This window comes from Cetorhinus maximus, chromosome 20 (assembly GCF_964194155.1).
Source record: "Cetorhinus maximus chromosome 20, sCetMax3.hap1.1, whole genome shotgun sequence".
In the NCBI taxonomy this organism is placed as follows: Eukaryota; Metazoa; Chordata; class Chondrichthyes; order Lamniformes; family Cetorhinidae; genus Cetorhinus; species Cetorhinus maximus.
In genome coordinates, this window is record NC_135898.1 from 69,351,115 (window position 1) to 69,423,203 (window position 72,089).

Below are 72,089 nucleotides of genomic sequence, written 5' to 3' on the forward strand. Positions count from 1 at the left end.
TTCCCAGATCCACAATATTCTATTCTATATTCATGCAGAGTAGGTCAGGTGTCCTATCAAACAACAGCTTTCACTTCGAGTTTCACGTGCAATTATCAGCAAGGCACACTTCTACAAAGCCTCTAAGATCATGACAGTCCTGATGCCATAGCTTTCCCAAACTCCCTTTCAACTAATAACATCCTGATTCATGGTTTGATCCTCTGAGACAAACTCTCAGCTCTTTCTCATGCCTGAGCTTTTTGCACCACATTTTAGGATTCAGTCCATTTTAGCTTGCTAGTACACCGCTTCCCCAGCAGCTTCTGGAATTTTTTTTTCCTACTGCCAAACAGAAAGCCAAATTTTTCATAGAGTTTTGCTGGCTTGCCCTGGCACGAATTCCGTGATCCTCTTTTTCTCTGCATCTGGGTCTTCACCCTCCAGCTCCTCTGCTTGAAGCTCTCTTTTGTGTCTGCATCTCTCCTTTGTGTCTTATCACATAGTGTCCATAATTTAACCTTCTTCTTGTTGGTACTGCTTCCAGGTCAAGAGTTGCCAGATCACATTGATCAGTATTTCTTATCCAAGAAAGGTATAATTGGTCCCATTATAATTAATGTAAGCTCTTAAGAATTTTTGAAAATAACCTAGATTAACCTAGACATTTTAGTCACAAATTTTCCTTACTGTACTGCTTCCAGGTCAAAGGTCATCACACTATCCCTGTTCATACTTTTCAACCTAATGACATTATCCTCCTCCAATGCATCTTCATTGTCACCCAGCTGGATGGCACTGTACTCACCTGGGGCAGAATTTTACAGCAAAATGCGGTGAGCTGTTCAAAAATCCACTGACTTTGGCGGGACTGTAAAATCCCGCCAGTGTAAAATTCACCCCGGTTCCATTCTTAGCCAGTTGCCTGCAATGGCTTCTCGTTCTGCTCTGTTACTTCTGTGTCTCTCAAAGATCTGTCCTTGGCCCCCACTAGTTTATCAGCAGCATGATAGCCTCCTTAGTGAAGGGAAGGGATCTGGCACATTGCTCCTCAGTGAAATTAAGGTAGTTGTTATCCTTGAAGATGTACTAGGAGAAAACTCCCATGCAGTGCCATCCTCCTCCTCTCCCAGTTTGTACCGCGCTCTTTTTGGATGCTCCCCCTAGTCGCCTCAGATCCATCTGAGCACCGATGACAGTTGTTAAACTGTGGAGACTTATAGAGGCAGTCCAAGCACAGCAAAAAGTCGTTAGCAGAAGTCAGAAATCAGTGTAGAAAGCAGAGGAGACATTCTATATGGCTATCTCTCCTAAGGCTTCCAGAAAAGTGCAATTTTCAATTCCAATTTTCAGAAAGATGCTTTAAACCAAGAAATGCAACTCCATATCCAGTGGTCTGGCCCTTTCATCTGCAATCTCAGAATTAAGTGAACAAAAGCTCTCATTAAACATCCACATTGACCCTCCCACCCTCTGGCCCCCCCCGACTGTATCGCTCTAATTTTAACTTTACTCTTGGGATTATAGGGGCTCCAAATGTTTTTGATCAGGTATTCTACACTTTGCTGCATCTTTTTGTCCTTCAACAATTATTCTTAAAAAATATCATGCCATTAACTAACTCAGTTTTTCCAGGATGATTTCTTCTTGGTTACAGATTAAAACCAGTTAGTCACATTCATAAGGCAAATCTCAAATAGAACCTGAGTATTACAATGCTTTCAAGTAAATCTCTGCTTTGTTTGCCTCATCCAATAACTATGGTAGTCATCCATAAGTAAGTATCAATGACACCTTATCATGGTAGTTTTGCACTGAGCAATTTCTTCAATAGAATTAGGTTCAACTGTTCCACCACAAAGGCTTTTGGAAACAGAGAGTGATGAAATAATAGTCCTCAAATCATCACTTTTCTTTTGGTTTAGTAACTATATTCAGCTGTGCAGTGCACTCTAAGTTCAACTATCACAGCACAAAGCTATTTTTGTTGAATATTTTAATGTTGAGGGTATATGGGGTGGTTTAAACAGTATTTCCCCAATAACAAAAAAAATGAAATACATCTTAAAGGATGCACAGTGCTGGAGGGGGAAGTACTATAAAAAAAACAATCCTTCTATTAACATAATATATTAATTTCTAAAAAATTGTTTTTTCAGAGAAATCTTTACCTTCAATCCAATACCATGACCCGAGAGAGTAACTGTAATTTTGCACTAGGTAGAGGGAAGTTGTTGCTGCTCAGAATTAATTCAGATTTACCATCAGTAAGTGAATCCCTGCTCAGAACCAACATCAAATAATAAAAAGAACACTTCAAATCCCAATAGCAGATCAGCCACCAACTCAATCAGCCTGTTACTAACATCAGCAAAGTGGAAATCAATACTGCCACTTGATGCAAATTGTTGGGTTTCCTTACATGCATGATGCTTGGGAGACTTTATTCAAAGGAATGAACTTTGAATAATTTTCAGTCCCAAAGTGCTTTTGTAGAACAGAAAACCGTAAGACTTAACAGTTACTCATTCTATCCCCAATTTCTTCAAAACCATCAGGAATAAATAGTAAATAGAGGTTAGGCACTTGTCTTCCTATGCCCTGGATTGGAAAACCTAACTGAGTTGTTTGTCAGTGAATGGCTCAATAGGCTGCCCAGGTTACATGCCCTCTTAATTATTGTTGTTTAAGAGAAGAAACAGGTGAAAAAGAAAATCTTGAATAAGGAAAATTGTCAACTGAATTGATATTGAACAAACACAGGCTGCTACAAATAAGCATCACACCTTTTTAAATTATAGCACCCATTTTATTTTAGCTCAAATTTTAGTTAAACCTAAAAAGAGCCTAGAAAGCATATATCCATTGAATGCAGTTTAAACAAAGTAGATAAAAACATTTTGAACTGTACCAATTCAATTCCCATTGTGATCTGTGCAAAACGTTCCCTTTATAATTTGTTTTTGATGCTTGAGATACCAAAAATCACATGTCCAGCACATTTGTTTCAGAATAAGATTTTTAAAAAATCATACAGAATTTTGCATAATAAAGTTTCAAATTACAATCATTTGCAGAAGTGATACAAAATGCTTGCAGATATTTCCTAAACATAATATGAAGTAAACATTCAGTATACAGCTTCCTGCTGAGGAGTATTTTGAAAAATACAAATACATATTCAAAAGTGGCATCCAATTTTCAATCTTTTTTTTGCCTATTGTTAAAAATAAGTATGAACGCACTAAATATAAACCATCCCAAATGATGATTCTGGTGCCTGCCAGTTCAGCCAGGCCATTGAAGGCGTAACAAAAAGAGGCAAATTTCTCCTTTGGACAGAGGGATGCAGTCTCTCCCTCCCACCAACCTCCATGCTATCCCCATTTATAAATCAGAACACATCAACCTGGGCAATGCTCTTAGAGATCAGATGTCACAGTGGCAAAGTCCTCCAAGAGGTTGCCGATCCATCTCTCAAGTTCAAGAACACAAATAGGTATGGGAGGAAACAAATTGGTTTACTCAAAATATGTGTTCTTTTTGATGATTTAGGGTTATAGTTAACTACGGCAGCAGTTCAGGTGATGGATTTCACCTCATTTTGTCGCATGTTGAACATCCAGCTAACAGGGAAATCAAGTGACTTCAGCACTTCTGGGCTTGCCATCTAGTCACCCTACTGGAAAGTGAATGTGTTTGGCACAATCAAGCTCTACAAAATAGCTGCTTAGTTTGCTGAAACACACTAGCTCGGTTTACAAATAAAGAATGGCACTTGATGGGTTGCCAGAACCCAAGGAATTGTACACCAGCATTATCCACCTTTTTCATTAAAAAAGGGAAGGAAATGAAAGATAAAATAGCAGTAACAACCTGTAGTTTGTAAATGAAATCCCATACTAAGTTGGTTATATTCTGGCACATAAAATGCGAAAAATACAGAGAAAAATACAACCAATTTACATAGTTTTAAAACTAACATGGCAATAAACCTTTTCTTTTAAATTCGAAGATGAAGCTTTTTTTTAAACAAAAGTTTCTAAATAAAAAGAGATTTAAAAACTCGGTAAATAGTACATAGTCATCGATTCTATACTGTAATGTTCAAGTGTTATCTGCGTTTATTTAAAATTCAAAGTTATAACTTTTTACAAACATACTCTGGTGGAAAAAGACCCTACTTGATAATCATTTAACTTCCTCTGATTAGAAAACAAATGTTCTGCATTCAGTACAATAAACATTATTCATTACAGAACTCAAGTAAAACAGGTAACAATGCCAGCTGTTTTCATTAGGTGAATGTTGGTTAAGCTTGAAATCAGTGACTTGCAATATAAAATTAAGCAATTTAGACTTCTCTTGTAGAATCTCTGTAATGGCACTAAAAGGTCTCTTCAGTTTTACGACGGTCATTTTTTCCTTTTAGCCACTCATATGATTAATATGACCCTGAAACAGAAACATATTCACAAATAACTTAATTTATAAAATTCAACAGCATCACTGGCAGAACAAGTATGTTTATCCTTTAAAACAAACAACATACAATGCAGAAAATAGCACATGTCAAACAAAAAAGTTGAAAAACCGTTTCTTCTAGAGGCTTACAGTCACAGTAAAAAAAAGATAGCCTCGCTTTCTGGGCATGGCAAACACATCTGCCTGCCCAGTCTTTCATTCTCCATCCCCCATTCCCTTCACTTCTCCACCTATTTTCTCTTTCCTATCCTCCTCTGGAGTCATTGGCTCTTTGTTGGGATATGATTTCCCAGGCTCTATATCCATAGGAGTTTAGAAGAATGAGAGTTGATCTTATTGAAACATTTAAGATCCTGAGGGGACTTGATAGGGTGGATACCCAGAGGACGTTTCCTCTTGTGGGGAAGGCTAAAATTAGGGGACGTGGTTTAAAAATAAGAGGTCTCCCATTTAAGACAGAAATGAGGGGAGACTTTTTCTCCCAAAGGGTAATTGATGTGCAGAATTCTCTTCCCCAGAAAGCAGTGGAGGCTGGGTCTTTGAGTTTGTTTAAGGTAGAGTTGGGCAGATTTTTGTTAGGCAAGGAAGTCAAGGGTTATGGGGGCAGACAGGAAAGTGGAGCTGAGACCACAACCAGATCAGCCAAAATCTTATTGAATGGTGGGGCAGGTTCGAAGGGTCAAATTACTTAATTTCCTATGTTCCTCATCTAAACGGCTATTAATCATATAAGCCATAAGAAACAGTGGCAGTCCATTCAAACTAAGGAACCGTCATACCCAAACTAAGAAGCCGTTGTACCTAAGCCTGTCATCCAAATTTACTTTTGGTAAAAATTCAACAGATAATGAAGAGAGGATAACACTCTGGGCAATTTTCCTCTCCTAACCAAATCACTGTAGGTGAAGGACTGATTGAAGATGAAGATGACCTTTGTAGTTTGTATGGCTCAGCAACTCACTAGATAGACTTCTTGAGCCAGTGCAGAGACTCAAGAAAAGCCATTTGGCTCTGATGGCATGCTCACCTCTGCTCCACAATATCAAGCACCACTCCAAAGACTTCAGCACGTATTTTAGGCAGGCACTTCAATACAATACTGTGGGAGTGCTGCATTGTTGGATGAGATGTTAATCCAAGATCTCAAAAAGATACCATGGTGCTATTTGAGGAAGAGCAGGTGAGTTCACCTGTGTCCTGGTCAACATTTATGCTTTAACCAATACCTAAAACAGATTGTGATGAAATTCCTTGCATTTTTACAACCAGAGAATTGTAAGATGCCTGGCATAAAAGACCAAGAAAGCTAATGCATAAGTACATTATTCATATAATTATTCTATGCTTGAACTTCCTTGACCTTTTATGCCCATTTATTGATCCCTGTACCTGAACATATCCAGACTCATTATAATGGCTGAGCCCATGCTCAAGAGCTGAACAAGGAAATTTCAAGTAATTACAGTGGTTCAAAACAAATGCAAAATTCAGCACAGAACTTTGGGCACAGCAGGAAATAGCCATTTTTTTGGTGTCTTATATTAATAAAAAAAAAACAGTTCAAAGATTTACCCTCACAAGACCAACACTGTCTATTTTCTGTTTCTTTGAATGTATTTTTATGCCTTCAGTATAAGTCACATAAAAAATTGAAAAGTTTCCACAATTGCATTTTCTTAAACATGCTGTGCCTAATGTCCATGAAAGATGGTGAGATGGCTTGAAACTTTAAATGTCATATTAGAAAAATGTACAGTGTCAGTTTCATACTTTCCTTGGACCCTGGTTTTTTACACATCTGCCAAATTTTACATTGCAGCCTATGTGAGTGACATTCGCAAAAATTTTAGCTGTAAATTGATAGCATCATAGTGTGCACAAGAATGACATAATTTTGGGTGTAACATTCCAATTACGCTCTCAGGAAATTCCACCCCTGATCTGGCCGTTTATTGTAATGCTTTGAGGGACAATCCTAATTGGCTGCTACATTACAACAATGACTACACTTCAAAAATGAGTACTTAATTAAGTGAAAAGCACTTTGGAACATCCTGAAGTTCTGAAAGGTGCTGTATATAAAAAACTGCTCATTTGTTTCCTTCTTTACTGGCGCATTTAGCTATCAACTAGGGTCTGCTGGTAGCTTTCCGGCCTCTGGTGGAAGGTTTCAAGTTAAACTCTATTCCAAGATTAGGGGCAGAAATTTTCACTCGGCGGGTGGACATGCGCCCGACCCACTTGAGCATGAAATGACACACGTTGACGTCGGCCAAGCGTACCAACGTCAACACGCAGTTGCGTGATAGTTCAGTCAGCGGTCATGCGCCGGAGTCGGCAGTGCACCCGCTGACAATTAAAAGGCCTGTTATGGCCATTAAATAATCAATTAAGCTAAATTTTTCACTGCCTGTCCAACCTAATGGTTGGCGGGCAGGCAAAAAGGCCAAGCGACCTTTGCATTTTTTTGGAAACCTCATCCACTGGTGGGATTAGGTTTTCAAAAGCAAATAAAAATAAAATAAAAATTTTACAATTGAATTAATAACATGTGAATCACATGAGGGGACATGGTTTAATTTTTTTTATATATATGTCTTCATCTCCCTGAGGCAGCTCTGTGCCTCAGGGAGATTATGCAGCACTCACTCACGCACATGCGCGAAGTTTGCGCTCGGCCCGCTCGCCCTTTTCCCCTCCCCAGCGCTGCCACTCGCATTTCACGCTGGGTGGGCCTGCCAGTGCCAATCACAGGTGGTGGTCAGCTTCCCGACCGCCCCTGCCGAGCCCACCCGCCCCTGCTGAGCCCACCCGCCAAGGGCAAAATTCTGCCCCAGGTTAAGTAAACACTTTGGTGCATAACTAAGGAAATGCTGCCATCCATATAAAATATTAAACTAAGAGCCTGCTCAAAAGAACTAAAAGATTCTATGGCATCCATGGAAGAAGAACAGGTAATTCTGCCAGTGTCCTGGCCAACATTCTTCCCTGAGCCAAAAGCACCAAAACAAATTAACTGTCCATTCATTCATATTTTGTGAATCTGCTTGCCACATTTGTCTATGTAACAGTGACTAAACTTCAAATACAATTCATTGGTTATAAAATATTTTGAGACATCCTGAGGGTATGATAAAGCACCATCTCAATGGGCAGCATTTTCTCCCCGTTGGGGGTGCTGTGCGGGAGCGGGCGCAAAAGGGCGGGTTCCCAATTGGCGCCCCCAGTCAAGCGCACGCCACCATTTTACATGGGCGGGCCAATTAAGGCCTGCCCAGCGTGACGTGCACCAGGAAGCGGTATGCTGAGCCGGGAGTGCGCTCAAAGTGCTGCCTCAGGGAGATCATTGTTACTTTTCAAAAGATAATCAATGAGAAAAATTTTATTGACGTGCCCCCTCATGTGACACTGTCACTTGAGCTGGGGCATGTCAATTACTTTTATTAAAAATGTAACACAAATTTTAAATCTCTCATGAAACCTCATCCCGCCCGTGAATGAGGTTTCATGATTTTTCTGAAGGCCGCCTGGACTCTTCACCTGCCTGCCAGGTTGGACGGGCAGCTCCTTTAACTTTTTAATTACTTTTCAATATGCCATAATAGGCCTTTGACAGTTCGGCGGGCACACAGCTGAACTGAAAATCTAAATAACGCGCAGTGACGTTGGGACGCCCACCCGACGTCACCGCGCGTCAATTTATGCGTCGGTGAGTGGGCCCTGCCCCCGCTCGCCAAAGGGAGAATTCTGCGTTATATTTTTGGCTCTTCCTCAAAAAGAGAGTAATGAAATCCCCTGAAATAGTTGACTTTAAACAATAACTTAAATTTATGTAGCACCTTTAGCATAATAGGATCAATTACAGAACAAAGTACAACACACAGCCACATAAGAAGATTAGGTCAAATGATCAAAAGCTTAGTCAAAGAAGGTTTTAAAGAGTGTTTTAAAGGAGGAAAACACAGCAAAGAGGCAGAGAAGTGTAAATGGGATAATACTGGAACTTAAAAAGAACCATTACAAATTCAATAGTTTCTTTTTACATAATTTCATGGTGAAAATTATGGAATGTTAACTTTGTGTACCAATTGATTGTACTGCCTAATAATGCAGTTGCAGCTTTTAAATATGTTCATTTCATATTTTCAAAAAGCTATGGTAAATTATCTTGCATTTCTGATTTACCTTTGCAATTAAAATTTAGGATTTTTCCCATGGCTCAGGGAATTTCATCCAGTGAACAGATGAGTCAGTCAGGTCCAAAGTTTGCACCCCAGTCTGTGCTAAGCTGGTTGTTGGACTCAGCAACCCCACATGGTCTGATCATTATCAAGCAAATGCCTGCTAGGAGTGTGCATGTATGTAGAGGTCAGTTAGGATAATATCTGATTCAGCTGCAAAGTTTCCTCTGCTCAAGTAAAATTAGAAATGGTCACTCGGGTGCGTGAATCTATACCTAAACAAGGAGTCCATGCCTTCAGAAAAAGAAGAAAATAAGTGACATATGCACTTTAATTGACAAAGGACATTAAAAAGATACATAGATGAAATATATCTATTATGCTCCGCCTCACTCACACTATTCTGAAAATGTTATTATTAGAGGTAATTGCCCAGGTTCTTGCTCTCCACCAAGAATGAACGGTGCTAGCCATTCTTTAGTTACACTTGCCCATAGGCTTTCTCTGTGGATTTGCACTAAAAGTTGCAGTGATTATAAAGCAATGTTCACTAATGATTACACAACATTCAGTACCATTTGCGTTATCAGATACTGATGCAGTCCGTGTCCATATGCAGCAAGACCTGGACAGCATTCAGGCTTGGGCTGAAAAGCGGCTAGTAATATTCATGCCACACAAGTGCCAGGCAATGACCATCGCCAACAAAAGAGAATCTAACCATCTCCCCATGACATTCAAAGACATCGCTGAATGCCCTGGGGGTTACCATTGACTAGAAGCAGAACTGGATCAGCCATACAAATACTGTGGCTACAAAAGCAGGTCAGAGGCTGGGAATTCTGGGGTGAGTAACTCACCTCCTGACTCCCAAAGCATGCCCATCATCTACAAGGCACAAGTCAGGAGTGTGATGGAAAACCCTCCACTTACCTGGATGAGTCCTGGCTCCAAGAACACTCAAGAAGCTTGACATCATCCAGGACAAAGCAGCTCGCATGATTGGCACCCTATCCACCACCTTCAACATTCACTCCCTCCACCACCAACACGCAGTAACAGCAGTGTGTACCACATACAAGATGAACTGCAGCAACTGGTCAAGATTCCTTTGATAGCACCTTCCAAATCTGTGTCCTTAAAGGACAAGGACAGCAGATGCATGCGAGAACACCATCACCTGCAAGTTCCCCCCCCAGGCCACACACCCATCCTGACTTAGAACTAAATCATTGTTCTTTCTCTGTTGTTGGATCAAAATCCTGGAACTCCCTCCCTAACAGCACTGTGGGTGTTGCTACACCACGGACTACAGCGGTTCAAGAATGCTGCTCACCACCACCTTCTCAAGGACAGTTAGGAATGAGCAACAAATGCTGTCCTTGCCAGGGATGTCCACATCCCGTGAAAGAATAAATAAAAACAAAACTGGCACAGCACTCACTACATGAGATCTGGGGCTTGTGAGAACAAGGCAAGCAACTGTGTATCTCAGCCAATCAAATTGAAGAATTATAAATGAACAGCACAATTTCTGAACCAAGAAGTGTCAGAATATTTAATTCGACATCAAATCAGGTACAGAAAGCGAAATAAAGGGAAAGAAAAAAGGGATTAAGAGATAAGAGACAAAAAATATATATATTTAAGATGTCTAACATTTAACATCTGAAGAAATGTGACTCTACGTTTATAACAGTAAACTTTCAGTGCCAGAGAGAATGTTTATCAGTAATTAGAACCATAGAAAAGTTACAGCACAGGAGGCCATTTGGCCCATCTTGTCCATGCCAGCCCGAGGACACCCAGGTGCCCTTTCTAATCCCACCTTCCTGCACCCAGCCCATAGCCCTGCAGCTTACAGCACTTAAAGTGCAGATCCAGGTACTTTTCGAAAGAGTTTAAAGTTTCTGCCTCTACCACCAGCTTGGGCAGCGAATTCCAGACACCCACTACCTTCTGCGTAAAAACGTTCTTCCTCATGTCCCCCCTACACCTTCTGCCACTTATCTTGAATCTATGTCCCCTGGTTCTAGAATTCTCTATTAAGGGAAATAATTTTATCCTGTCCACTCTATTCCCCTCAATTTTGTACACCTCAATCAATTCACCTCTCAGCCTTCTTTCTTCTAAGGAAAATAACCCCAACCTATCCTCGTAGCTACACTTCTCTAACCCTGGCAACATTCTTGTAAACCTCCTCTGCACTCTCTCCAGAGCTATTACGTCCTTCCCGTAATGTGGTGACCAGAACTGCACACAATACTCCAGTTGTGGCCTCACCAGTGTTTTATACAATTCCAACATTATATCCTTACTCTTAGTATATTCCCATTTATTGTGTAATCCCTGAAACTGTTTGACCTCCCTAAATTAAAATTGATCGCACCATTAAAAATTGATTTTCTTTTACTGCAATGGATAAACTTTAACATTTTCTGGCAAGTTTAGTGAGTATATATGACGTAAAGTACGGTAACTTCATGATGTTCCATGTTGCTTGAATGCTGAGACTGTCCCAATAGCGCAACTTTCTAGGGAAACATGGGAATTCAGAGCAACTTCTTGGATACCATGTAACTGTGCACATCTAATTGCTGCAAGTAGCTGTCTGACTTACACTTCGACAATGTTGAGTATTAATAGTCCCAAAGTTGTTTGTACAACAAAAGTCAGCCCATTTTAACAGAAATAAAAATAGAAAATGCATAATATACACAAGTCAGCAACTGTAAAGAGAAAAGATAAACTGATGGAAAGTATGTAATCAGAGATTCATGGGTTTTTTCTCTTTACTGCTGTCTGATCTGTTGTTTATTTCCAAAATTTTGTTTTTATTTCAGATTTTACTTATTAATACATTAAGCTTACAGACTGCTCTGCTCCAATTATTATAAGTTTCACAGGAGTGACATTTAATGCATATACATTTCACCAAATTTACCAGACAAGATACATAAATAATTATATTCTTTCTACTTTAGGATACTAGAAAGTATCCTTCTATGTAATTCTAATAACTCTCAGTTCACAGGTATAATTGTGCCTGCTGTAGGTACAGTTGCAAAGTGCAGTTACTGCAAGTTGCGAATGAATGTTGCCAGCAGTTTGTTAGACATACAGTTACCCACAGACTTTCTATGGGGTTTGCATGTCAAATTGCTGTCAGCCTATCAGCCAAACAGCACAGCACCTTCTACAGGGAATTTGATATTTGTGTAAACAAGGTAAGCAACTGTGTATTTCCTTAATGAAACTGAATCATTAATGAGCAGTGCAGAGTTTAAACCAGGAAATGTCAAGTTATTGAATTCAATATTAAATCAAGTACATAAAGTTTTACTTTTATTTGTTCAGTGTGCATCACTGGCTAGACCAGCATTTATTGCCCATCCCTAACTGCCCTTGACCTGATGGTGAACTTAGTTCATGAACCACTGCAGTCCTTGTGTTCTAGGAACACCCACTGCTGTTAGGGAGTGCCAGGATTTTGACCCAGCGACGATGAAGGAACAGCGATATAGGTCCAAGTCAGGATAGTTTTTGATTTGGAGGGGAATTTGCAGGTGATGTCCCCATGCATCTGCTGCCCTTGTCCTTCTTGGTGGTAGAGATTGTGGGTTTGTAAGGTACTGCTGAAGGAGACTTGGTGAGTTGCTGCAGTGCATCTTGGAGATGGTACACAATGCTGCCATTGTGCATCAGTGTTGGAGGAGGTTAATGTTTATGGTGGTGGATGGGGTCCCAATCAAGTGGGCTGCTTTTGTCCTGGATGGTGTCAAGCTTCTTGAGTGTTGTTGGAGCTGCACTCATTCAGACAAGTGGTGAGTATTCCATCACACTCCTGGCTTGTGGCTTGTACATGGTAGACATGCTTTGTGGAGTCAGGAGGTGAGTCACTCTCAGCAGAATTCCCAACCTCTGACCTGTTCTTGTAGCTACAGTATTTATATGGCTGGTCCAGTTCAGTTTCTGGTTAATGGTAACCCCCCAGGATGTTGACAGTGGATGATTAAGTGATGGCAATGCCACTGAATATCAAGAGCAGATGGTTAGGTTCTCTCTTGTTGGAGAAATAAAAAGAGGGAAAGAAAGGTTAGATTAAGAGGGAGAGATAAAAGAGACAGAAAGAAAAATACACAGGTTGTTTTTATTTTTTAAATCTCCCAATACTTAAGTAGCAGCTGAAGGAAGGATACCCATACTTAAAAGTTAATTTGCACTGCCAGAGAAGTTGTTCGGCAATAGTTAAGGCTTACCACGCCATTAAATGGGAACTTAGATTTGCCCCAATTTATTTTTTGGTGAGTTTAGTCCACACCTATGAACTTCACGACATTCAATGTAGTTGAATGGTAAGTTAGATAGCAATAAGCCGTTAATCAGGCAGCTTTTGGAGAAGCAGGACATCTTGGACAGCAATTTTTGGATTTCTGCGTTCAACTGCTTAGACGCTCGCCAGATTTGCTGTCCGATTTTGCACATAAATAACAGTGCACACTGTTAGCCTCAATGTTATTTTTACAGCAAAATCTGGACCCATAATGAAAGCATAAAGGACTGATTCCAGTCTTCCTCTACTCAGTTCAAAAGCAGTTCCCCAAGAAACCTGGCAGTTCGGCTCACGCCAGGAGATTCTAGAGAATCTCTTCAGCCTCCAACAACACAGACACCTCCCCAGTGGAGGCACGATCTATTTACATTTACAAGGACTCTCAAGTTGCAGTTGATACTGAAGCAGAATTTTGCAATCCCAGCATCCTATTACACCTTAAGTTGAACTTCTGACCCCATGCGCGCTCCAACTCAAACACTGCCTTCTTCTTCCCCTGCCTCAGTCCACCTGCTGCTTTAACCTGCATCCATGTGTCACCTCCAGACTTGACTATTTCAATGTTCCCCATTCTCCAAATTTCAGCTCATTCAAAACTCTGCTGATTCCATATCAAGTTCCACACACCCATCACCTCTACCCTTACAGATCTGCATTGGATCCCAGTCCCCAAATGCCTCAAATTTAAAATGATCATCCTGATGCTTAAAATCTCTTCTGAACATGTTTTATAACTTCCTCCAGCCCTACGCAACCAAACCAAATTCTCAGTTTCTGAGAATCTGGCCTTTTGTGTATCCTTCGCCCTTTGCTCCACTGTTGGTGGTCATTCCATCAGTTGGTTAGCCTCAAGCCTTCCTAAACCTTTCCCCCTCCCTCTCGCTCCTCATTCAGAGCCCTCTTTAAAATTTGCCTCTTTAGCTATGCCTCCTTCTTTGTCTCTGGGTTCATTTTTGCTTAGTACATCTCTCTGGAGTACTTGGGGTGTTTGACTATGTTAAAAGCACTATATAAACGAAAGATGTTTTGGTGTTGATAAATTCTGTTGACAAAAGTCTCTTAGTAAGTAGATATTTTGAGTGAACAGTCAAATCATGCAACCAAATTATTTCTCTTTTCCATCCTTGCCACCAAATACAAGACCATGTGCTTTACTTACTAAATTATATCTGGCATTCTTTAGTCCATCGACTTTTTTAAAAAAATGATATCCTTTTGCCCCATGAGTTGCCTAATCACACAGAAAACTTAATCTTAAAAAGAAACTAACCATGTTAAGTTCAGCACATGGGACATGTTTCATTGATAGGTACTGCAAAGATTTAGGTACTGCAAAGATTTATGATCTATTATTCCTGTCAGTGGCAATGATAGGCTGTTTCAGTGCTACTGGTTTCAACTTGTGACACACAATAAAGTAGATATTTCAGTGGTAACAAATCCCATGATTGCACAATCTGACCACCTCAAAAGTTTCTTGAAAAATCATTCATCTCTATTTTCTTTCTCAACAACTGAAATTTCTAATGCCTAAATGAAGGGTTTTAAAAATTAGACATTTCACAATGTGATTACTCAGATTGGCAAATGGCAGGAAACATTATGGCAAATAGCAGGAAGCAATGTTTCATAAAGATCAGAGCTGGGATGACTGTTATTCAGCAATTATGTAGATTTTGGCAGGGGAATTGGAATTACCTTACAAAATTTTCAAATTGCAAGAGTCTGGTTAATGCAGAGGAGGGTTCCAAAAATACAGGAATTCATTAATATTCTGCAGAATGGGCATGTAATTGTCATATGAACTTCAATATAGGTAAGTGTAAGGTAATACATTTTAGTAAGAAATATAAGGTCACATTCTCTAAATGGGATAGGGGAACAAAGGGATCACTAAAAGTGGTGCAGCAGGTTAATAGGCCATTATAAGAAAACAAAAAGCAATGGGGGTCATTTCTAGAGGGACAGAATTGAAAAGGACAGAAATTATGTTAAGCTTGTATTGAACCTTGGCCTACACTCGGGAGCATTGTGAACTGTTCTGGTCTCCACATTTATAAAAATAATATAGATGCACCTAGAGGATGCAAAAAAAGATGTACTGGAATGATGCCAGAACTGTGAGATCATACTTATCAGGAAAGGTTGAATGAGTTGGGATTCTTTTCAAGAAAGGAGAAGGATAAAGGTTGACTTAGCAGAGGTCTTTAAGATAATGAAAGGATTTGATAGGGTAATTTCCACTTGCAGGCAAGACCAGAAGTTCAAAATAATAGGCTCTACAGCAAAGTTGAAGCCCATAAAATAACATGGACATGGCACCATGGAATAGAGGTTGGCTGAGTAACAGGAAATAGAGAGCAGTGGTTAGTTTTTCAGACTAAAGGGAGGTGGACTGTTGAGCACCCCCCAGGCGTCTGTATTAGGACCATTGCTTTTCTTGATATATATTAATAACTTGGACCTGGGTTACAGGGGGGCACAATGTTAAAATTTGTAGATGGTACAAAATCTGGAATTATTGTAAATTGTGAAGAGAGTAGTTACAGACTTCAAGAGCACATAGACAGGCTGGTGGAACAGGCAGACACGAGGCAGGTGAAATTTAATGCAGAGTAGCATGAAGTGATACATTTTGGTAGGAAGGAGTAGAAGCAACATAAACTGAAGGGTACAACTCTAAATGGGGTAGAGGGACAAAGAGACCTGGGGGCATATGCGCACAAAGATGGCAGGACAGGTAGGGAAAGCGGTTAGTAAGGCACACAGGATTGTGGGCATTATAAATACAGGCGTACAAAAGCAAGGAAGTTAGGATGAACCTTTATAAAACATGTATTTAGCTTCAACTGAAGTATTATGTCCGATTTTGGACACTGCAATTTGGGAAGGCTTTAGAGAGGATTTATGAAAATGGTTCCAGGGATGAGGGATTTCAGTTACACAAATAACCTAGAGAAGTGGAGACTGTTCTCCTTAAAGAGAAGGTTAAGAAGAGATTTGATAGAGTTATTCAAAATCATGAGGGGTCTAGACAGGGTAGAAAGAGAGAAGCTACTCCTATTCACAATGGGACAAGAACCTGAGGGCACAGATTTAAGGTGATTGGTAAAAGAACCAGAAGTGACATGGGGGAAAATTTTTTTGTTTACACAGCAGTGGTTACGATCTGGAATGCACTGCGTGAAAGGGTGGTGGAGATAGATTCAATTGTAGATTTCAATAGGGAATTGCATGAACATCTAAAAAGGAAAAACAAACGAGGATAGGTGGGGGAACAGGACTAGCAAAATTGCTCTTGCGAGAGCCAGCATAGACTCAAAGGTCTGAATGGCCTCCTTCAGTTAACTGTTCTATGATTCCCTCATTGGTAAGAAAATTTGGATTATGAAAATAAGCATTTGCACTGTGCCTAATTTCCCCAAAGTTTATGGTGCCAGTCAGGTATACTGATGGCTATTTTTCTTTTAGCTTCTAGCATCTACTCAAAATAACTTTCCCAAACTCACTGAGGAACTCTGTAATGAGATTCATATCTAAACTAAGAAGCTGATGGCCAGAACATGCAGTTGAGTACAGGACTGAAGGACAGACAGAACAGCTAAACAGTGGGCTACAGGCCAAACTGGGTAGTCAAGATCAATACCACAAAGCTGCAGAGTTCTGGAACATAATGGACTTTGGAACAAAATATCTGGGGCCTGTGGGGCGATGATGGAAGAAAAAGAGGAGATAATCTCAGGGGGCCCAAGGCGAAGTTACAGGGATAAAAACTAGTCTAGGAGAAAATTTCACAAAGAGGAATTTTGGCAAATCTAAAATGTTACACTCACTTGCCTTTCAAAGCGCAGACAGAGTTGAGCAGAGGCAGCCACAAGTGAATGGAGGGCCTACTACATCATTCATTACTAACATTGGAATTCCCATTACAGCACTATATTGTGGCATCCAGGAGGTCATTAAAGACAAATATTGGCATTTTAACTTTGGAATTTTCCTTGGAAGTGTCTACACAGTAGTTTCCAACAGTGCATATATGCAAAATTAACATATAGATCATGCAAATCAGTCACAGGATAAGCTGCATATAGTTATACCACTGTTCCCAATCGAATGGAGATAATTGAGTAATTCCCCAACAATCATGCCTGGAGGCTGCACTGCTGTCAATGACTCGGATTGATTTTACACACATAGGGCAACATTTTCCCCCTGTTGGGGGTGAAGTGCGGGAGCGGGCGGGCTTCCAATCGGTGGTCGCATTTGGGGGCGCACTGCCATTTTACGTGGGCGAGTCAATTAAGGCCCGCCCAGTGTGATGTGCGCCAGGAAACGCTATGCGCTCCCTCTGTAGGCGGGGAGATCGCCTCAGCCGGGAGTGCGCTTATTCGCGCACGTGCATGAAAGAGTGTACAGATCTCCCTGAGGCAAAGTGGTGCCTCAGAGAGATCAGCTCCGATTTAAAACTTTGAATAAAGATTAGAAAAAAAATTTCCCTGCTATGTCCCCTAATGTGACACTCACATGAGTTGGGACATGTCCATAACTTTTATTATAAAATATTCTGCATTTTTTAAATCACTCATGAAATTTCATCCCGCTCGTGGATGAGGTTTCATGTTTTTTCACAAGCCCGCCTGGGCTCCCGGCCTGCCCGCCAGCCTGAAGTTCAATTGGTTTTTTAATGGCCTTAATATGCTGTTGACAGGTCGGCGGGCACGCATCCAAGTCGGATGCGCACCCACCGAACTGGCAATCTAAATGACATGGGGTGACGTCAGGACGCACGCCCGACGTCACCCCGCATCATTTTACGCATCGGCGAGCAGGTCCTGCCCCCGCTCGCCGACCGGAAGATGCTGGCCACAATTTATATTTTGTAACTATCCTCCACTCACTGTACTATGCTGGAGAAATCACTGTGCCTTTAAATCGGGAGAAATTGCTGCAGTTTTGGTCACGAAGCTCTGTTTGCTGCAGTTTGTAGACTCTTTTGCTAAATAGATTTTATGTAGTGAGTAAATAAACATTGCTTACTTTTCAATTTGTTTTGTTTACTGAAAATCCCGCCGTAAGTTCCGCCATCTCCAACTCAATGATTGACAAAGTGCAATTCGTTGGCTGACACAGTGGTGTCAATAGACATTCTGCAAAACACCACCCTCACTTCCGTTGGTGAGAAGTGCTTAAGAAACAGTGCAGCAATCCAGATCCCACCACCATTCCCTGAGCCAAGCAAAATTCCAGACAGCATGCTACATTTATTTTCAGTGCTTTTTGGGAGCTATCTATCTGGTATTTCACAGGTTTCACCATTTAAAATGGCATGATTGAAAACATTTATTTGCATGCATCAATACAAGAATCCATCATAGTAGATAATAATAGTAGAAAGATGTACTGCTAAGAAAATGATTTGTACAAGCTATACAAAATTTAGTCAAAGTCTAAGAAAAAGACTTTAAATTTATATATTAGCTTTCACATCCTCAAAGTAGTCCAAAGCTCTCAAAACCAATGAATTACATTTGAACAGTGGTCACTGCTTGTTTTGCTTGTAGTAGAGGTGGCGCCCACCTAATAAGTTGTAAGATAAATAACCAGATAATCCGTTTCAGTGATGACGGTTCAGAGTTAAATTTTGACGAGGAGACTAGAACTTCCTTGCTATTGGTTTAATTGTCCCATGGGATCTTTCATGTCCATCTGAACAGGCAGACAGGGGTTCTGTTTAACATGTCACCACAAGACTCTCTGATATTACTGTCAATATGTCCTCAAAGTTGTATAGCAGAGCTTTAATGCACAATTTGCTGACTAAGAGGCAAGAATCCTAGCACTGGTGTCAGGCTGATATTTTAAGATAGTAAGGAGCAGGAGTGGGCCATTCGGCCTATTGAGTTTGCTTCTCCATTCAATAAGATCATGGTTGATCTGATTGTGACCTTTACTTCACTTTTTTGCCTTCCCCCCATAATTCTCGACTTTAGGTTTGCCAACCCTCCAGGATTGACCTGGTATCTCCAGGAATTGAAGATCAATCTCCAGGGCACTGCTGTGTGCAATCCTGGAGAAAAATCACTGGGAAATAAAAAAATATTTTTTTTGTAATTTCCTTTGAGCATTTCTCTTTACCAGATATAAAAATATTGAAAATTGGGGGGAAAGGCTGTTTTTCTGAAGAATAAGCATCACCCAATTGGGGAATAAGTCTTTTCGCTTTCTAATTGGTGTAGGAAGGCAGTACGTCACAGGATGGGTTGGCCGACTAATGCAGGACTGTGGGGCAAGTCATGTGGTGAAACCGCCAGGAATACATTTTAATCACAGTTGGCAACCCTACTCAGCTCCCTTGTATATCAAAAATCTGTAACTCATCCTTGAATATATTCAATGACCCAGCCTCCACTACTCTCTGTAGAAGAGAATTTCAAAGACTAACGATCCTCAGAGAAAAATTTCCTTCTATCTCTGTCTTAATAAAGAGGCCTCTTATTTTGAAACTGTGTCTCATTGTTCTAGGCTCCCTGACAAGGGGAAACATCCTCTCAGCATCTATCCTGTCAAGCCCCCTCAGAATTGTGTGTGTTTCAATAGGATCACCTCTCATTCTTCTAAACTCCAATATATATATATATACAGGCTGAAGCCTTTCCTCGTAAGACAATACCTTCATCCCAGGAAACCAGCCAAGTGAACCTTCTCTGAACTGCTTCCAATGCAACTATATCCCTCCTTAAGTAAGGTAACCAAAACTGTGCAAAGTGCAGTCTCACCAATACTCTGTGCAGTTACAGTAAGGCTTGCCTACATCCCCCTTGCAATAAGGGCCAAAATTCAATTTGCATTCCTAATTACTTGCTGTACCTGCATGCTAACATTTTATAATTCATGTACAAGGACACCCAGTTCCCTCTGTACTTCAGCATACTGCAGTTTCTCTCCATTTAAATAATATTCTGCTTCTCTGTTCTTCCTGCCAAAGTGGACATCCTCATGTTTTCCCACATTATACTCCATATGCCAAATTTTTGCCCACTCACTTAATCTATTTATATTCCTTTGCAGACTCTTTGCATCCTCCTCACAACTTGCTTTCCTGCCTATCTTTGTATCATCAGCAAATTTGGCTACAAGACAGTCGCTGTAAGTCCTTTCATCCAAGTCATCAACATAGATCATAAACAGTGGAGAGCCTAGCACTGACCCTAGTTACTCCACTAGTTACAGTTTGCCCACCTGAAAATCACTCATTTATCCTGCCTCTGTTCCATATTGATTAGCCAATCCTCTATCCATGCTAATATATCATGAACTCTTAGCTTGTGTAGTAATTTTTTATGTGGCACCTTAGCAAATGCCTTTTGAAAATCCAAATACACTACATCTACTGCTTCTCCTTACCCTGCTTGATACATCCTCAAAGAACTCCAATAAATTTGTCAAACATGATTTCCCTTTTCCAAACTATGTTGACTCTGCCTGATTATATTATGATTTTCTAATGTCCTGCTACTACCTCTTCAATTATGGATTCTAGTATTTTCCCAATAACAGATGAAAAACTAACTGGCTGAGTGTTTCATGCTGTTTTTCCTAATTTCTTGAACAGTGGTGTTACATTTACAGTTTCCCAATCTGCTGGGACATTTCCAGAATCTAGGGAATTTAGGAAGATTACAACATTCCATAATTGTCTTTTGCCATCTACAGGCCAAAAAAAAACCTATTTAAAACAAATTCAGAGCAGTGATTGATAAGACTGCTCATCACACTTTGCATTAAATGTCCTGGACTGAGAAAGCAACTTTTTTTTTCTTTCACAAAATGCTGGCATCGCTGGATAGGCCAGGATTTGGTGCACATCCATAATAGCCCTTGAGAAGGTGGAGGTGAGCCACCTGTCCTGAACTGCTGCAGTCTATGTGGTGTAGGTATACCTCCAGTGCTGTCAGGGAGTTAGTTCCAGGATTTTAACCCAGCGAGTGAAGGAACGGCAATATAGTTCCAAGTCAGGATGGTGTGACTTGGAGGCGAACTTGCAGGTGGTGGTGTTCCCATGCATCTGCTCTCTTGTCCTTCTAGATGGTAGAGGTCACGGGTTTGGAAGGTGCTGTTGAAGAACCTTGGTAGGTTGCCGCAGAGCATTTTGCAGATGGTACACATTGCTGCTACTGAGCGTCGATGGTGGAGGGAGTGAATGTTTAAGGTGGTAGATGGGTGCTAATCAAGCAGGCTGCTTTTATCCTGGATGGTGTTGAGCTTCTTGAATGTTGTTGGGGCTGTACTCATCCAGGCAAGTGGAGAGTATTCCATAACACTCCTGGCTTTGCCATATAGGTGGTGGACAGGCTTTGGCAAGGCAGGTGGTGAGTTATTCACCACAGGATTTTCAGCCTCTGGCCTGTCCTTCTAGCCACAGTATTTTTATGGCTGTTCCAGTTCAGTTTCTGGTCAATGGTAACTTTCAGGATATTGATACTAGGGGGTCCAGAGATGGTAATGGAATTAAATGTCATGAGGAGATGGTTGGAGGTGATCATTGCTTGGCACTTGCCTTAGCCAAGCCTGCATGTTGTCCAGGTCTTGCTGCATATGGACACAGCCTGCTTCAGTATCTCTGGAGTCGCGAATGGTGAACATTGCACAATCATCAGCGAACATCCCCACTTCTAACCTTATAGTGGAAGGAAGATCATTGATGAAGCAGCTGAAGATGATTGGACCTAGGACACTACCCTGAGGGACTCTTACAGTGATGTCCTAGGACCGACATTATTGACCTCCAACAACCATAATCATCTTCTTTTGCGCAAGATATGACTCCAACCAATGGAGAGCTTTCCATCCGGATTCCCATTGACTCCAATTTTTCTAGGGCTCCTTGATGCTACATTCGGTTAAATGCTGGTTTGATGTCAAGGACAGTCACTCTCACCTCACGTTGAGCTCCCTTGTCTACGTTTCAACTAAGGGTGAAATGAGGTCAAGAGCCAAATGGCCAGGGCGGAAACAAACTGAGCATCAGTAAGCAGATTATTGCTGTGTAAGTGCCGCTTCATAGCTCTGTCAATGACACCTTCCACCACTTTGCTGATGATTGAGAGTAGACTGATGAAGCAGTAATTAGTCAAGTTGGATTATTCCTGCTTTCTGTGGACAAAACATACCTGGGCAATTTTCCACATTGCTGGGTAGATGCCAATGTTGAAGCTGTACTGGAAGAGCTTGGCTAGGGGCGTGGCTAGTTCTAGAGCACAAATCTTCAGTCCTACTGCTGGGATGCTGTCAGGGCCCATAGCCTTTGCCGTATCCACTGCCTTCAGCCGTTTCTTGATATCATGCGGAATGAATCTAATTGGCTGAAGACTGGCATCTGTTATGTTTGGAGACCTCAGAAGGAGGCAGAAATGGATCATCCATTCGGCCCTTCTGACTGAAGATTGTAAGTGATTCCAAAACTTCTACACAGTTTTTCTAAAGTAAGCCTCACCAAGCTGAGACACTAATGCCATCAAGGAAAAGAACAGATTACAGGCCAGCCAGAACCACTGGTGTTTTAGTTTTGAAAGCCTTGAATTGAGATAGGGTGTTCTAGCAAAATATCTTCTTGTGGGAAACCGAGTATAAAGGGCTTCACATAATGGAAAATTTCTGGAGAAAGCAAAAGAAAAGGATAACTTTCTATACAAATTCAAATCATGGTTTAAACAAAGGCTGCGTATTATAATTGGGGATTCTGCTTTTAGAAGAAAGAGACAGAGAGAGACACACAGAGGGAGACACAGAGGGAGAAAGTGTGCCCATGTTAAATCTGTAATCATGGGTGCAAATAAACTAACCCCATTAAGCATTACAACATTCCGCATGAGTCAATTTGTTCTCTTGTAATTCGTGGGTGGGGTGTTTTATAAAAGTAGAAACTCCTATACATCCTTCTTTCACTTTGAAAGTACATCTACATGCAGCTGCCAGTCTGAGATCAGTAGCTGAGATACAGGTTTCAGCCAGACAAAACCATGTTTATACTGCATGGCTTTTTCTTAGGAGAGGTTTGCACATTTTATTTCGGAGTTCTCTGGGATATGAGTATTTATTAGCCATCGCTAGATGCTCAGGAAAGTGGTTGATAAGCCACGTCCATGAACAGCTGTAATCTGTATGGTAAAGGTATTCCCATCATACCATTAGGTATGGAGTTCCAGTCTTTTGACACACCAACAATGAAGGAACGATGATAAATGCCCAAGTAATGAATGGTGTGTGACTGGAAGGGTGATGTGTTCCCAGGGGAAATGTGTTCCCATGAATCAGATGATATCTTTCTAGGTGGTGGAGGTCGTGGCTTGGGAGGTGTTGCTGCTTAGGTCTTGGTGAATTGTTGCACTGCATCCTATAAATAGTATACATTGCAGTGACTTATACCAGTGGTGCACAGAGTGGATATTTAAGACAGAGGGCTGGGTGCTGACCAAACAGACCGCACGCACCTGGATGTTGTCAAACATCTTGAGTGTTGCTGAAGCTGCATCCATCTAGATAAATGATGAGTATTCCATCACACTCTTGACGTGTGCCTTGTAGGTGGTGAAAAGGTTTTGGGAAATCAGGAGATAAGTTATTGCAGAAGACCTAGCCTATGATCTGCTCGAGCAGCCATGGCATTTATGCAGCCGCTCCAGTTTCTGGTCAATAGTGATCCCCAAGATATTGATGGTGGAGGGCTCAGCAATCAGAATAGCATTGAATATCATGGGAAGGTGGTCAGGTTCTCTCTTGTTGGAGATAGCCATTTCTTGTTACTAATGTGGCATAAACTTTACTGTCATTTTTTTCTCCTAATTCTGGATGATGTCTAAATCAGGTGGGCATGGAGTGCTTAATTATCAGAAGATTTGTCAATGAAACGCAATACTGCAGTCATTAGCTAACAGCCCCACTTCTAACCCAACAATGAAGAAAAGGTCATTAATGAAACAACTGAAGATAGTTGGACCTAGGACATTGCCTCGAGGAACTCCTGTAATGATATGTCAGCTTTGGTCCAACTTCTGAGTCAGAAGGCTGTAGTTTCAGAGACTTGATTTCCTTTTATGGGGAAGTAAAAAATCCTGCAACACTATTTGAAGAGCAGGTTGGTTTTCCCAGTATTCTGGCAAACATTTATTCCTCAACTAGTACCTGTAAAACAGAGGATTTGATCATTTATTTAATTGTTATTTGACGGAACTTGCTGTGTGTTAACAGGACATCATGTTTCCAACATTACAACAGCAACTACATTTCAAAAACACTTAATTGACTGTGTAAAGTACATTCCAAAGACTTTAAAGGCATTTTATAAATGCAAGTTCTTCCTTTCTTTATGGTCTGGGACTGAGTTGAATGGCCTACAATAATAACAACAACAACCATCTTCCTTTGTGACATGCCTGGATTCATGCAATGGTAGAGCTCTTACAACTGTTAAAAATTTAAATGATCAGAGTTTAGTGAGAGTAACATCATTGTTCATTAAACATTTAAGTTTAGGTGTGACAGTTTTAAAAAGTGACCAGAGGATCTGATGGGCTTCCTATGCACTTTGTAGGTTTGATAATGCACTACATTTAGACTTGTTCTGTCAGACTCAGGTTTACTACTCCAGGGAGGCTTCCTTTCCCCTTCATCCTTCCCCTCCATTAATTATGTTCTGATAGAGTATGTCATTTCCACTTAAAAATAAAACAGATGTTACTGTTAGTTCCTGCATTTCAACTTGTAGCAAATAAAGTGCTGATGGAGTCCCAAAAATACTGCATGACGAGGATGAGGAAGGCAGATTCGTGACAGGACAACAAATGTGGGGGCAATGAGACGCAACCAGCCTTACGCCAAAACCTGCATTTACTGGCTCATCTGTCATTTATGAACATGTCAAAAGGCCCATTGTTCATGTTTTTGTTTCACAGAGGGGAAAAGTTAACAAGTGCTTGGATGTCAGCCTGCAGGCAATCTATAGGACAGAAACAGCTCTCCCCATGGGAATATATTAGGCATACACATTACCCAATTCTTCTTAATCACTGCAAATGGCATAAGGCAAATAAGTCAGATTTTCAGATGCATGAAGCTAGTAAGAGAAGGCTTGTTTGCAAGATGAGAGGTTCATCACTTTTCCTGAGTAAGGGAGGCAAAGCTAAGAATGTATCCCAGTAACAGGGTTACCAATATTACAAAGCGTAATAGATGGCACTGTACAGACCATAAACCTGGCCTTCACTTTCCCATAGACAAGGTGCAGCGCTGTCCTCTGACACTTTGGGGCAGTATCACCAAACAGGTTAACCCTCTCCATAGCCACCTCATGTCCAGCACATCCATTTTTCCAGCAATAAAATGGGATAAGGTACACTGCTCTAGCACTTGTCTACAGACTATTGCATGTGTCTCTACATTGAGCTCCCTCTCATTTTACTTTGCTCTAGCCAGTTCTCTCTTCTACCCCAGCAAAAGCCAACATAATATTTACATTTATTCAAAGCATTAGAAAGGTTAAGTATATGCCCCCGCTTACCTTTAAATCTGCACTTATTCTTTAAAATGTAAGCGTCTGTCTCTTACATTAGCTGCCAATGGAAGGCTGAAGCTGTGCTGAGAGCCATATCAGTCATGCAAATAAGCTGACCCCACGAAATTGAGCAGTTACCTTAGTGTATGTTGGGCTAGCCTGGACCAGCCATTCCCTAAAGGTTTTCTTATCTTTTAAAATGGGAGTTTCAGTACCATTTTATTAAATTTATGATTAATTTAAAGAAAATATTTGGTATTCGATGATCAGTTTCAACCTTCATTCAGGTATTCTATTCTCTGTTTATAAAGACAGGGTATTTGTGGGTTCGGTAGTTCTTAGGAAATAATAAAAGTACTTACAGATTCACCAGCCAAACATCGGGGACAAGGCTTTGATATGCCCACTTGTTCATGGTTTTGTTGCATCTTTGAAAAGAAATGCTAATGTAAATATTAAATTTGGTAAGATAATGTCAATTATCAAATAATCATCAACAATCATTGAAAGCCTTTTGGGATACTTCATAAAAGTCATTAATTGCCTGGAAGACTGTACATGGATAGATGTATTATAATGAAAATTTACAAGTGGTTCCTTGTGCATTAGTGCTCCAACATACTGTATTACAGAGCGATAGGTGTGACTTAGCACTCTCTCCTGTGGTAAAGCTAAGTGGAAGGAGTGAGGGAAATTAGAGTATTCGGAACAGGATGCCTACCATCTTCTTGGCTGGGAAATAGTCTCACCTTCTCTAACGATAAACCAATGAAGTAACTGGAAATAAAAACTAGTCAGGTTCTTTATCAGATAAGTGAATTACTTCACTCGCTTACTGCCCACATAAAGGTGAAAATTATCTTATGTCTTTTTTTTAAATTATGGGGAGGAGGGAAAAGCACCCTTTTTCTTTTAGATTAATATCCCCCAATAGGAATAATGACAAAAACAGAAAACACTGGAAATACGTAATAGTTCGATCAGTCTATAAAGCAAAAAAGGTTAATATTTCAGGTGTAGACCCTTTATTGGAGCACACTAGAATGGCCTGTACTCCCAACAAATTCTGTTTTTATCCTCAAATATGAAAAATCTGAAGTGAAAGAGGAAAATTTGCAAATATTATTAAGTGATCTATTGCGTGCAGTTTTGGTCTCCTTGCCTAAGAAACTATATACTTGCCATAGATGGAGTGTAGCGAAGGTTCACCAGACTGATTCCTGGGATGACAGGATTGTTGTATGAGGAGAGATTGAGCCAACTAGGCCTCTATTCACTGAAGTTTAGAAGAATGAGATGGGATCTCAATGAAATGTATAAAATTCTGACAGGGATGGGCAGACTGGATGCAGGGGTGATGTTTCCTCTGGCTGGGGTGTTTAGAACAAGGGGTCACAGTCTCAGGATACGAGGTAGACCATTTAGGATTGAGATGAGGAGAAACTTCTTCACTCAGAGGGTGGTGAAGCTATGGAATTCTCTACCACAGAGGGCTGTGGAGGCCAAGTCACTGAATAGATAGATTTCTGGATTCTAAAGGCATCAAGGGGTATGGGGAGAGTGCGAGAGTATGGCATTGAGATAAAGGATCAGCCATGATCATACTGAATGATGCAGCAGGCTTGAATGGTCGAATGGCCCACTCCTGCTCCTATTTTCTTTTTTCCACGTGATGAGTGTGAATGTGGTACAGTATGCTTATCTCGGGTGATAAACACACAAAAAAATAACTAGGCTGCAATATTTGTTTTTTTAACAAAATTAATGATTTAACATATTCCAATCATAGATTATGTTAGAATTTGCTTTAGATTGATTGACTAATTAATTTGAAATCACCCATTCTATGGGTATTTCTATGATCTCACATTTCCAGAAGGGAACCATGCTCAGAGTATAAGTTTGAGATGAAACAAGTAGCTATTACATGTCGAGGGTTATATAGTGAAACAGAAGGGAAATAATAACTATAGGAAAAATAATACTTATGTCAATATGCTTTAATATTGCGCAATACCCTTTATTCAGTACTTCAATTTGCTCCCATGACTTCATCCTGATATTATGTATAACTCAAAATACTCTCCAAGCCCAAACTAGGTTTGGATGAACAAAGATCTATAAATTATGCAAATAAAGATAACTCAACATAACTTGAAGCTTTTTGCATCCATCATTATGTTTTACTAAAATCCTAGTGGCAACTCATGAATATTTGAAATTGTTGAATGTTCCTTACTGTGAAGCATTCTAAAAATGATTAATTGATTATTGGTTAATATTTACTACAGCTCTGTTTGAGAAATCAAAAATTAGCTGGTAAAGTTAGCTTAGTAAATGGTAGCATTGCAAAGTATTTCTTATCTTGAAAGCAATTATGCTCTTAAGATATTTCATTTTCCAAAAAGCAAGCGCTAAGTAGATATCAACTGTAAAAAGAAAAATTGAGCCATACCACAAAAGTCAACTTGTCCACATTAGGGACTGAAATTGTTCTACTCATCAGTCCTGCAGGATGAACATGCTTCTGTAGATTCCAATGATCTATGGAGCTCCAGTTTAGCTGGGTATATGGTACATCATTCTCAACTGGAAAGCTACCATCTAATCCTTGGCAAAGCCGTTTCTGAAACAAAAAAGTGTATTTACACCAGCTATATACGTGAATACAAATCTAAAGGTTCTAATTAATAGCAACATTCTGTAAAATGTACTGAACAGGACAATAAAAACTCTTAAGCTATAGTTAAGGGTAAATAAAGTACTCTTAATGTGGGACCATGCTTAAAGAAAGCACATGTGAGAGAATCAAGATTGCAATGTTCTACCACTATTTCTAAATGGCAGCTTGTGCTGATAGCACTGAAGTTACTACCATAAATTTTAATGATAATGTAATATTTACTTTTTAGATTGATATTTTGACAATCTTGACCTTGAAATTATGGAATATGGTCAACACACCGTGCTGAAATAGTGGAGGCAGGAATTTCAAATGATAATGTTAGTTACTCAAGCTGGGTAAAACACAGCATAATTTCAGGTCCCCTGTTTGTAACAGGACATTAAAAAGTAGCTCAAAAATAACATACAAATTTGAGGTGACAAATGTATAACAATCTTTGACTTGAAATGAACTATTGTTATTTTTATTTTTCCCTCAAATTGTTTCCTCTCACCTGAAGACACCAGCTTTCATAAACTCCTAGTACCTCATCCCAGTAACTATTATGCATATGCAAAACTAGACAGCAAATTTCAGAATGATCAAGGATATTATGCCTCAGCGACACCTTTCGCCACCAAAGTGTGTACAAACGAACTAGACAACAAAAAAATTGGGCACTGATAGAGATTGATATTCGCCCCCAACAACCACCCCTGCCCCACCAACCCCTCGACCCCCAGCTCCTGCTAGTCCAGGGCATTAGGGCAAAGTATTTAAATTATTGGATTCTCAAAACATCATCCACAGTAGTTCATTAATGCCCAATATGTGTTCGCTGGAACTGTCTGGCAAGGCACGCAGTTGAATTCAGGATGGCAGCTCACCACCACATTCTCAGACCAGATAGAGATAGGCAGTGATGCCCATATCCCATGAATGACTTAAAAAAAGGTAGAACCTCAATAGAACCCTGGTTTCACAATGCTTTACAATCTGTTACTTAAAATCATATGTTTACTGCTTAAGTATTCCAATAGAATTAGATCAAACTATCACAGGTCATTGGAAAACATAATCTCAGCCAAATACACACATTGGAAAAACACAAAATTACATTGTTAGTATGTTTCAACTGGTCTCAGAATTGGTAGATTAAATGCTAATAATGTAAGTGCTATCTTCCAGTTATCTAGAGAGCACTATAAGTTCCTCAAGCTGTTTTAAATAAAGACAAATATGCCCTCTTTTCAATTCAATAGAATACTGTACCAATGACATCTAATAGCTCACATCATGTTTGGCATTTGGCATTAGTGCACTGGATGAAGTTACAGTTTTAATAATGTATTTGACAAATGGCTCCAAGGCACAATACTAAAACTACAGATGATAATTGATCAATTCAGATATAATTTGTGTTACATCATTACCCACTGCAGTAACAGTGATGATTTGGCTAAAGATTACACAACGCAAATGGCTCTTCTAGGCCAATTGGAAACCTTATGGCATAAGAAAATTATTTATTTCAACTATCAGGACACTTGAGAATATATTTAATTGTATCAATTAGAAGCTGACAATTGTAGCAGACATGCACAAATTATACAGTTTTAAAGTTGACAATGCACAGATACATATTTAAATCCTTAGCTTTATACAAATAGAACTTTGTACAAAGATGAACAAGAAAACTGAATTCCAGAGATTAGGGGAGAGTGTCTGCCCTTGATATCAACGCAGTGTTTTACTGAGGGTAGTAGCAAGGAGCCCTAGCAAAATTGAAATCAATGGGAATCAGGAGAAAAATCGCCACATGCTTGTTGTCATATGTAGCACAAAGGGAAATGTTTGTGGTTGTTGGAGGCTGATCATCTCAGCTCCAAGACATTGCTGCAAGAGTTCCTCAGGGTAGTGTCTGAGGCACAACTTCTTTAGCTGTTTCATTAATGACGTTCCCTCCAACATTAGGTCAGAAGTGGGGATGTCCGTTGATGATTTCTCTGTGTTTAGTACCATTCACAACTCCTCAGATACTGCAGCAGTCGTGCATGCATGCAGCAAGACCTGGACAACATTCAGTCTCAGACTGATAAGTGGCAAACAACATTCACACCACACAATGGCAGGTTATGACCAATGTAACGGGCAGGTTAGCAGGGGTGAACTGACCCGTCTCTATGTCCCACTCCTGAGTTGGCTGTAACAGTGTTTGAATTTAAAAGGGAGGCGATATTGCCAAAACAGCATTTTTATTGCCCATCCTCAATTGCTACAACACTGGCATCTACCTGGCTATGTGGAAAATTGCCCAGGTATGTCCTGTACACAGAAAGCAAGACAAATCCAACCCAGTCAATTACCGCCCCATCAGTCTACTCTTGATCATCAGTAAAGTGATGGAGGGGGTCATCAACGGTGCTATCAAGTGGCACTTGCTTAGCAATAACCTGCTCACTTACGCCCAGTTTGGGTTCCGCTAGGGCCACTCAGCTCCTGACCTCATTACAGCCTTAGTTCAAACATGGACAAAAGAGCTGTGCTCCCGAGGTGAGGTGAGAGTGACTGCCCTTGACATCAAGGCAGCATTTGACCGAGTGTGGCATCAAGGAGCCCAAGCAAAACTGGAGTCACTGGGGGTCAGGGGGAAAACTCTCCACTGGTTGGAGTCATAACTAGCACAAAGGAAGATGGTTGTTGTTGTTGCCGGTCACTCATCTTAGCTCCAGGACATCATTGCAGGAGTTCCTCAGGGTAGTGTCCTCGGCCCAACCATCTTCAGTTGCTCCATCAATGACCTTCTTTCCATCATAGGTCAGAAGTGGGGATGTTCGTTGATGATTGCACAATGATCAGCACCATTTGCGACTCCTCAGTTACTGAAACTATCCATGTCCAAATGCAGCAAGACTTGAATCCAGGTTTAGACTGAGAAGTGGCAAGTAACATTCGCGCCACACAAGTGTCAGGCAATGACCATCTCCAACAAGAGAGAATCCAACCATCGCCCCTTGATGTTCAATGGCAATACCATCACTGAATCTCCCAATATCAACATCTTGGGGGGGTTACCATTGACCAGAAACTGAACTGGACCAGCTATATAAATACTGTGACTACAGCAGCAGGTCAGAGGCTAGGCATCATGCGTTGAGTAACTCGCCTCCTCACTCCCCAAAGCCTGTCCACCATCTACAGGTCAGGAGTGTGATGGGATACTCCCCACTTGCCTGGATGAGTGCAGCTCCCACAACACTCAAGAAGCTTGACACCTGTCCAGGACAAAGCAGCCTGCTTGATTGGCACCACATCTACAAACATTCACTCCATCCACCACCGACGCACAGTAGCAGCAATGTGTACCATCTACAAGATGCACTGCAGGAATGCACTGCACCAAGGCTCCTTCAACAGCACCTTCCAAACCCAAGACCACTACCATCTAGAAGGATGAGGGCAGCAGATAGATGGGAACACCATCACCTAGAAATTCCCCTCCGAGTTACTCACCATCCTGACTTGGAAATATACCATTCCTTCACTGTCGCTGGGTCAAAATCCTGGAACTTCCTTCCTAACAGTACTAGGGATGGGCAATAAATCCTGGCCCAGCCAGCGAAGCGGAATATAAAGAAAAAATTGCCCTCGAGAGGTGGTGGTGAGCCGCCTTCTTGAACTGCTGCAGTCCATGTCGTGTACATTCACCCACAGTGCTGTTTGGGACAGTTTTCCAGGATTTTGACCTGGTGATTGTGAAGGAACGGCCATATAGTGCCATATCAGGATGCTGTGGGGCTTGGAGGGGAACTTGTAGGTGGCGTTGGTGGTGGTGTTCCCATGTCTATGCTACCCTTGTCCTTCTTGGTGGTAGAGGTTGCAGATTTGGAAGATGCTGGTCAGTTGCTGCAGTGCATCTTGTAGATGGTACACAATGCTGCCACTGTGCTCAGTGGTAGAGAGTATGGATGTCGGAGGTGATGGATGAGGTGCCAATCAGGCGGGCTGCTTTGTCCTGGATGGTGTCGAGGTTCTGGAGTGCTGATGGAGCTGCACTCATCCAGGCAAGTGGAGAATATTCCATCACACTCCTGACTTGTGCCTTGCAGATGGTGGACAGACTTTGGGAAGTCAGGAGGAGAGTTACCCGCAGCAGAATTTCCAGCCTCTGACCTGTTCTTGCAGCCACAGTATTTATATCGCTGGTTCAGTTCAGTTTCTGGTCAATGGTAATCCCCCCCCCCGCCACCAGGATGTTGGCAGTGAGAGATTGAGCTTTGGTGTTGCTATTGAATGTCACAGGGAGATGGTTGGATTTCCATTTGTTGGAGACGGTCATTGCCTGGCACTTGTGTGGTGCGAATGTTATTTCCACTTATCAGAACCGGCCTGAATGTTGTCCAGGTCTTACTGCATATGCACTGCTTCAGTATCTGAGGATCGCAAATAGTGCTGAACATTGTGCAATCATCAGTGAATATCCCCACTTCTGACCTTACGATGGAAGGAACGTCATCTGTGAAGCAGCTGAAGATGTTTGGGCCCTGGGGAATTCCTGCAGTGATGCCCTGGAACGGAGGTGATTGACCTCCGACAACCTCAACCATCTTCCTTTGTGCTATTATGACTCCAACCAGTGGAGAGTCCCCTCCCCCCTTCCCCATCGACTCCAGTTTTTCTAGGGCTCCTTGATGCCACGCTCGGTCAAATATGATCTTGATGTCAAGGGCAGTCACTCTCACCTCACTGTGGAATTCAGCTCGTTTGTCCATATTTGAACTAAGGCTATAATGAAGATCAGGAGCTAAGTGGCCCTGGTGGACCCCAACCTGAGCATCAGTGAGCTGGTTGTTTCTGAGTAAGTGTTGCTTGATAGCACTGTTGACAATGCCTTCCATCATTTTGCTGATAATCAAGAGTAGACTGACAGTAGTTGGCCGGGTTGGATTTATCCTGCTTTTTGTGGCAGGACATACCTGGGCAATTTTCCACATTGCCGGGTAGATGCCAGTGTTGTAGCTGTACTGAAACAACTTTGGCTAAGGGCACAGCTAGTTCTGGGGCATAAGTCTTCAGTACTATTGCTGGAATATTGTCAGGGGCCATAGCCTTTGCAGTATCCAGTGCTTCAGCATTTTATTGATATCATGTGGAGTGAATCGAGTTTGCTGAAGACTGACATCTGTGGTGCTGGGGACCTCAGGAGGAGGCTGCAATGGATCATCCACTTGGTACTTTTGGCTGAAGATTGTTGTAAATTCCTTTAGCCGTACCTTTTGCACTGGTCTGCTGGGCTCCTCCATTATTGAGGATGGGAATATTTGTGGAGCCTCTGCCCCCTCCTGTTAGCTGTTTAATTGTCCATACCATTCATGGCTTGATGTGGCAGGGCTGCAGAGTTAAGATCTGATCTGTTGGTTGTCAGATTGTTTGCTCTGTCTATCGCACGCTGCTTTCGCTGTAAGCCGTCCTGTCTTGTAGCTTCAGCTCATTTTTAGATATGCCTGGTGCTGCTCCTGACATGCCCTCCTGCATGCTTCACTGAACCAGTGTTGATCCTCCCGCTTGAAGGTAATGATGGAGTGGGGATTATTCCGGGCCATGAGGTTGCAGGTTGTGGTTATGTACAATTCTGTTGCTGGTCCACAATGCCTCATGGATGCTCAGTTTTGAGTTGCTAGATCTGTTTGAACTCTATCCCACTTAGCACGATGGCAGTGCCACCCAACACAGTGGAGGATATCCTAGATGTGAAGGCGGAACGTCAGCTCCACAACTCAGGATATCAATACGGTCATGGACACATGCATCTTCGGCAGGTAGATTGACGAGGGAGAGGTCAAGTTGGTTTTCTCCTCTGTTGGTTCCCTCACCACCTGCCACAGACCCAGTCTAGTAGCTATGTCGTTTAGGACTCAGCCAGCTTGGTCAGTAATGGTGCTACCAAGCCACTCCTGTTGATGGACATTGAAGTGCTCCACCCAGAGTACATTCTGTGCTCCAGCCATCCTCATTGCTTCCTCAAAGTGATGTTCAACATTGCAGGAGTACTGATTCATCAGTCGGAGTTTTCCTTGCCCACGTTTGTCCTGATGCCATGAGACTGCATGGGGTCCAGAGTCAATGTTGAGAATTCCCAGGGCAACTCCCTCCCAATTGTATACCACTGTGCCACCACCTCTGGTGGGTCTGTCCTGGTGGCGGGACAGGACATGATGGTGGTGTCTGGGATGTTGTCTGTGAGTATGACTATGTCACACCATTGCTCAACTAGTCTGTGGGATAGCTCTCTCAATTTTGGCATAAGGCTCCAGATGTTAGCAAGGAGGACTTTGCAGGGCCAACAGGGCTGGATTTGTCATTGTTGTTCCCGGTGCCTAGGTCAATGCCGGGTGATCTGTCCAGTTTCATTCCTTCTTCGTAGCAGTTTGATACAACTGAGTGGTTTGCTAGGCCATTTCAGAGGGCAGTTAAGAGTCAACCACATTGCTGTGAGTCTGGAGTCACGTGAAGGCCAGACCGGGTAAGGACAGCAGATTTCCTTCCCTAAAGGACATTAGTGAATCAGGTGGGATTTTACGTCAATTGACAATGGTTTCATGGTCACTATTACTGAGACTAGCTTTTTAATTCCATATTTATTCATGGAATTTAAATTCCACCAGTTGGTGTGGTGGGATTTGGACATGTGTCTCCAGAGCATTAGCCTGGGCCTCTGGATTACTAGCCTGGTGACATTACCACTGCACCACCACCTCCCCACAACTTGATTGGTCAAGGTATTGCCATGGGGAATGAACTAGCCTTTTTCAACTAAACAAAAGCTTGGGGAACAGCCATTCCCTGGTTCATTCCCCCTGGCACTGCCTTGATCAGAGTCGACCTGTCTGGTTTGAATTTAAACAAAAGCTTGGCAGTTACGTGTTCCCTGGTGCATTCTACATGGTAACACCTCTACCAATCAGAGTCCACTTGCCAACCACTCTCTTCTCATGCAGTATAAATTGTTGTTCATTTTACAAATGGTATTCTTGCATATCTGCCCTGATGAGTGCAAGACAAAAGCTTTGACAGCCTCTCTTTTTCAGTAATACTCGAGTTCTGTACTACCAAACAACTAATAGCAGAATTAGTATGGGTGGAGATTATGAAGACATATTGGAAGTGTTTCTTTGGAAGAGTGCATTGTTGGAACTGTTGTGACAAAGATGGATAAATTGGGAGAAAGGAATAGAGTCCTTACAGGAAGCAAGGTGTGATGAAGTGTAGTCAAAGTAGTTCTGGGGCTAAAGGAATCTGCTGAGAGAGTATGAGCAACAAGAGATAAATTTAAAACCAGAACCACAAATTTCTGGATTACTGCCTGAGCCACAAGGAAATTAGCATAGGGTAAATAAGATCAGAGAATGGAATGCATTGCTCAGAGACTGATGTGGGAGAAACAGGTTTCGATTCATGGGCACTGGCATCAGTACTGGGGAAAGAGAGAGCTGTACATTGTAACGGTCTTCACCTAAGCCACTTTCAAAGCTTGTACTTTTGAAAAGACCCAAACAAAAAAGGGAAATTGAAAAAGGAAACTGATTTGTAACGTACTTTAATAATGTACGTCTTACGAAGATGAAAGAGTAAAGTTTGAAATTTACCATTAATATAGAAGCCAAACCACCTTTTTTTTTATTATCCTTAATCTGTGCGATCCCTATTCACAAATGAAAGACCTGATGTGAAACTGTTTCTCCTAATTTTGTCATTTTTCCTTCTGTTTCTCTCTAGTATTATTGATGTTTTTGAGTTTCACACAATCACGGAGTCTATGAAATGGATCTAGGTTTTTTTTGTCACCTGTCGTAAATTTGAATTCTCACTGAAAATAAATCAAAATTTTACAGGATTCACTCCAGATCTCACCGAAACATCTGTAACTAGAAAAATTTTGCGGACTCTCCACTCATATCCATTTTTACACAGATATTAATCTCTGTATTTTGATATTTTTGGTGTCAACATCTGCATTCACACTAACACAAGCGTACACACAGACCTTTCTGCACATAAATATCCACATACATAATTTGAGTGATTAGGGCGCAGCTTCTATGAACCCTCATTTTTTGTGCTCTTATCCAAATACAACAGGAAGCCAAATGGTCAAGAGAAACATGCAGTATAAACTCATACTGAACTTCTCAATTGTTGCACTGAAAAGAGCAAACACAAGAACAGCAGTCAGCCTACAAGAAACAGGTGGGTGCCAAGTCAGGTTGAAAGGCTGAGTCACAGTCTGAGCTGCCAAAAAACGTTCATTCGTGCTGGGCACAGAATTGGTTACCTGAATCAGTCAGGGAAGCTGGGGTGGGTCAGGACCGTAAGCATGAATCCATCCTGGAACAGGTATAAAGGAGAGGAATTTAATAGGGAGGCAACCTAAACCAGGCAAAAAGGAAAAAGTTCTAAAATATATCTCATGTCTTGTCATGTCCCAAAGTATTTCACATCCAATGAATTACTTTTGAAGTATATTATCTAGTGTACAGCAAGGTTTCAAACAACAAATGAAATGAACAAGTTAACCTTTTTTTTGGTAGAGTTGGGAAAGGTAGCAATGTTTGCCAAGATGCCAAGAGAATGGCATGTCTTCTTCAAATATTGCAATGGGATCTTTGCCTGCCTTTTCAGGTAGATACAAGAATGTCAATTTAAAAACGAAGTAAAAATGCAAGTGTAAAATTAAAAGAATGACTGACTCATGGTTTATTGTAAGCATGACTGGTTCAGGGTGTAATGTAGCCAGAATGGACCAACGAGCAACATTTCAGGTTCATTACAATATTCACTTTAGACTCAATATTAATGATGGCAGAGAGCCTTAACATGGACAAAATTGCTCTTTTTTTTTAAAGAATAAACCTTTGCAGAACTACTCTGTGAATTTCAGGTTCCTTAGAAAAGTCATTTTTACATTTTTATCTCATTCACTGAAACAAACTATTATGTTACAGTATAAAATTCAGATGAATAGCTGCATTACTCATTAACTTGTTATCGGAGCCTAAATATTGAGTTAGTGAGGGATTGCACTGTAGAAAGACATCACATAATTAAGCCCAATTTTGTCCTTATTAAAGCTCCACACACACATCCTCTAACTGGTGAGCAATCAGCCCTGGTCTATTTTCATCCTCCTTAGTTAAGCAGTGTGAACCAATTCTATGATTGTATTATTACTTGAATTGAGATCAGCTAATTCAGCATAGGCCAGTGATCAAACCTTTATACCCTGTTTGGCTTAGTAGTACATATGACAGTTCATTGATGTTCTAATCCATCAAGGCAATTTCGACAGAACTAGATTTGAGCTCTTTCTTTCTACTCAATCTTATATTTCTCCTTCTGAATGGAGTTTTTAAAATTATAATGCACTATTAAAGGAGGAAGAAGCACTGCAACTTTCTCAAGTTTAGCAGCAGGGTTACAATGTGACAGCTTTTGGCTCTTCTCGTTTCTTACCCCAGTTTAAGTGCATGCAGACTAAACCCCGAATAAGACATGTAGTTGGAAGCAGAACATCATGATCCTGCTTTAGTATTCTAGCCTCTTCAAAAAACATCCTGTTTCTTTTCTTATTCTCTGGTAAAAATTCTTATATTGAACCTCCCAATGCACAAAATGTTTACCAGCCAGTCACACGAATGCCACTGTGTTAATAACACCCTTCACTTCCCAAATAAGATTCACATTTGGCACACTAATTTTTAAAAAAACTTGTGGAAAGGTTTTTGAAAGATTATAGAGACATAGAATAATAAGCAGAAACAGTGATCCAGAGGTGCAACAAATTATTTTTATTCTCTACTGACTGACACTGGTGAGTTATTCACCTCCTGCATCTACAACAAGAAGCCATGGCTTAATAAAAATTTATACATAATACACTGAATAATAACACTCTTTCTGGACTGGGAGAGAAAGACCTCTGCAAGTTACCACAAGAGGGCAGTCAATCCACAGAAGTGTCTATATTCAGCTTCGGGTTTGAATTTTTCTTCACTTACCATGGGAATAAAAGTTCTCTCTTTGTTAATAAATTCTGACCAGAATTATTCTTAGCTTTGACCCTGTCTCTGCACAAATAAGTATTCTGAGGAACTTTTCCTCAAACAAAATAGATAGAACTTTCTCAATTTGTGGCAAATGTTATAGCTTACAAAATCTATGGTAGCTACATCACCCGTTTCAGAACACAAAACAAGTAAAAAAAAAGCAAACCCTCCAACCATAAGAATAACTGCAATATTCCCAGCTGGATTTCTCCATAGTACTACCACACACTTCAGACCACTTGTAACTCAATGATTTGGTTTCTGAATGAACTTTTCAATTTTTAAAAACAATATATACAGTTCCTATTTAAGTTAGTGAAGTGGTAAATTATTGTTCAGGTATATCTATAAGAAGCAATGAACTCCCTGTTTTTACAGGGATCAAGAGAAGGAGCTTTTTTCAAACCCAAGTTTCACATTGATCCAACGACCTTTTCATTGCCAGACTGAGATGACCTTGCATATTATCTAGCAGCTTTACAACTCTTGCCAGCCTTTTTAAGAACACTTTCCAGACTATTAAACCCATCAACTGTCTCTTCATGACAGAAGTCAGTTTATCTGTCTATTACCTTTGAGCAGCTCACCAATTACCCCCATTTAGTATTTTCACAGTTTGCCTAGCTTCCTGTTGCAACAAAGGGTCCACACCCAAAACATTAACCAATATTTTCCCTTTAAAATTGCCACAGAAAATGCTGGAAACACACAGGTCAACATCTTACATTTTCAGCATTTAAATATATTTTAATCTCCTCCGCATATGAAAGAGACTTTTCCCCTCCCATCCTAATACACCTCCACCTCATGAATAGAACACAGATTTTCATCCCACTTCCCGCATATTGAATATTTGATCAGAGAATATGATCATCAAATGGAGATTGCAACTGGAAATAATTCAGATTCTGGGGGGGTGGGAAGGGAAGCGGATTGAAAGAGAGAGAGAGAAACCCACACACGCACCTTTTTAACAGTTAATTACAGAAGAGCTTCCGCAATGCCTGCATGTGCCCTTCCACCTTAAACCAAAGAATAGCACACAGGATATCCAAAGAGGGAAAAGAGAAATGTGATTTTATGTGCTGCAATTATTTCAAATATACATCTTTAAAAATACAGGAAAATCTCTGCTACCCAGAAACCTATGACTGAGAGGTGCCAGTTAATCAAATACGCCGTACGGACTCGAAACGTTAACTCTGTCTGTCTTTCTCTCCACAGATGCTGTCAGGCCTGCTGAGTTTTTCCAGAAATTTTTGTTTTTGTTTCAGATTTCCAGCATCTGCAGTATTTTGCTTTTAATTGAGATGTAAGGTAACTGCATCCAATGAGAAAGCTCCAGGGTGATCACACGGGTGTTGAGGTCTCCACAGGTGCGAAAGAGCGCAAATGGAATGAGCAGCGCCGAGGGGAGATGGTGCTGCAGAGCAGTGGGAGGCTGAGGCCGGAGTGAGGACAGGCCACCAATGACTGTTACCGGTGAGTTGGTAACTCCAATCAAAAAACCCACTTGACCCCAGAATTCTGGTTCATAGAGAATTGCAGTCATTAGAGTGCCAGATAACAGAAATTTCACTGTATATAGTATCTTGAGTGAAAAATGCTCAAGACTAGATTTTTAAAATTTTGAAATTGCAGCAAATGAATTATTTCTAGTTATAGCGCATTTCTTACATTTACATTTATAGCCCAAATTCCTGCATGATCATCCACATTTTAATCTATAATTGGTTTAGTGCTCAAAACAATGTTAAAACTTGATTATTAAAACTGCTAGACATAATTGAAAACTGACCAAGAGCTGAAGGAATCCAATTAAGTTTTTTTAACGACAGTATTTACCAATTTGGGACAGATTCTGTACATCAAGTCACACATTAAAATCAAAGATAGGCCATTCTCTACTGCAATTTGTACTGCTATACAGTTAACCCAAGGCCTCTGGTTATACAGAAGAGAATTGCACATTCTAAAAATTGGAATTTTCACATTTTTCAAAATCAACACTGTTTAAATGAGTACAGATGACATCATCAGAGGAACTTTCTTGGAGGCATTTCCAAGCCATATTTGAGAGCCAAACACAAGACAAGACATTAGCTGTACTCATTCATCCAGTTGGTCAGTAATCTTGCCAACTGTCTATATTAATCTAATTTACTTACACTCTCAGACATCATAAAACAGTTCTGCAAAGGGGGCAGGGGGTGGGAGGGGAGCAGCTAACATTGCACCATTGCTTAAAAAGCCAGGAAGGTAGATTGAGTAGGCCTGTCAGCTGCAGTGGTGGGCAAATTATTTAAAAATTCTGAGGGTCAGTATAAATTATGATTTAGATAGGCACAAATTAATCAAGGACAGCTAGCATGGATTTGTTAACATGAGCAGCTCAACTAGTCCCACTCCTTCATCCTTTCCCCATAGCCTTACATGTTTTGCCTCTTCAGGTGTTTGTTCCATTCCCTTTTGAAAGCTGCGACTGAAGCTAACCCTATCACTCTCTTAGATGATGCCTTCCAAATATTAACCACTCACTGCATGAAAACATTTTTCTTCATGTCGCTGTTGCTCCTTTTGCCAATTACCTAAATCAGTGTCCTCTGGTTTTCGATCCTCCGCCAACAGGAACAATTTTTCTATCTGCTCTGTCTAGACTCATGGTTTTGAGCACTTCTCTCAAATCTCTTCCTAACCTTCTCTAGTCTTAGGAAAACAAACCCAGGTTTTCCAATTTATCCACATCACTGAAGTTCCTCATCCTTAGAACCATTCACACAAATCTTTTCTGCACCCTCTCTAAAGCCTTCACATCTTTATGAAAGTGTGGCGCCCAGATTGGACACAATATTCCACTTAGTGCCGAAACAAAGGTTCATCATAACTTCCTTGCTTTTTTTACTCTATGCCTCTATTTTAAAAGCCCAGGATCCCATCTGCCTTTTTAATGACATTCTCAATTTCTCAACCTGCCCTGCCACCTTCAATGATTTGTGCATATATATGCCCCACCATACCACGGTATCACTGATCCTGCACCCCCCATTAGAATTGAATCCTTTATCCCCATTAGAATTGAATCCTTTATTTCATATTGCCTCTCCTTGTTCTTCCTACCAAAATGCATCACTTCACACTTTCCAGCATGACATTTCATCTGCCATGTGTCTACCCAATCCACCAGCCTGTCTATGTCCTCACGAAGTTTATCACTATCCTCCCCACAGTTCATAATACTTCCAAGTTTTGTGTTATTTGCAAATTTTGAAATGATGTTCTGTATATCCAAGTCTAGGTTATTAAGATATATCAAGAAAAAAAACTCAGTTGGTACTAGCCATCTTCGTTTTCACGCTGCCACTGTCACTTTTTTTTCTACAGGCTTTAGTTTTACAGGCAAGTGTATTACGTGGCACTTTATGAAACACCTTTTTGAAGTCCATATATACCACATCAACCACATTACCCTCAACATCTCTTTGTTATTTCATCAAAAAACTCAAATCAGATCCCTGCAGGCAGGACAACAGCCTGTACCTCTCAACCTCTCTCCACTGGAAGACTATCTACTATTGTCTACAGAACCAACCCTGTCTCTGCATACCTAATTCATCTTGCGGTCAGCACCAACTGACAAGCAAATACTAAACTCCGGTCTCCAGCCAGCTGAACTCAAACACCTACGTGAAAGAATTCCTCTAGCTCTGACATAGTTCACGTGATTTCCAGAGTCTCAATATTCATTTCTAAGGTTCTTGTACTGTAAAACTCCCTTTTTTCTATCTCTTCCCCCCCACTCCCTTTACAGTGAGTGAACATGTGTGTTTGGAGTGGGATGTTGAGGACACTCCTCAACTGGGTTTTTGAATGCAAAATAACTTAACCTTGAGTTAATCCTAGCTTGAATTTGCTGTGGATTATTAGTAAATTGGATCACAAAAAAAAGTATTGATTGGGAAAACGTGCTGCCTATTTTTAAAAACGAATTCAAAACACCTTCTGTTTACAGAGAGGTGATGAGGAAATCAGTGCAGCTTATCAGTCTCTCTCCTGTCCGTAACACCTGACAAGGCCCCTCAGAATCTTGTGTTTCAATAAAATCACCTCACATTCTTCTATACTCCAGTGAGTACAGGCCCAACCCACTCAACCTTTCCTCATTAGACAATCCCTTCATCCCAGGAATCAGCCTAGTAAACCTTCTCTGAACTGCATCCAATGCAAGTGTGTCCCTCCTTAAGTGAGGAGACCAGAGTTGTACACAGTACTCTAGGTGCTTCATCTTCTCCCTATCTTTTTCTTCATCCAGGTTGCTCTGGCTTTGGTTGCCCTACCTTTGTGGGAATATACTCAACTGTACCCGAACCATTTCCTCTTTAAAGGCAACCCATTTCTCCTTTATCATTTTGCCTGACATCCATTCTCATCCCATTGAAATTGGCATCCTCCAATTAAGTATTTTCACTCTAGATTGCTCATTGTCCTTTTCCATAGCTAACCTAAACCTTATGATACTATGATCATCACTGTTCCTAAAAGTTCTCCAATTGACACTTGATCCACCGACACAGGATATACAGCATGGAAACAAGCCATTTGGCCCAAGCAGTCTATATGGCATTTATGTTCCACTTGAACCTCTTCCCTAAATCTATCAGTGTAATTCTCTTCTCCCTCATATACTTGTCTAGATTCCCCTTAAATGCATCTAGACTATTCACTCAAACCACTTCCCTGTGGTAGCGAGTTCCACATTCCTACCACTTGCTGGGGAAAGTAATTTCTTTTGAATTCCCTATTGGATTTCTTGGTGTCTGTCTTATATTGTTGGTCTCTAGATGTGCTCTTCGCCGAACACTGTCTTTGCATCCACTATTTCAAAACCTTTCAATTTTAAAGTCACCTCTCAGCTTTGCACCCCCAACCACCCCAAGAGAAAATAGACCCAGCATGGGTCTATCTTTTCCTGAAATGTATACCCACACATATCTGGTATGATCCTGATAAATCTTCTCTGCACCCTCTCTAGTCTAGTGCCTCTGTATCCTTTTTTAATATTATGGCAATCAGAACTGCTCACATTATGTGTGGTTTAATCAAGGTTCAATACAGGTTTGCATAAACTTCTCTACTTTTCAATGCTATTCCTATAGAAACTCGAGAACTTGATTTGATTTTTTAAAAATTGCTAACCTTTTCCAACTCGACCCACCTCATTCGCCAGAACCATATCCAGCATTGCATCCTTCTTCACTGAACCGGGCACTTCCTGAACACACCTCAGGAAGTCTGCCACCCTTTTGCCCTTTGCACCATTACTCTTCCAGTCTATATTAGGATAATTGAGTTCCTGTTTAATTGTCAAGTGTCTTGCCCATTATGGAAGCAAGCAGGCCAACCAGATAAGCATTTTCTCAGTAAATGTAAATTTCTGCCAGACCAAGGCCGCCAATACATGGCTAAGGCTCGTAAGAAAGCTGCTATCTTGGATGAGGAGGATAGGGATAGCATCTCCTTTAGGCGAAGGGGATGGGGCACTTGCTGACATCTCAATGGAGTCAGCTGCACTCAGTGTTCAGCTCCGTCAGTCACCTTGCTCAGACACATTCTTCATGTCACCAGCTCAATTGGTCACCCACCGATATTTCTATGCGCTCAACGTGGATGCCATTGAATGGGTTACAGCTGGCTACCATACTTGCACTGCCCTCCAGACCATTCCGGACACTGTCATCTCCTAGTCTTTGAGCAAACCTCCAGAGGTGGTTGACATCTCATTTTCTGTTGCCATTATCAAGCGTAAGCGACAACTTACTTTGGCTGTACAAGAGTGTGGCACTTCTTATACTGCCACTGGCATCATTGCCAGTGAACAACACGACAGCTTGATGGATGCTCTCCTCCAGTTGTGGTTTGGGCTTTGACTGCTGGATAGTCCCTTGGTTGTCATATGGACTGATCCCACCCCCTGGTTTTTCCACCCTGTTAAGAGACAAGCTGCTTCAGGAAGACCACATTGCCACTGAGCTCATGAGATCGAAGAACTCCAACAAGAACCCAGTAGCAGAGAAGGCAGCATGGTAATTGGAGGATGAGCTCCTATGCCACGACCCACATGGAGTATCGCATCTTGAGCCCCACCCATGGCCACCAAAATCTTGTCTTCATTCTCAGGGCCTTTCTGCTAGAGAATTATGGACACAAAAAGACCAGTTCACCAATGTTCAGATTTCCCTGTCTGACAAAAGGGTTACTGCAACTCAACATTGGCGCCATCAAGTCAATCAGCTGCACATTCACCTCAGTTGACCATCTTGCCGATTGCAACAAGTCACAGGCCCGCCAACACTACTTGGTCACTTCTGTCAATGATAGCTGATGCAATGTTCGCAAGTTCATTCATTCCCAGCTCCATACCACAACTTAAGAGTCAAGAGATCTGAATGCTGCAAGTTCCCTTCCATCTAGCTGGTTCTGCAATTGGTTTCACTTCTGGCTATGGTCCTACCACCCATGGTGAATATTCCCTGTCCAGCTTGTTCCTGCGAAACCTGACATACTGGCTGACCTATCTCGGCTGTCCACAACCCCAGTGGTGTTAGAAGTCTCAGCTATTGAATTAACCTCCGATGATGGGCCCCACAAACCTGCCTCCATCACTGCCTTTGGGACGGATTCCTGAGCTGCCCCCCGCAATGTGGAGACGCTGATATCTGATCCAGGACCAGTGTCTGGTCTCCTACTCCGACCTCGCATTCTCCAGTTCAGGCTCTTGATCGCATAGCACTGTAGCATACATAGTTAGCTGTCTAAGTGTACCACAAGCCCTGTTCCCTCAATGCCCGTTTTAAGACACTCCGCTTGTCAGAATCCTTCCCCCAGACAAGCTAGTAGATTTCTTATCTCTGGACTGATGCTGGTGCTGGTATTCGGGTGCTGAATAAACTGCAGTGACTACATGGTAGGTCATCCCTGAGAAATGTGGTTGTGTGCAGCCACTTGTTGCGATTCCTATGCATGTGCTGAGAATGCCTTTTGCAAAGGTATTTTTATTTCTTAGGTTTATAGTGTTGCCCTATTTGGCACATATGTTCATGTTCACCTTGAGTGCATGTGCAAATGTTGTTTACATGTATTCATTTGTTGTTTTTGGGCATGTCAGTTGGCACAAGATGGGTATTTGATGTACAAGTGAGAGAGAAAAAAATAAAGAGGTCAAGCCACTCTAGGTATTGCCCTCTGGTGGCTGAGAGCCTGGGAGAGGCCATCTTGGCTCTTTGATGCTGTCACCAAACAACAGTACAAAACAAAGTTTGACATTTTCACCTTAAAGCTGGTTGCATTGTGATCCGGTGTCTGTGCCAATCAAAGTAAACCTATCTTACTGGCAGAGGTAGTTTGGATTCTCTTGTTGGAGATGATCATTTTCTGATGTATTATTTGCCACTTACCAGTCTAAGTCTTGGTCACCTTGCAACCACATGATTCCTTTATTTCTATTTGTGCTATCGATTCATCTATCTTGTTATGAGTACGGTATTCTTTCAGATAAAAAAATTTTTAATTTTGTCTTTTTACCATTTTTCCTATCTTATCCTATGCATTCATTCATTTGTATACTTTGTCCCTTCCTGTCACATTCTGGTTATCATTACCCATATCGCTACCCTGTACTATTGCCTTATCCTTTCTCTTTAAATTTCTAAATCTCCCCTTACCTGAACCCTTCCCCTACTATTTAGTCTACAGCCCTAATTATTCGATTCACCAGTACACTGGTACTTCCCCACCCAACCCCCCCAGCACAGTTCAAGTGAATTCCCTCACTCACCATCCGGAGTTAAGTACTTTGTAGAAGGTGTACTCCTAGCTATTTACTCCATGCATTAGGAAAAGCCTCCTGTATTTATAATAGCAAGAACTTCAAAGACCTGAAATCAGCCCCTACCAACCAGTTCTAACTAGTCACCTAATTAACTGCGTAGTTGCCACTAGCAGGCAGAAGGTTTGCTACTGCCTAACACTGTGAAAGAAACAACAGTTTTGGTCAAAGTTAAATGCACAACTTGTCCAGATTTTAGCAAGAGATCAACCCTTAAAATACCCCGAATTCCCTCATTCATCAAATGCCTGAGTTAATTTGGAGTCATACCTAGCACAAAGAAAGATGGTTGTGGTGGTTGGAGGTTAATCATCTCAGTTCCAGGAGATCACTGCGGGAGTTCCTCAGGGTAATGTCCTAGGCCCAGTCATCTTCAGTTGCTTCATAAATGACCTTCCTTCCATCATAAGATCAGAAGTGGGGATGTTCGCTGATGATTGCACAATGCTCAGCACCATTCGCAACTCCTCAGATACTGAAGCAGTCCATGTCTAAATGCAACAAGACTTGGACAATATCCAGGCTTGGGCTGACAAGCGGCAAGTAACATTTGTGCCACACAAGTGTCAGGCAATGACCATCTCCAACAAGAGAGAATCTAACCATCACCCCTTGACATTCAATGGCATTACCATCGCTGAATGCCCCACTAACATCATCCTGGGGATTATCATTGACCAGAAACTGAACTGGACTAGCCATATAAATATTGAGCCTATCCACAATCTACAAGGCACAAGTCAGGAGTGTGATGGAATACTCTACACTTGCCTGAATGAGTGCAGCTCCCGCAACATTCGAGAAGCTTGACCCCATCCAGGACAAAGGAGCCTGCTTAATTGGCACCACATCCACAAACATTCACTCCCTCCACCACCGACACATAGTGGCAGCAGTGTGCACCATCTACAGGGTGCATTGCAGGAACTCACCAAGGCTCCTTAGGCAGCACCTTCCAAACCCACGACTGCTACCATCTAGAAGGACAAGGGCAGCAGACACATGGGAACACCACCACCTGGAAGTTCCCTTCCAAACCACTCACCATCCTGACTTGGAAATATATTACCGTTCCTTCACTGCCACTGGGTCAAAATCCTGGAACTCCCTTCCTAACAGCACTGTGGATGTACCTACACCACATGGACTGTAGCAGTTCAAGAAGGCAACTCACCACCACCTTCTCAAGGGCAATTGGGGATGGGCAATAAATGCTGGCGGACGCTCACATCCCATAAATAAAAAATAAGTACAGTAACTGTACTCTGGAAGCCGTATTATGTCGAAGTGGACTCCGTGCTGCTTACTGTGGTCTCACTCCAGTATTACCGCAAGCTGTTCAGTCAGAAATTGCACTTTTATCCATCACTGATCACAGAAGTTAGCTGGATCCCAAGAACTCTTTCCCTTTCCTCCCATTCAAAACTCATCTGTAAAGTTTCTGTCACCCTCCAGGGTTTTTGTTAGACTGTCTAAACGCGGTCTTTAAATTCAACCTTCAGGATGCGGTAATCAATGTCAGACATAAAATGTTAAAGGTCAATGCTCAGTGGTAAGTAGCTCATCAACACGTCCTACATTCTTCCGGAGGTACAGTGCGGGGATTCTGTTTGGTTAAAGTAAAAGTTAAGAATCACAACTGAAACTAGTTTGTTTCATCGATCACCCGCCAATTAAGACGAACATCTCCACGGAACCTCCCCGCAACACAAACATACTCTTCTTTTCCTTCGCTTGTTTCTGCTTTAAGTTCATTCATTATGCAATCCCCCGTAAAGATCTGTTGTAGACTCACATTGTCCGATTGTCCCCAGACAGCCGCTTCCGGGCTCAGGCGACGCTTTTGCACCGTGACCAAGTAATCCATAGACATAACGCAGCAGAACAAGCGGCCCTTTCGCCTTCTCACTGAAGAAGTGCTTCTACTTCACAACGATTCTACTGCGACCGATCAGCCTCGCGGCTTCGGACGCCGCTCGAGCTCCTCTCGGCTCCTCTCGGCTCGAGTCTCCAAATCGGGGATCACAGACTGCTTTAGTTGAACGGAAATTCTGCTCACGCGCTGACGAATGCGACTAAACCAATCAGAACCCCCCATGTCTCGGCCACGTGCGAATTCAAACCACAAATGGCCGTTGATGCGGAGTGATGCCAACCTGAGGCCATTTGGCAACGGATGGCAACTGAGGCGAGAAAGTGGTGAGAAAGAAAGTTGCCTGACAGCAAAAGCTGTACTCTCATGAGACAATTTACGAGCAAAGTTTCATTTTCCGTTCCATAACCAAAAATATAACGTGTGTGCCAATAAAGAAGCAGAATGATTGGAATGACAATGAGTATGAGCAGAAGCAAGCAACCCCAAAATCCTATCTCCCAGTAACCGCAATCAAATTTATTGCCTATCATCTCTCCTCTGTGACCTTTTCACACTCAGTCTCTCTGACTCCCAAGCCTCTCTCGCACTCACTCCTTGCTGCACAGGTCCCAGTACTTACAACACTCAATACTCATCTGCTCTGAAGTTTATTGGAAATGACTTTCGCGCTGACAGGATGCTCAACTACCCCCGAAGATCTAAACCAGTTCTTCCACACTTGATGTACACAAAGATGGTTCCTTCAACCCCTTTTCTTTATACTCAAAATATGTTGTAAGCCCACCTTAGCCAAGTTACTGGAAATAGTTAATTGGTCCATATTTTGTCAATAATGCGATGAATTAACTCCATTGGTTCTGGCTAGGTACGCACATTGTCTTAAACTTAGCTTAAAAGAAGGCATTGCCCCATGTCTCTTATCTTGATGTATTTACAGGAGTCCCATTTATTAAGACAGACTCAGCAATCAAGGATGGTATGTGTTCCTAGAAGGGAGGGAGTCCAAGGCTTATGCCATTTCTTTCCCAACTGTTAAAGCACTTTAATTTTCTCATAAGAAATGCTAATAGAGAAATACAGAAATATCATAAAGCAACTTCTAATTAACTACCAATTATTAACTATTTATCATTTAATTACCAGGGTAATTGAGGTGCATCCTTCTAATGAAATCATCTGTTGCTAGTCAGTGACTGCTTTGTAATACTGTTTTGGGTGTTTGCTGAAAAAGGTCAACATCAAAAAGCTTTCATCTCAGTGTTAGCACAAAATGGAGTTTGACCTTGTTAGCTTATTAAAATGGATAAAACCTGAATGAATAACCATGAAATTAACCTGAAAGTAAGTAAAATTAACGTGAGGGAAGTAAAGTTGAGACATGGCAGGGCAGCTTGGACGTGTGGAATGTGTGCCCTAAAATATGTGGGAAATCATGGACACTACTGGTGACCTAGACAACTTCATGTGTAGGAAGTGCTGCCAGCTGCAGAAACTTGAGCTCTGGGTTTCAGACCTCAAGTGGCAGCTCGAGTCATTGTGGCACATACATAAGGCTGAGAGCCAAGTGAATAGCATGTTCAGAGAGGTGGTCACACTGGAGGTTAGGAGCATGGAGCCAGAAAGGGAAAGCAGTCCAAGAGAATGAGCAGGTGATGCAGGAGTCCCCTGGGTCCCACTCGCTAATTGGTTTTCCATTTTAGATACTGGTGAGGGCATTGGTTCCTCACAGGAGTGCAATCAGAGCCAAGTTTGTGGCACCACAAGTGACTCAGCTGTACAGGAAGGGAGGAAGGAGAAAGGAAGAGCAATAGTGATAGAGGATTCATTAGTTCGATAAACAGGCAGGTGTTTCTGCGGCTGAAGATGTGACTCCAGGATGATAAGTTGCCTGCTTGGTGCCAGGGTCAAGGATGTCCCTGAGCGGCTGCAGAACATCCTTCCGGGGGAGGGTGAACTGCTAGAGGTCTTGGTCCACGTTGGTACCAATGGCTTAGGTAGGAAGGGGGATGTGGTCCTGCAGAAAGAATTTAGGGGGCTAGGTGGAAAATTAGCAAGCAGGACCTCAAAAGTAATAACCTCTGGATTACTCCCAATGCCACATGCAAGTCAATACAGAAATAGGAGGATAAGGCAGATGAATGCGTGGCTGGAGAGATGGTGAAGGAGGGAGGGCTTTAGATTCTTGCGCTACTGGGACTGGCTCTGGGGTAGAAGGCACCTGTACAAGTCGGACGGGTTGCCCTGAACAGAGCTGGGACTGAGTTCCTTGCAGAGCATTTTGCTAGTGCTATTGCTGGGGGAGGGGGAGGGGAGGGGCTTTAAATTAACTTGGCAGGTTGTGGGAACCAGGAGAGAATATTAGAGAGTAATACCAATGTGCATAAAATACTGGGAGAGACAGATAACACTAGAATAGAAAATAGTAAGTTAATAGGCAGAGTTGGAGTAAGGGAGAAAGTAACAAAGTCTTAATCAGTGTTATACTGTATGTATGTGAATGCACAGAGTATAGTAAATAAGACTGGTGAGTTACAGATGCAGATTGCCATGTGGAATTATGATGTTGTGATGATAACAGAGACCTGGCTCAAGGAAGGGCAGGACTGGGTGTTAAATATTCCTGGGTACAAGGTGTTCAGGAAAGATAGGGCAGGAAGAGAAGGAGGAGGGGTGGCTGTATTGGTTAAGGAGAGCATTGCAGCGCTGGAGTAAGATGATGTCCCAGAGGGTTCAAGGGCAGAATCAATTTGGCTAAAGCTAAGGAACAAAAAGGTACAATTACATTGCTCTGTGTAGTCTGTAGGCCACCAACTAGTGGGAAGAATGTAGAGGAACAAATCTGCAGGGAAACTACAGAGAGGTGCAAACATTATAGAGTAGTTATAATGGGGGACTTTAATTACCCGGGTATAAACTGGGATAGTGGTAGTTTAGGAACTCTTGCCCCTCTCTTTCCTTTAGAGTGTGTTCAGGAGAATTTTCTACACCAGTATGTGTCCAGTCCAACAAGAAAGGAGGCACTGCTAGACCTGTTTCTTGGAAATGATGTGGGCCAAGTGGATCAAGTGTCAATGGGGGAACATTTAGAAGACAGTGATCGTTGTACCATAAGGTTTAGGATGACAGTAGAAAAGGACAATGGGCAATCCGGAGTAAGAATAATTAACTGGGGAGAGCCGACTTCCACGGGGCAAGAACGGAGCTGGGCCAGATAGACTGGAGCCAAAGGTTGGTGGGTAAAACTGTAGCTGAACAATGGGCTCCCTTCAAAGAAGAAATGGCACAGTCAAGGTATATTCCCTCAAAAGGGAAAGGTAGGGCAAACAACTCCAGAGCTCCCTGGATGAAAAATTAGATAGAAATTAAGATAAAGAAGAAAAAGTGTGCTTATGACAGGTGTCAGGTAGAAAATACAACTGAGAACCAAGCTGAATACAGAAGATTCAGAGGAGAGGCAAAGAAGCAAATAAGAGAAGTGAAGAGGGATTATGAGAAAAGACTGACAGCCAACAAAAAGAGGAATCCCAAAGTATTCTATAGGCACTTAAATACTAAAAAGGAGTAGGGCCGATTAGGGACCAAAAAAGGGAATTACACATGGAGGCAACGGCATGGCTGAGGTGTTAAATTAATGCTTTGTACCTGTCTTTACCAATGAAGCAGTTGCTACCCAGGTCATAATGACAGAGGAGGAAACCGTCACTAGAAAGGTTCAAAATTGATAAGGAGGAGGTATTGGATAAACTGTCAGTACTTAAAGTTGACAAGGCATCCAGACCAGATGAGATGCATCCAAGGATATTGAAGGAAGTGTGAGTGGCAATTGCAAGGGCACTGGTCATAATCTTTCTGTCTTCCCTAGACTCAGGGGAGGTGCCAGAGGACTGGAGAAATGCAAATGTTACAACCTATTTTGGACAAGGGTGTAAGGGAAAGGCCAGCAATTGCAGACCAGTCAGTTTAACGTCATGGGTGGGGAAGCTTCTGGAAACAATTATTCAGGATAGTATTAATAGTCACATGGAAAAACGTGGGTTGACTAAGAAGTGCCAGCATGGATTTCTTAAGGGAAAATCATGTTTAACTAACTTGCTGGAATTTTTTTGAAGAGGTATCAGGGTTGATGAGGGTAAGGCTGATGATGTGGTGTACATGGACTTCCAAAAGGCATTTGATACAGTGTCGCACAACAGACTTGTGAGAAAAATTAAAGCTTATGGAATAAAAAGGACAGTAGCAACGTGGATGCAAAATTGGCTGAGTAATAGGAAATAGCGAGTAATAGTTAATGGATATTTTTCAGACTGGAGGAAGGTTTGTAGTGGAATTCCCTCGGGGTCAGTATTGGGACCTTTGTTTTTTCTGCTATATATTAATGATCCAGATTTTGGTGTACAGGGGACAATTTCAAAGTTTGCAGATGAGACAAACCTTGGAAGCATTGTAAACTGTGAGGAGGAAGGCGTAGAACTTCAAAAGGACATAGACAAGTTGGTGGAGTGGGCAGATAGGTAGCAGATGAGGTTCAATGCAGAGAAGTGTGAGGTGATTCATTTTGTTTGGAAGAACATGGAGAGACAATATAAAACAAGGGGTGCAACTCTAAAGGGTGTGCAGGAGCACAGGTACCTGGGTGTATAAGTGCATAAGTCATTTAAGGTGGCAGGACAAGTGGAGAGAGCAGTTAATAAATCATACACCTAGGCTTTATAAATAGGGGCATAGAGTACAAGGAGGTTATGCTGAACTTGTACAGGACACTAATTGGACCTCAGCTGGAGCATCGTGTACAGTTTTGGGTGTCACACTTTTGGAAGGATGTGAATGCATTGGAGAGAATGCAGAAGAGGTTTACAAAAATGATTGCAGGGATGAGAAACTTCAGTTATGAAGATAGATTGGAGAAGTTGGGACTGTTTTCCTAAGAGGAGATTTGACAGAGGTGTTCAAAATCTTGAGGGGGCTGTACAGAGCAGATAGGGGGAAACTGTTCCCGCTCATAAAAGGATCAAGAACAAGAGGGCACAGATTTAAAGTGATTTGCAAAAGAAATAGATGCGATGTTAGAAAAAACTTTTTCACACAGTGAGTAGTTCGGGTCTGGAATGCACTGCCTGGAAGTGTGGAGGAGGCAGGTTCAAGTGAGGCATTCAAGAGGGAATCAGATGATTATTTAAATAGAAACAATGTGCAGTGTTCCGGGGAAATGACAGGAGAATGGCACTGAGTCATAACGCTTATTCAACGAGCCAGTGCAGACATGATGAGCCGAATGGCCTCCTTCTGCACCGTAACAGCTCTGTTATTCTGAGGTTCTGGGACACATTGAAAAGCCTTGGGAAGATGGTGCTCCATGATGATGCACATCTTGGGTGATCAATGGTAGGAGTCTGGGGGAGGGGTACTTGAAAGTAGGAGGTCATGTTGACATCTCCCAGAATATGTCCAGCTAGAGTGAGCAACCCAATTAAGATACTCAGTTATTGAAGAAAGCAATTATGAATCACAGACTTGTTTCAATCACATTTCTGCCTAAACAGCTGAACCAAGGCTTTGTTTGTCACAAGAACCCAGCCAGAATTTTCTATTCCACTTGAACTTTACAGTGCAATGCGCAATGGCAAAACCAATCTCCACTTAAAAGCCCCATTTATTTTAATTTACAGACTGGGTTCTAGATGTTTTCAGCCAGAAGCTGGATCTTAGACTAGCAAATATACTTCAAGTGCAGGAGATTTTGTTTGTCCATAAGACCATAAGACATAGGAGCAGAAATTAGGCCATTCGGCCCATCGAGTCTGCTCCGCCATTCAATCATGGCTGATAAGTTTCTCAACCCCATTCTCCCGCCTTCTCCCCGTAACCTTTGATCCCCTTACCAATCAAGAACCTATCTATCTCCGTCTTAAATACACTCAATGACCTGGCCTCCACAGCCTTCTGTGGCAATGAATTCCATAGATTCACCACCCTCTGGCTAAAGAAGTTTCTCCTCATCTCTGTTCTAAAAGGTCTTCCCTTTACTCTGAGGCTGTGCCCTTGGGTCCTAGTCTCTCCTACTAATGGAAACATCTTCCCCACGTCCACTCTATCCAGGCCTTTCAGTATTCTGTAAGTTTCAATCAGATCCCCCCTCATCCTTATAAACTCCATCGAGTATAGACCCAGAGTTCTCAAACGTTCCTCATATCCCCAGAGCTGCAAGCAGGAAAGCACACAATCTTTCAATGAGAAGTTTGGTTAAATGTGCCACAGCTCAGCTGAACATGCCCAACACCTTACTCAGCGCTGATTGGTGGATTACCAATGTGCGCTGTCCGACTATCTCATCAAATCAGGCTTGCAGCTGGTGGACACACCACTGCTATCCCCTGTCGTCACCCAGAGGTGAGCACCTCCTGGCGCCGGGTGCCGGTGAGAAGGATTAACATTTCGAGCCCGTATGACTCTTCTTCAGAACTAAAGAGAAGTAAAAATGTGATGAAATATATACTGCTAAGGGGGGTGGGACAGGTGAAGCTGGTTAGACGGCAAGTGATAGGTGGGGGCAAAGGAGAGATTGCAAAAGATGTCATAAACAAAAGGTCAAAGGGGGTTGATGGTGGTGATACTGGCTAAAGGAGGTGCTAACGGTGACATTAAGAGTAGAAAGCAGGATGAGCAAGTGACAGATGGCCCTAGTGGGGGGAGGGGACGGTGTGGGAGAAAAGATCGAAATAGGCTAAAAGATGGGGATAAACCAATGAAGGGAAATAAATTTTAAAAACAATAATAGAAATAGGTGGGGAAAAAAATATATACATAAAAATTAAAAAATAAATATAAGAAAAAAGGGGATCAAAAATGGGGGAGAGAGTTCATGATCTGAAGTTGTCGAACTCAATGTTAAGTCCGGAAGGCTGTAAAGTGCCTAATCGGAAGATGAGGTGCTGTTCCTCTAGGTTGCGTTGAGCTTCACTGGAACATTGCAGCAGGCCAAGGACGGACATGTGGGCATGAGAGCAGGGTGGTGTGTTGAAATGGCAAGCGACAGGAAGGTCTGGGTCATGCTTGCAGACAGACTAAAGATGTTCTGCAAAGCGGTCACCCAGTTTGCGTTTGGTCTGTCCAATGTAGAGGAAACCGCATTGGGTGCAGCGAATGCAGTAGGCTAAATTGAGGGAAGTGCAAGTGAAGTGCTGCTTCACTTGAAAGGAGTGTTTGGGCCCTTGGATGGTGAGGAGGGGGGGTAGTGAAGGAGCAGTTGTTGCACCTTCTGCAATTGCATGGGAAGGTGCCGTGGAAGGGGGTTGAGGTGTTGGGGGTGATGGAGGAGTGGACCAGGGTGTCCCAGAAGGAATGGTCCCTAAGGAATGCTGATAAGGGGGATGAAGGGAAGATGTGTTTGGTGGTGGCATCATGCTGGAGTTGGCAGAAATGGCAGAAGAATGCAGGGGCTGGTGGGGTGAAAAGTGAGGACAAGGGGACCCTATCATGGTTCTGGGAGAGAGAGGAAGGTGTGAGGGCAGAGGCGCGGGAGATGGGTTGGACATGATTAAGGGCCCTGTCAACCACAGTGGGTGGGAAACCTTGCTTAGAGAAGAAGGAAGACATGTCAGAAGCATTGTTTGGGAAAGTGGCATAATCGGAACAGCTACGACGGAGGCGAAGGAACTGAGAGAATGGGATGGAGTCCTTACAGGAAGTGGGCTGTGAGGAGTTGTAGTCGAGGTAGCTGTGGGAGTCGGTGGGCTTGTAATGAATATTGGTGGACAGTCTATCACCAGAAATTGAGACAGAGAGGTCAAGGAAGGGAAGGGAAGTGTCAGTGATGGACCATGTGAAAATGATGGAGGGGTGGAAATTGGAAGCAAAATTAATAAATTTTTCCAGGTTCAGACCTGTCAGCGTGACATCTGCCATCTCAATTTTCTGCTCCTCTCACCCACTCTAACCTGTCTCCTTCTGAACTTGCCGCACTCCGTTTTCTCAGGTCCAACCTGACTTTGTTATTAAACCTGCCGACAAGGGTGGTGCTGTCGTTGTCTGGCGTACTGACCTCTACCTCGCAGAGGCTGAGTGCCAACTCGCAGACACTTCCTCCTATCTCCCCCTGGACCATGACCCCACCACCGAACATCAAGCCATTGTTTCCAGGACTGTCGCTGACTTCATGTCCTCAAGAGATCTTCCCTCCACAGCTTCCAACCTCATAGTCTCCCAACCTCAGACAGCCCGCTTCTATATCCGCCCCAAAATCTACAAACAGAACTGTCCCGGTAGACCGATTGTGTCAGCCTGTTCCTGCCCCACGGAACTCATTTCTTCCTATCTTGACTCCGTTCTCTCTCCCCTTGTCCAACCTCTTCCCACCTACATCCGCGATTCCGCTGATGCCCTACATTATGTCAACAATTTCCAGTTCCCTGGCCCCAACCGCTTCCTCTTCACCATGAACATCCAATCCCTCTACACCTCCATCCCCCACCAGGATGGCCTGAGGGCTCTCCGCTTTTTCCTTGAACAGAGGCCTGAACAATCCCCATCCACCACCACTCTCCTCCGTCTGGCTGAACTTGTTCTCTCACTGAACAATTTCTCCTTAAGCTTGTCTCACTTCCTCCAAATAAAAGGTGTGGCTATGGGTACCTGCATGGGCCCCCATTATGCCTGTCTCTTTATGGGGTATGTGGACCATTCCTTGTTCCAGTCCTACTCAGGCCTCCTCTCCCAGCTATTTCTCTGGAACATTGATAACTGTTTCGGTGCGGCTTCATGCTTCTTCTGGACCTGGAAAAATGTATTAATTTTGCTTCCAATTTCCACCCCTTCATCACTTTAACATGCTTCATCACTGACATCTCCCTTCCTTTCCTTAACCTCTCTATCTCAATTTCTGGTGATAGACTGTCCACCATATTCATTACAAGCCCACAGACTCCCACAGCTATCTCGACTACAACTCCTCACACCCTGGTTCCTGTAAGGACTCAATTCCATTCTCTCAGTTCCTTCGTCTCCATCGCATCTGTTTCGATGATGCCACTTTCCAAAACAGTGCTTCTGACATATCTTCCTTCTTCCTTAACCGAGGTTTCCCACCCACGGAGTTTGGCAAGGCCCTCAACCGTGTCCGACCCATCTCCCGCGCCTCTGCCCTCACACATTCCTCTCCCTCCCAGAATCATGATAGGGTCCCCCTTGTCCTCACTTTTCACCCCACCACCCCCGCATTCAAAGGATCATCTTCCGCCATTTCTGCCAACTCCAGCATGATGCCACCACCAAACACATCTTCCCTTCACCCCCCTGTTGGCATTCCATTGGGGCCGTTCCCTCCGGGACACCCTGGTCCACTCCTCCATCACCCCCAACACCTCAACCCACTCCCACGGCACCTTCCCATGCAATCGCAGAAGGTGCAACGCTTGCTCCTTTCCTCCCCCCTCCTCACCGTCCAAGAGCCCAAACAATCCTTTCAAGTGAAGCAGCGCTTCACTTGCACTTCCCTCAATTTGGTCTACTGCATTCACTGCTCCCATGCGTTTTCCTCTACATTGGAGAGACCAAACGCAGACTGGGTGACCACTTTGCGGAACATCTTTGGTCTGTCTGCAAGCATGACCCAGACCTTCCTGTCGTTTGCCATTTCAACACACCACCCTGCTCTCATGCCCACATATCCGTCCTTGGCCTGCTGCAATGTTCCAGTGAAGCTCAAGGCAAACTGGAGGAACAGCACCTCATCTTCCAATTAGGCACTTTACAGCCTTCCGGACTTAACATTGAGTTCAACAACTTCAGATCATGAACTCTCTCCTCCATTTTTGATCCCCTTTTTTCTTATATTTATTTTTTAATTTTTATGTATTTTTTTTTTCCCCACCTATTTCTATTATTGTTTTTAAAATTTATTTCCCTTCATTGGTTTATCCCCACCTTTTAGCCTATTTCGATCTTTTCTCCCACACCGTCCCCTGCCCCCACTCTACCCCCACTAGGGCCATCTGTCACTTGCTCATCCTGCTTTCTACTCTTAATGTCACCTTTAGCACCTCCTTTAGCCAGTATCACCACTACAACACCCCTTTGACCTTTTATGACATCTTTTGCAATCTCTCCTTTGCCCCCACCTATCACTGGCCTTCTATCCAGCTTCATCTGCTTCACCCCCTTTAAACAGTATATATTTCACCACATTTTTACTTCTCTCTAGTTCTGAAGAATCATTCCGACTCGAAACGTTAACTCTGTCTTTGTCTCCACAGATGCTGTCAGACCTGCTGAGTTTTTCCACCAATTTCTGTTTTTGTTTCAGATTTCCAGCATCCACAGTATTTTGCTTTTATTAAATAGGAGGGAAGTTGGAAGCTGAAACCTGGGTCTTTTGAGCAATTTAGAGAAAACTGTCAGGACCCTGGGACGTTTCGTGAAAAATCAGGACTGTCCGTGCAAAACCAGGATGCCTGGTCACCCAATTGTACTGGGAGCTTCATAGGAATTAGCCTGCCATTAACAGGTCCGGGCAAATGTGTAACTCATTGTTTATGCTGTTTATGCCTCTTTTAATAAGTGTCACGTATGATTTAAGTGATTCGAATTAATAACCATATTAATTGATAGCCAAAAAGAGTAGAAGTCAGTCTAGGATTTTCAGCCCCTGGAATTCTCTTAAGCTGCTGACCATTGACAGGAAGATGGATGATACTTCTTTCCACTTCCTTACATTAAATTGACCTCATTCCCAATCCATGCACGGGCTCACAGCACGCAAAAGTGTTTTTGATATGATTTGCCAGGGGCAATGTGCAGTGAATGCTGAGTAAGCATCATGGTCTGCAATGCTAGAAACACCACAGAGCACATTATCAATCTTAGTATTTAGTCTCTCTAGAATAGAAGCAATATTGCCTATTCCAAATGCCAGTGGTGGCACTCTTACCTCTAAGTCAAACATCATAGATTCAACTTCTACTCCAGAGACTTGAGCATGTAAGGCTGACATTTCAGTATTGAGGGAGTGCTACACTATTGGAGGTACCATCTTTCAGATACACTAAAAACTGAAGTACAGCCCTCTCAAGTGGGTACAAAAGATCTGATGGAAATTTGTGGAGGTCAGGAGTGTTCTCCTGGTTTTCTGACCCGCATTTATCCCTCAACAACATCAAAAACAGATTTTCTGATCATTTATCTAATTGCTGGTTGTGATACTTTGCTGTGTGCAAATTTAGTGTCCTGTATCCTATATTAGAGCAATAATAACACAAAAAAGTACTTAATTAACCAAAAGCATTCTGGAGTGTCCTATTATTGTTAAAAGTGCCAAATAAATAAAGGTTCTTTCTTTCCACTGTAATGTTGCAGACTCTCTCATTACAACTGAATTGTCAGTCATGGAGCAGTTGGTTGCACTTGCACATCTGAATCAAGATTGTAGTGTCACGTCCCATTCTAGAGACTTAATACAAAACCTAGGCTGACACTCCAGTGCAGTACTGAAGGAATGCTACACTGCCAGTGGCACCATCTTTCAGATGAAACATTAAACTGAAGCCCTGTCTGCATTCTAAGAATAAAAGATATTATGGAACTGTTTTGAAGAAGAGTAGAGGAGTTATCCATGATGGGTGGGTGTGTCTCTCTCTGTCTCTCTTATGTATACCAATTAACATCACAAGAACAGGTTAATTAGTCATTATCACATTGCTTTTTGTGAGAGCTTTCTTTGCACAAATCACTTGCCACATTTCCTACATTACAACAGTGATTACACTTCAAAGTACTTTGTTAGCCGAAAAGCACCTTGGAACATTCTGAGGAAAGGTGATAAGCATTCTTCACAGTATCATTGGAAATAAGACACATCAAAAGAAAAAAACAAGATCAAGCTAAAAATGGGAACGTTAAACAAAATAGCTAGAGAATCAAAATGGAGACAAAAGAAGCAAATAGACCATATCATCCTATCTCCAGTGAGCATAGATTCATTAGCAGTATGGAAGAAAACCTTGCTTTGGACGCACTGCCCATAAATATCTGACTTAATAGCAATTATCTGTTATAGTTAAATTTATTATATATAGAAAGAAAACAAAAAAACTGCAAATGCTGGAAATTCAAAATAAAGATACACCATTGCTAGAAACACTTGGGTCAGCCAGCTTATTTCACCACTAGTGCTCCCTCTTCCTTTACCCAGTGATAAAAATAGAAATGGGATTTATTCAGTTGTGGTGATTAAATAAGGCTGATTTTATTGTATATTACAAAGGGATAAAATGCCTCCTCTGATGATGCAGGATAGCAACTAAAATGCACAATACTCCTTAAAAACACACAGGCAAAGGGCAATGTTTGACAGCGCACTGCCGAGATAGAAGAGAAAGAAACGTTGAAAAAGTTGTCTGTAAACTCGAGGAGGTCTTGGCGATGCAGCGAGGGGACGCGGACGTGTTCGGAGCAGGGGAAGTGGGGGAAGGGGCGAGGGGACGCGGACGTGTTCAGAGCAGGGGAAGGGGGGGGGGGAGGAGCTAGGCAGCGTCAATCAATCCACAATCGCCGTGATCACTCGAAGCGCCACTAGTGCGGTCTAGTGATAATGGCGGCGGCGGTGGTGGTGGCGGCTGAGAGTGCGAGTCAATTCCAGGAGGTGCTGGATAGAGCCAAGAGGTAGGCCGGGAAGAGGGTGCCCCCATTGACGGAAAGTGTTGGCAGCGTCAGTCGGGATGATAGAGCCGGGGGAAAGGGCCGCCGTGCGGGCACTGATTCACACCGCGGAGCGAGGCCCAGGGGCTTCCTTGGTGCCGAGTTTATCAACAGAAGCCGGGGGGGGGGGGGGGGGGGAGGTTAGTAGGAAACCAGGCAGCAGCAGCACTTTGATGGCAGTGGTGGGAGTGGGCGAGGTGAAACTCAGCTACAGCAAGCAAGTTCCGCCGACCTCAGCACGTTGCTGCTGTTGCCTGCGGAGCGGGGTATGTGGGGGGATTGAAAAGAGCTTCATTGAAGGGGCCCCATCGGAATAATTAACGATGGTTTCATGTTTTTGATAAGAAGTGGGTCGCAGAGAAACTGGCAGTAACTTCCAACCATTAATAATGGCTCTCGTCTTCCCCCTGCACCTCCACCCGAACGCGTTTAAGCGGTTCAGTCGGGTGCATTGTTTGTATGGGCATTATTTGGAGTCATTAGAAGGTTGAAAGGAGTATTGGGCAGACAGTGCAACGAGGAGACTGCTCGGCCATTCACTTCGTATCCTCCGCAGTCGTCCCGATGTCATCTCCGATCCCAAGTGGGAAAGGATGTGGGGAAGCATGAAATGTAATTAGATGCTACTAAGCTTAGATTTAAAAGCCTGCAAAATATAGGGGAGTAAAGATTAACGGAGGCAGACATGTCACAAATCTTAAGGCCCTGGAAAGAACGAGATTTGGCATGACAAAATTACTGAGATTAATTACCCAAATTGTAGGTAATTTGCTAAAATTGTGGTCTCCTGCGATGATTTTTTTTCTTGTCTCATCTGGCTTTAGGCTTTACACAATTTCAATCAGCAGCATACTTTAGAGAGTCTTTCACTCATATTCTGCCTCTTGCAAACAAAGCAAGAATAAAGTATTCAGATGTTTAATCTTATAGTTAGTACAGAATACTCACCACTTGCCTGGATGAGTGCAGCTCCAACAACACTCGAAGCTCGACACCATCCAGGACAAAGCAGTCCACTTGATTGGTACTCCCTCCACCGCTGACACAGTGGCAGCAGTGTGTACCATCTACAAGATGCACGGCAGCAACTCACCAAGGCTGCTTCGAGATCATCTTCCAAACCCGCAACCTCGAACAATTAGGGCAGCAGATGCATGGAAACACCACCACCTGCAAGTTCCTATCTAAGCCACGCACCATCCTGACTTGGAACTATATCATCGTTCCTTCGCTGTCGCTGGGTCAAAATCCTGGAACTTCCGAGGAGCACTATTGGTGTACCCATACAAATGGACTTCAGTTCAAGAAGGTAGTTCCCACCTTCTCTAGGGGCAACAAATGCTGGCCGAGTCAGTGACCTCCACATCCTGTAAAAATAATGTGCTCAGCTCTCCAGTACTGTTCAAAAATAGTTTTATTTACAATATCAAATACAGGCTATAAGCAGCTATTAAATGACCAACTGGAAACTTTCTTACTCTTTGGCTAGCACAGTATAGTACTTTAAAACATACTGATGAGTCCAGAAACTGATATAGTTGTCGGGTGAAAATCGAGGGATATAATGCAACTAGAAATAATTTGCCTTTGTCTATATTCTGGATAATCACAAAATGAAGATGGGAAGAGAGGAGGAGAGCACGTTGGATGGTACATTTCCACTTTTGGAGAGACTAGTAGACAGTTCTGAGGAATACTGACTACAATATTGATAAAATGAAGTGAGAAAGATTGTTGGAAGGCTGAAGGTGAAGGTCGCTTTTTCTTAGCTCTTGTTTTGAAATGAAAGAGAAATGTTGAAGTACTTTCACCAAATAGAAAGTGGATCAGTTGCGATTTCCTCCAGTTAAACATTGAGAAGACTCAAGCTGTTACTTTCGGCCCCTGTCATAGACTGTACCCGTGTCAGCAATTCTATCCCCTGGTCACACTCTCAGGCTGAACCAGATTTATTTACAACCTTAGCATCCTATTTCCTCTTGAGCTGACCTGCTGACTCCATATCCTCTCCATTGCAAAGACCTACCTCTAACATCTCACCTCAGCCCACCTGCTGCTGAAACTTCATCCATGCCTTTGTCACTTCTAGGCTTAACTGTTTCAATGTTCTTGTCAGTCTCCCATCCTACCCTCTAAAATCTAGCTCATCCAGAAGTCTTACCTGTATACAATTCTGAACCAAGTCCTGCTCACGCAAGTCCTTGCTGACACTAGCTCCTCATCTCTCCAATACCTCAGTTTAAAAATTTCATCCGTAAATTTAAATTTCTTTGCAGTCTTGTCTTTCCCCATTTCTATAACAACCCTACAATCCACCAAAATCTCTCCTTCCCTCTGGTCTTTTGTGCATCCCCCTCGTCCCTTTGCCCCATTATTGGTGGCTGTACTTTCAAATATCTGGGTTCCACACTCTGCAATTCCCTCTCTAAACTCCCTCTTCTTTCAGACCCTCCTTAAAAAGTTTTAGGAGGACCTAAACTTTTGCTCATTCCTCCTAATACTACTTCCACTCAGTGCCCATTTTTGTCCTTATGCCCTGGAGACATCCTTCTACATTGAAGGTGCTATTTTGGTCTAATCTGTTGAAAGTTACATTCTAACATTTGCCCCTGCATCCTTTATTTAAATAGATTAACATTATATACAAGCAGACTAAGTGTCCTATGACCAAAACAGGTGTCTTTATCCTAAGTAACCCAAGTATATTTATTAACACTCAAATTATGGCACATTGATCATCGTCGGTGACCATTAAGTTCTCCTGTCACCCTAAACGATGAGAAACAAACATCACTGGACCAGTGCACCAACTGCAACTACTATTGAGATTATTTTACAAAGTAAAATGATGCATTGAAACTAACAGATTCTGGTAAGGAGCTTTTTGTTATATGCAGACTGAATTAATTGCTTTAAGAGTCTAGTTCTTCCAACTTCTCTTGGCAAATGTTTACAAACACACAGTATTTAGTCATGACAGTGGGATTCTGTTTTTTGGTGGAAAGATTGCTGAACTAAACTACAGTTATACTCTACCTCTTATTTGGTCTCATATGCAAGTTTCAACACCACGCCCTTTGGGTCTTTAACCAAATTACTAACATACACAGTGAACAGAAGCGACCTCAGAACTTAATCTTGTGCACACTCACTTTCAACTCTGGTTAGAAGGAAGGAAATAAAATCAATTTTTAATTCTGTTTGCTATCCTCTCCCAATTTGATACCCCTTAATCTTCACTAGTCAGAGGCTAGGAATCTTGCGGCGAGTAACTCACCTCCTGACTTCCCAAAGCCTGTTCACCATCTACAAGGCACAAGTCAGGAGTGTGATGGAATACTCCCCACTCGCCTGGATGAGTGCAGCTCCCACAACACTCGAGAAGCTTGACGCCGTTCAGGACAAAGCAGTCCGCTTGATTGGCACCACATCCACAAACATTCACTCCCTCCACCGCCGACGCACAGTGGCAGCAGTGTGTACCATCTACAGGGTGCACTGCAGGAATTCACCAAGGCTCCTTCGACAGCACCTTCCAAACCACGACCACTACCATCTAAAAGGATAAGGGCAGCAGATAGGTTGGAACACCACCACTTGGAAGTTCCCCTCCAAGTCACTCACCATCCTGACTTTACTGTTGCTGGGTCAGAACCCTGGAACTCCTTCCTAACAGCACTGTGTGTGTGTACATAGACCACATGGACTACATGTTCAAGAAGGCAGCACAACACCACCTTCTCAAGGGCAACTAGGGATGGGCAATAAATGCTGACCTAACCAATGAAGCCCACATCCTGTAAATGAAGTTTAAAAAAAAAACTAGCAGCGTGGCACCTAGGCGTACCTAAAGACCATGTACATTATATCCACTGCATTTTCCAAGCAACCATGTCTGTTAACTTCTCAAAGAATTTTGAGGTTTATCGAACACAATTGAGAGCCGTCTTTCCTGAGCTAAGGACACACGTCTACTCTGGTAGCCAGGACTATTTATTGAGTCAGATTTCCCTTGCTCCTGTCCTCACCTCGTGTTGCCAGCCCTCCAGGATTGTCCTGGAGTCTCCAGAATTAAAAATTAACCTCCTGGACATGGCTAAGAGCAAGCAGGGAGGAAGATCATACTGACCTTCAAAGCGTTTTTTTTCAGTATCCTTGAAAACTTTTCTTTATTAGTTATAAAAATATTGCAAATGGTGAGGAAAAACTGGGCAGGGTCATTGGAGGCAGGAGATCATTTGATGAAACCTCCAGGAAAATATCCAATCAGAGTTGGCAACCCTATCCTCACCCCTTACACCAAACAATGATAAGGTCCCCTTGTCCTCATGTTCCACCCCACCAACCTCTCTGCATTAGACATATCATCTACCACCATTTCTGTCACCTCCAGTATAATCCCATCACTCAGCACATCTCCCATTTGCCTCTCAGCTTTTCAAAAAGCTACTCCCTCTGTGATACCTTGTTTCACTATTTTATCATACTTCCAAGGATTAGCAATTGCTTTCAGATTGCTACTCTGCTTTTCTTTTGCACTAAGATGAAACTCTGCATTTCTGCCCGGATTTCCAAAGCAGGCCTCTTCAGAAATGCGGAATGTACCTATCCTTTGAGTCCTTCTTCGTAGTGCAGGATCACCAGGGGAAGCTAAGTCACATTACTAGCTGCTGTATTCTGGTAAGCCTTCATTCACTAATACATTGAAAAAGTTTGGAACACGTGTTAATGAATGAGTGTGTGAGGTAAGTAGGTAGGGTAGCAAGGTGGTGAGGCTTGAGTCAGAGGGTTGAAAGTGAATCAAAGGGTTGGGGGCGGGGTGGGGGAGGTGGTGGATGGCGAGTTATATAGTTACCCAGGAGTTTGACATGATTTTTTCCTGTCTAACATTTCCTGGTTAACTATCCAGGTAACTTTAGTTGGAACCCTCTGAAGTCTCTGACTCTAACTCAAGAGTTGGAGACTTTTTCAGAGACTCCCAGGAGCAGGGAAATTGGTCGTTGAAAGTTGAAACTTCCAGGGCAATTCCTGTGGAGTCCTTGCATTGGGAAGAGTCACGTAGCACATCCTCCAGGGTATGTCCGTTCTCCAAACATATGGAGACCCGAAGATCTGGGCCACCATGTTCTTGTCAGGGTGGAGTCAGAGGGTCAGGTCAGGGGTGGGTTGGTAGGGAATCGGGGGTTGGGGGGTGGGGTTGTTGGTGGTGAGTTGCATAGTTACCCAGGAATTAGACTAGGTTTTTCCCTGTCCAAACATTTCCTGGGTAATTATCCCTGGTAACTGAATTGGAACCCTCTGAAGTCTCCAGCTCTAACTCGCAGACTTTTTCAGAGGGTCCTGGGGAGCAGGTGAATTGCCTATTGGAAGTTGAAACTTCCTGAGCAATTCATGCAGAGTCCTTGTGTTGGGACATCTGAGGAGTCCCGTAGCACATCCTCCGGGGTACGTCCAATCTCCAAGCATCCAGAGACCCAAAGACCTGGGCTACCGTGTTCTCACCTTCCTCTGACAGTTACAACACCTGTTCAATCACCACCTCACACACCACTGTCCAGATTTCCAAACAACCCTGCAGATGAGAACAATTTACTTGTACTTCCTGCATTTTAGTTAGTATACTGTATTTACTGCTCACTTTGTTCTACTGTACATTGGGGAGCCGAATGCTGATTATGTGACTGCTTTGCTGACCACCACTGATTGAAATGTGATCCCTGAGCTCTGTTGCTTGTCAATTCAGCTCTGTCCTGCTACCACTCTGAACATTCTGTCTTTCATCTCCTACAGTGTTTGAATGATGCTCAATGCTTTTTCTATGTGGCATTTTCAGGTTTTCTGATTTTAATATTGACATTAACAACTTGACCTTATGGCTATTTTCTCTAGCAGAAGTTGTTTGTTTCCTTCTCTGTTCCACTTTTTCCCCCCTCCTGATACCCCTTCCCTCATCCTCTTCCATCCTGGGGTCCAATTATCCATTGTCTTGTACAACTTGACATGAATACTGCAGATAAATCACTAAAATCTAGGGTGTGTATAAAAACTAATTTAAAAGGCTAATATATTAATCTTCATACCAAGTGGACTGCAATAAGGAGGAGTGCTGCAGCTGTATAAAATTGTAAAAGCGGAGTAATACATTCAACTATGGGCATTGCACCTCAGGAAGGATATATTAGCTAACTACACCCTGTGTAATGCAGATACACCAGAATGTTAATAGGGTTAAAAGAGTTACATTAAGAGGCCAGGTTGCATAGTCTAGACTTGTATTCCCTTCAGTATAGAAGATTAATGTGTGATATAGTTGAGGTGTCTAAAATATTAAAGGATATGATAGAGTAGATAGGGAGAAATCTTATTCTCTGGTGGGGGAGCCCAGAACAAGGGAGTCTAACCTTATCTTGTCTGAATGGCTAGCTCTAATGTTGTCAGGAAGCACTTCTGCACTCAGAGTAATGGAAATCTGGAATTCCTCCTCCTCTTCTCCCACACCCCCCCGCCCCCAGCCCCAACAAAAGCTGAGATTGGTTCCATATCCCATTGTGAACAAACGCAGCTAATGTAAAGGTCAACCATGATCTAAATAAATGGTGGAACTGACTCAGGGCACTAAATGGCCCACTTCTGTTCCTGTGGTTTTGGCTACCCATGTGCAATGACATGGAAGATCAACTAGCACAGAATAATGAATGGTTGGGAATGCAATGTAAAAATTCTGTAGTCCGGAGGGTAACCCTGAAGATACAACCATTGACAGATACACCTTGGTCATTAATCCTGATCGTATATTACATAATTATTGCTGGTTATGTTGAGGTTTAATGTAACATTGGATTTCAAGAAGTCAAAATGACGAAGATAAATCTATGGCAATGTAGCTTGTCAGTAAAGGTTAAATAAAATGTCCAGGATTGTTGTTTTGTATAGAGTTGTTAGAAAGCTTGCTTTATTGATTAAGATTAGACTTGAAACTCTGCATACATTTATGTGGTGTAGTTGTGAGTTTCAAAATATTGACAAATGAGTTCCAAGATCTGACCACCTAATGTCTGGACATTAAAGTTTATTAAAAAAAAACTTTCCCTCTTTAGGTCACTGGTTGTGGTACATTTTTGGGCAACATGGGCTCCACAGTGTTTACAAATGAATGACGTGATGACTGAACTGTCCAAAGAATATCCACATGTTACATTTGTAAAGGTAATCTTCCTAATTAATCTGTTGAATTGTTTGCAATGTAACTATCAATAAGTGATGCACATGATGAGTGACTAACAAAGGGATTAGAAGGTGGAAAAATAAAATTTATCTGTTTCCACTGTGGAGTTCTCCTGGGGAAAATGGAAATTTTTGGTATAAAACATTCATCTTTATAGTTTTGATGGAATGCTCATAAAACAACTTACAAATGCTTAAACAAAGAAGCATTTAGAACTCTTATTATAGGCTTACGGAATCATAGAAATTTATGGCATAGAGGCCATTTGGCCCACCATGTTTGTGTTGGCTGAGAAACAGCTATTTGGTCTAATCATAATTTTAAGCTCTTGATGCCAAACTTTGTAGGCACTTCATATGCATTTGCAAGTTTTTTTTTAATGTGATGAACGTTTCTGCTTCTACCACTTTCAGGCACTGAGTTCAAGATCTCTGTCATAGAATTATACAGCACAGAAACAGGCCCTTCAGCCCATCATGTCCATGCTGTCCATCAAGCACCTATCTATTCTAATCCCATTTTTCAGCACTTGGCCCATAGCCCTATGTGCTATGGCATTTCAAATGCTCATCTAAATACTTCTTAAATGTTATGAGGGTTCCTGCCTCTACCGCCCCCACAGGCAGTGTGTTCCAGACTTCAACCACCCTTTGGGTGAAAGAATTTTTCCTCAAATCCTCTCTAAACCTCCTGTCCCTTACCTTAAATCTATGCACCCTGGTTTTTGACACCTTTGCTAAGGAGAAAAGTTTCTTCCTATCTACCCTATCTCTGCCCCTCATAATTTTGTATACCTCTATCAGGTCCTCCCTCAGCCTTCTCTACTCCAAGGAAAACAACCCTAGCCTATCCATTCTCCCTTCATAGCTGAAACGCTCCAGCCCAGGCAACATCCTGGTGAATCTCCTCTGCACCTTCTCCAGTGTAATCACATCCTTTAGATAGTGTGGCGACCAGAACTGCTCACAGTACTCCAGCTGTGGCCTAACTTTTTATACAGCTCCAACTTAACCTTCCTATTCTTTTATTCTATGCCTCGGCTAATAAAGGCAAGTATCCCATATGCCTTCTTAACTACCTTATCTACCTGTGCGACTGCCTTCAGGGATATATGGAAATGTACACCAAGGTCCCTCTGATCCTCTGTACTTCCTAGGGTCATACCATTCATTGTGTATTCCCTTGCTGTGTTAGTCCTCCCAAAATGCATCACCTCGCACTTCTCAGGATTAAATTCCATTTTCCACTGCTCTGTCCATCTTATCTGCCCATCTTACCAGCCCATCTGTATCGTCCTGTAATCTAAGTCTTTCCTCCTCACTACTTACAACACCACCAATTCCTTGTCATCCTCTGGGTGAAAATAATTCTCCTTAACTCCTCTCTAACCTATCTGCCAATTACTTTAAATCTATGTCCCCTGATTATTGACCTCTCTGCTAAAAGAAATAGGTCCTTCCTCTCCACTTTATCTAGGTCTCTCATAATTGTATACGTCTTAATTAAATCTCCCCATAATGCCTGTCACAACCCCAGCCTATCCAATCTTACATCATAGCTAAAATTCTCCAGTCCTAGCAAGATTCCTGTAAATCTTCTCTGTAGTCTCTCTTTTTCCCCTGCTCTTTTCTGAAATGTACTAAAGGGAATCAGGATTGGTATGTTTCCTCCCTAGTACAAGGATGATGGACATCAATGATCTTAGAGAAGGTTGAATGAGTAACCACTATTTGTAGCACATTTTAAAAAGAGTGACATTGATAGGATTGAGAATGATGCATGCAAGGAGTTTGATCTGTCAGTCAGCAAAAGATTTGGCAGCTGGGCACAGGATTAGAAGAGTGTTTTGTAGGGTTTGATATTTATGGGACATTGGGACCAGTTTTGGAACAGTAAGTGATTGTCCAGAAAAATGAACCCTATTTGAACTGTCTCCTATGTTCCAGCATCAAGAATAGACAGCTATGGTTGTACATTAACATACAGTAAAGTCTCACCATTTGTGACTCCGTGAATTCACTTACCCACACTTTTTACTTTGCTCACGCTATGGGTGATGCTGTCTACAATGCTCGCTTATCCGTGGTTTCTTCTCTCTCCTTTTCCCGGGGAGAAGGCAGCCAAGACAGAGCGTCCAGAGCTACAATAACGGCTCTATTCAATTTTAAATCTTCACTAGCATCTAACCTAAATCTATGCCTATGTGTTTTTTAAGCCTGCCTCCTAGTTTTCCGATCCTTATAATTCTTAACTAGCCCTTTAGAAAGAATTCAAGGAACCCATGCACGTTGCATGCTTTGGTAATCTCTTGCCAAGAGCAATGACACTATGCTCAGAGGCTCCCCTGTCTGTCCTATACAGGTACTGCATCACATTTTTGCTAGAGTGTCAGTACTGCCCTCGCATGGCTTGAACAGATCTAACTGAATCCCATTCAAAAACATGTTCCCCCTTCACGATTTCACCGTTTGTGAGATATCGTGGGAACGTAACCCCTGTGAATGGGGGTATTTTACTGTAATAAACTCAAAGGAGTTGAATGGAGATACTTAAATGATATAGGAAAATGGTTAAGAATAATTCTTTGAAAACACAAAGCATTCTGAAGTAATAAACTTAAATGAGTGGGGAGTCAGAACTAAGCTTAATAATATAGGGTAGATAGAACTAAAGTTAATTAGAGCCTTTGTGAAAGATAATAGCTGTGTGAATGGTTTAGAGTTGGAATATTTATATGCAAATGCACATAACTTTTAAAAAAATAAATCGGCAGCCTGCCCACCATGTTTAATTAAATAATCGAGGGTCAATTGGGCTCGTTGACCCTGATAATGCACTGCCCATGCCATTATATGGTTGGCATGAGTAAGCCATTTTTTGAAAAGAATGTTTTTAAAAGGGAAGTGAGGGGCGGAAGTCCCACATTGCACCAACATATTCCACCTGCAATGTAATATGGCTGCAGGGTGGGCTGGCGTGGAGCGAGTCGGCTCCATGCTAAACCATGGGCGAGCATGTTACGGGGATTGTGAGCCGTCGGCCAGCAAAAATGGGAATTTATATTTCTGTAAATTTTCAGGAGATAGAGCAAGAGAAAAGGGAAGAGTGCTTGCCTTGGTAATTAAGGCTCTGATCACAATCATAGAAGGGATAGTTTGTATGGATGGTGATAGAGTCTGTGTGGATTCAATTGATAAATAATGGGCGGTGCCATGTTTAGAGTGCACAGTAAACCATAGAATAATGGGAAGAAAATTATGACTGGGATTTGTTGGGAATGTAGAAAAATTTGCAGTGCTAATAGCAGAGGACTTTATCCTACGATATCAAATGGTCACATTCAAATCCTCCTTTCCAAATTTCTCCCATATACCTAACTAGAACCTTAGTGGTTCCATCTGTTTTGCTGCCTTGGATCTGCTTGTCTGACCTTACCTTATCCATGTAACACTGATGAAGTTGTGATGGAGTGCTGAGCATGCTTCATCACTTTATGCTTTCTTTCCCTCCTTGGTGGTGTAGGAAAACTTCCCTAGGCAAATGTGCCCCTCAGGATCTGGACAAACTATTTGGCTTTGCAACAGATAAGGATTTGCTGTATGCATGCTGAATTTAGCTGTGTCTTGTGTAGTAAGAACTGCAGCAGTTGTGAAATTAATTTTTTAAAAAATCTGTCAGTTTGTAGGCTGGCATCAGATTGTTGCAGAATCCTAACTGGTTCACCGACATCCTTTGGTGAAGAGAATCTGCCACTACTATCTAGCCTGGGCTACACATGACACCAGATTCACCTTGTGATTGACTTTTAATGCCTTTAGGGATGAGCAGTAAATGTTGTCTTGTCTGTGTCACCCATACCCCAAGAACAAAAAGAAAATCAACCCCTTGATCATGAGAGTCTTTTTCTTGCAGTGAAATGTCTTGCTCTGTTGGGCCTTAGGGCAGAGTATGATATGTATAACTACAAATGACTACTGAGGGCGACACTTCTAAAATTTAAAAGGGAATTAGATAAAAATTTGAAACCGGAACATGTAAAAGGACACAGAAAGAAAACAGGGAAATTTGATTAGAACAGATAGTTGAACAGAGAGCACAGGCACATGGTTGAACAATCAATTAT

At 42.2% G+C, this 72,089-nt stretch overlaps 2 protein-coding genes across 5 annotated transcripts in view; one reads left to right on the forward strand and one right to left on the reverse strand.

The window, feature by feature from the left end:
* Positions 1-2,766: 2,766 nt before the first annotated feature.
* On the reverse strand, positions 2,767-48,233 carry LOC144694455 (uncharacterized protein C10orf143). 3 transcript variants are annotated; one of them, XR_013579754.1, is made up of 5 exons: positions 47,974-48,233; positions 27,984-28,154; positions 25,891-25,956; positions 18,016-18,125; positions 12,098-12,708 (listed from the first exon to the last, which is right to left on the reverse strand). XR_013579754.1 is itself a non-coding variant. In XM_078564897.1 (4 exons), the coding sequence occupies exons 1-4, from the start codon at positions 48,049-48,051 to the stop codon at positions 4,408-4,410; spliced, it is 342 nt and encodes a 113-aa protein (XP_078421023.1). In that variant the 5' UTR covers positions 48,052-48,233; the 3' UTR covers positions 2,767-4,407. The 3 variants fall into 3 exon arrangements, 2 of the variants coding, with proteins under 2 accessions (XP_078421023.1, XP_078421022.1); XM_078564897.1 differs by lacking the exons at positions 12,098-12,708; positions 18,016-18,125 and adding an exon at positions 2,767-4,434; XM_078564896.1 differs by lacking the exon at positions 18,016-18,125 and having other exon boundaries at positions 12,103-12,708.
* Positions 48,234-60,575: 12,342 nt separating this feature from the next.
* Positions 60,576-72,089, forward strand: part of glrx3 (glutaredoxin 3) — a 26,674-nt gene continuing 15,160 nt past the window's right edge. For both annotated transcript variants that reach the window (XM_078564898.1, XM_078564899.1), the window contains exons 1-2: positions 60,576-60,705; positions 67,839-67,947. In XM_078564898.1, coding sequence (XP_078421024.1) covers positions 60,635-60,705; positions 67,839-67,947 — 180 coding nt within the window. In that variant the 5' untranslated portion in view covers positions 60,576-60,634. The remainder of the gene's footprint in view (positions 60,706-67,838; positions 67,948-72,089) is intronic.

Coding starts and splice junctions, on each gene's coding strand:
- LOC144694455 (XM_078564896.1), bottom strand. CDS start 48,051: ATGTCTATGGATTACTTGGTCACGGTGCAAAAGCGTCGCCTGAGCCCG. Junction 25,957..27,983: donor TGGACAAGTTGACTTTTGTG/GTATGGCTCAAT, acceptor TTCTTTTCAAAG/ATGCAACAAAACCATGAACA. Junction 12,709..25,890: donor GATGTTTGGCTGGTGAATCT/GTAAGTACTTTT, acceptor TTCTCCAACAAG/AGAGAACCTAACCATCTGCT.